Below are 70,862 nucleotides of genomic sequence, written 5' to 3' on the forward strand. Positions count from 1 at the left end.
AGATGACACAGGAAGGTGAAGGTTAAGGAAGAGGTGTGGGCTAGACAGAAATTGTTGGTGTCATCGACCTACAGTTAATAGAATCACACCTGAGTAGTAAGTGTAGTCATAAAAAAGCCTCAGGGACCACAGCCTCAGGACCCCACCAACAAATGGAGATGAGGAGGAGCGGTCAAAAAAGAGGCCAGAGGAGCCACCAGAAAGCCAACAGAGGACACACACATTTTATGTGGTTGCAACCAAATGTCAAACTGCTCAGCCTGTTTTCTCATCTACGAAACTGAGACAGTTAACAATCCCTATTCCAGGGCATACACTGGTTAACAATACACTCTTCAAGTCCAGGAGTAGCTAGAATTAGTTAACATTTCCCATCTTAAGGGTTCTCACCACAGGGCGAGGTCGCATGCTTGTGGGCATGGGACCTGCACACAAGCCTGTGTGCAGAACAGTCCGTTTTACATCCTACACTGTTGCACCTAGAGCCAAGTTGGGTTGGCCCCTGAGGTTTCCCCAAACCGACAAACACCAAAGCGGGATTACAGCAACTTGGTCCTTTCCTCCTTGTAGGACTCCCAGTAAGCCACTCCTTCTTGCTAGACCCCCTCACAGGCCGGAGGACCCAGCTAGGCTAAGACGATCTTTGGAACACCCCAGAGAATCGGTCCGCTGGCCTCGTGGGGCGTCGAAGCCGGTTTCCTAGACGACCTTTCTCCGCTCCAGTTTCTCACTATCCTCAAGGGCTACCAGCCAGTCCTTTAGGCTTCACGCCGCTGCCCCAAGCCCACACTCGAGTCTTTGGGTACGCCAGGAAGTGGTGGGACCGCCCGAGAGCAGTTAGTTTAGCGAGGAAGCGTGGTTCGAAGACACTTAAGTCCCACGGTGAACGCTCGAAAGAAAAGCCGAGCGCCGCTGGGCGCGGGATACCGGTTCAAGCCCTGGATGCAGCCGTGCTGGCTGAGCGCCACGTTTAGTCCCCTGGAGCCGCTGCTCCCTGCGTCCCACCCTCCCGAGGTCCCGCCCCTCAAGCCCCGCCCTCCTGTAGCGGCCAGCATCCCCGGCTGCAGGTCCCGCCCCTTAGGCTCTTCTCCCCCCCCCACCCCCCCGCCTCATCCCTCAAACCCCGCCCTTCTCAGAAGGCCCCCGTTGCGGCCCCGCCCCTCCGGCCCCGCCCCCTCAGGTTCCGCTCTCCTCGCCTTCCGAAAACCCGGTTGAGGCCCCGCCCCCTACCGAGGCCCCGCCCCGTGCCCATCCGCGCCTGTGGCTCCCTGCTGATCGCTCCAGAGTCCCGCGGCCCGGGGTGTCGGCTTTCTGCCGCGGGCGGCCGGCGCTGCCCTCCCTGCCTCCCCCTCCCCGCCCCTCCCTCGATCGCTGTGGTCCGGTAGCTCCTGGCGGGCGGCCTGCGGGCGGGCCGCCCTCTCATCCTTAGCCCACCCCCTCTTAAAGCCGCGGCGGGAAGATGAGGTTTCGGGAGCCGCTCCTGGGCGGCAACACCGCGATGCCCGGCTCGTCCCTGCAGCGGGCCTGCCGCCTGCTCGTGGCCGTCTGCGCGCTGCACCTCGGCGTCACCTTGGTCTATTACCTCTCGGGCCGCGACCTGAGCCGCCTGCCTCAGCTAGTGGGAGTCTCCTCTCCATTTAAGGGAGGCACGAACGGCACCGCAGCCAGCAAGCAGCCCCTGGGAGAGCTCCGGCCTCGGGGCGCACGGCCGCCGCCTCCTCTAGGAGTCTCCTCGAAGCCTCGCCCGGGTCCCTCCAGCTCTGGAGCGGCTTTTGACCCCGGCCCGAAGAGCAACTTGACTTCGGTCCCAGTGCCCCCTACCACTGCACTGTTGTCGCTACCCGCTTGCCCTGAGGAGTCCCCGCTGCTCGGTAAGAACAAGGATCCGAGGTCAGGGACTCCTCGGATTTCCTCAGTAGGGTCACGGGGACGTTACCCTATGATCTCTTTCAGACTGCTAGTCTCAGGGTTTTGATCAGAGTACTTAATCCCCCTAGACCAACTTCGGGGCTGACCCGGGAGAGGTTGGCTGGTTGTCTCAGAGGCTGGGGCCCTGTTGGGAAGTTCTCAAGCTCTTCTGGCTCTAGCACCAGAAAAGGCCCTGGAAACACCCTTGTTCTTGCCCAAGGTTCTGGAAATTTTGGAGTTGGGGTCGGTTTAAAGTAGCCGGTAGACTGAAAGGCCGCTTACTGCCTTGCCTACCTGTAGCAACACCGGTAGCAACTTCTACGGTTTGAGGACAGGACCGACTGAGCAAACCACCTCCTATCCCACCATCCTCCACTCTGCCTTTGAACAAATGGCTTAACTTTCTCTTTAAGGGTCGCTTTCTGGTTAATGGAGATAATAGACGGCTTCTGGTTTTAGGGAGTTGTTTTGAAGGAGTAAATGAAACACTGTAACAAGGAGTTTAAATAATAAGGATGAACTTTTAAAAAGTTGCTACAGTTGTGGATTTCTTCCTATTGGTAGGTCCTGGACCTAGGGGCCTTCCGTCTCCCACTCCCAAGTTCCTTCTCCTGAAGGTTCCTCTGAACCAAAGTGAGCCTGACTTTCTCCAGGGTCAGCGTGCCTGTGTACTCAGGGGACTGGAGGCCTAAAATGAACCAGATCGCTCCGGATCGCTGGGGGCTGCACTTTTCTGGCACTGCTGTCTCGGTGATCTGAACCCTGACCCTTCCTTCACCAGGCAGGCAGCGGGTAGATGGGCTTACTTTCTAGTACTAAGGAGGCTGGCCCAGGGTAGACCTCTGTGTGGCCTGTAGACCACAGGTTGCTGCTGTCGTTACCAGCCAGGTGGCTGCTCTTTTCTAATTCAGGTTGGAGAGAATGTTGTTCAGAGGAGCCCCACCTCCCCACCAGCAGGCTGGCAGCCTGCCAAGAGCCCTGTCACGTTCCGGGAGAGCCCTGGCAGAGCAGGCCTTCCTATAGTCTCTTGCTCAATTTCTCCAATAATTACTTCAATATTTTCATATCAAGTTTGGGAGGAATCTCTTGGAATTGGCCAAACACAAGCAGGAAATTGAATTCCTTTGGACTGGATTGTTAATCTGGGAAACAGGAGTAGTTCTCTGGAGGGTGAAGGAGAATATTAGTCCTATTGGTAAACGCCAACTTCAGACATTGTAGTGTTCCTTCCTGGGGTGTTAGATAAGCTTGCCTGTGCTTACCTCACAGGGTTGTTGTAGGACTAATTGAGATTGTGTACATGGTAAGCACAAGATAGCAAGTAATCAATAGTGGAGTTTGAGGCTGGGAGGCATTGTTTCCATAGACCCGTAGAGATGTCACTGAAGAACACAGAGGAGGAGAGCAGGTCCCCAGATTACAGAGCTTCTGGGCCTTTTGCTTTTGTCTTTGGTTGTTGCCTGGGCATTATACAGATAAAAAGACAAATTAGTTAGTAAAAAGTACTCCAGGGTCAGGCACATAGCTCAGTCAGTGGAGTCCTTGCCTAGCATGCAGAGAGCATTGGGTGTGATCCCAGCACCTCGTAAAACTGAGCTCCGTGAACACGCCTGAACCCGCAGCACTTGAGAGAGGTGGAGACAGCAGGATCAGAAGTTCAAGGTCATCTTCTGTGTTGTAAGTTGGGGGCTAGCCTGGGATACATCAGACCCTGTTCGTTTAAAATGAAATTCAGGTGCCCATGTTTATAGTTGTTTGGAGTATAGGGTCTTCCTGCTGAAATATGAGAGGCAGTTGTGGCTATAGTTCTGCTGGGTTTGGCTTGGTAAATGTGGTGTTGCTAAGTTAATTCTAAAACAGACAACTCAAAAGGACCTTTCAGAGAGACAACATTTTAGACTGCAGAGCCAGAGGCCAGGGCCTGACTCTCTTCATGTGACTTGCATGGGACTGATGTTTAGGCTGCTGCTGAGGCCACAATCCCAGAAATGAGGGTAGAGGTTTTTAATTAACTTATTTATTTTTTAACTGTGCTCTTAGATTTGAATGTTTAGGTGCAACTTTTGGAAGGCAGGCAGTTTCCTGGCCAGGAGGAATCTTAAGAAAGCTTTCAATCTGCCAGGGACTGTGTGTGTGTCTCGGGGCGGGTAATCAGGCCCATCTGTTCGGCTGGGCAGGTGTCAGTTGAAGCCCTTGGCCGTGGTTTTGAGGTTGGTGGGAGGAAGCATCCCTGGGGGTTAGCACTGTGGCCTTTCACTACTTACAGTTCCTTTCCCTGAGTTCTCTACTTTCTGGTGTCCAGCGGTCTGAGCCAGATGCTTGGATCTTTTTCAGTTGATAGCTGGTGACTTTGAGGTGGTAAGGGACCAGACCAGGCTGCTGTTAGGTTGCTGTTAGATCTGGCTTCGGTTCGCCAGGACACTTGAATGGACTTTAGATAGGCTGAGGTTAGAATCGTGCTTCTGCAATAGGTCTGACTGGGGGCAGGCTGCACTGTTTGGAGTACTAGTGATAGCGGGAGGACTCCTCTCTCCTGTGGGGCTAGTATGAGTCCCTGGTTGTCTGTTCCATCCTCCCCAGCCCCAGTGCAGGCTATAGGGGCTGACTGACCTTTCCTGAGAAGTTCTCCAACTTGCCCAGAGAATTCTAGTTAGTGCAGCCTTTTTTCCCTCTAGCCCCGTGACAGGCTTCCAGGTAACTGTGCGCTGTCCACTCTACTGACCATGGCAATGAGGCTCTCTTTTCTGGCCACCTGGATGTTTGCCGGAGATGGGAGGAGCTGCAGCCTTGCGGCTCTTTCCCAGAATGTTTATCTTTTTCTCGAATGTTTTATCTGCTCATATTTGGCACAGCTCAACATGATTTGACTGGCTGTGGCACAGGCATTTTGGGTGTGGTGTTGGTCGAGAAGGTAGACAGGCATATCAGGCTGGATTCATTGGGGGAAATAACAGGCTGAGCTGGGACCTGGGACAGATAGTGCAAATCCTTCAAGGGGGCAGGGAGTTCTGGGCATCTTCAATCTCAGAGGCCCTTCTTGCCCAACAATGCTTTAAGGAGATAACTCATCATTTGTTCAAAAGGCAAGATAATTGTGTGTGTGTGTGTGTGTGTGTGTGTGTGTGTGTGTGTGTGTGTATGTGTGTGAGTGAGTTGCTTTTATTTATTTGTGTATGTGTGTATATGTGTGTGGACCTGTGTGCCATGGTGTGAGTGTGGAGATTGGAGGACAACTTGTGGGAGTCAGTAGTTTTCCACTCTGTGGGTTTCAGGGATAGAACTCGTGTTGTCAGGCTTGGTTGCAAACACCTTCACCTGCCGAGCCTTCTTGCTGTCCTAGGATTCTTATCTAGATGCAAACAGGAGCTCTAGATAGCCAAGGCCCTTTTAGATCACTTGTTGACAGGGTAATTTCCCTGGCTTTTGGAGGGGGCTGCTTTTAGCTGAGCCTCTGCCGTGGCTTGTGAGTGACATTGAAGATGAAGTACTTGCTAGGTCTGTTCTGGGCTCTTGGCTCTCAGGCATTTCTCTGTATCAGGCTGCTGCCTCCCTTCACCCGTGTGTGCGTGTGCGGACACAGGCAGGCTGATTAGAACAGCCTGTGCTGGGACACGTGGGAGAGGACTGTCCTTGACTTATCCACTCTGAGATGACTGTTGGGACCTCATCCCCCTTTCTTTTAAGGGTGAAATCTCATCCTGGGTATTAGAGGAGGTGCAGAGATCTTCACTTGGATGCAGATCTTGCAGCTTTAAATTTGAGTAACTAGCCCTTTAAGCCAGTTTTGTCTTGCTGCTTTTCTCTGGAGGCAATAATTTATTGATGTGCACACAGATCCTACTGTCTTTATCTAACAGTCATATTAGACAGAACCTAACTACCTGAAGCAGCGAGGTACATTCTAGGAAAAGCATTTCAAGGCCTCTCCTCATTTCAGACACAGTCAGGTAGGTAGCCAGAAAGTGGATACCTGATTGCTAAAGTCCTTTAGAAATACCCTCCATGACAGTCTGGATCTTTTTTTATGGTAAAACCTGTTCATTTCTCCCAAATAACATTATGGCAGGAAAAATGAGCCCTGCCTGTTCTTTATTTTACACTTGCTAGGGCTGTGGCTCAGTGATTTGCATATATAACGCCTTGGGTTTAATTCCAGCACTGGGGGCTGGGGGGGGGGATCCCAGGTTTGAGTGTGGGAACCACTTTGGCAGAAGGGCGTCAGATGATCTGGGGACATGGAAAATAAGAACCACATGTGGGGTTGGCTTTAAATCATGGTTTCTTGGTTTGGCATTCCTGGAGGGGACTCGGTGGTTTTCTTGCCTCAGGTTAATGCCCATAAAGACTCGTTCGGAGGGCCAGGAGTTGCCTTGATAGGGTCCAGAGATTGGAAAGAAGATCCTTCTAAGGTGTTTGTGCATCCCTTCCTCTGAAAGGTCTTATGTGGATGTCGGGATGACTCTGGTAATTGCAGTGTGTACTGTGCACAGCACTAGAGCTACAAAAAAGGAAAAGGGTCTCCCTTGCAGCAATGTACAATTTAGACAAGAGAGACATGATTACTATGTCTCTGAACTGTGTGTGTGTGTGTCCCTTTCCCTAACATTCTAACCTCCCTTCCTTTCGTTGAGAAAGAAACTCAGGCTTGATATCAGAGTTCTTCTGTCCTGGTTTTATTTGATTGTGTGAAAATTTTCCTTTTCTTTCCGCAGCTGCCCATTAGCTCTGCTGGGTAACCTTAACTTGCTGCTTTATAATGATGATAATGAGATATCAACGGCCATCTGCCTGGGTATTATGGTCTTTGAGTAGCAGCAGGGTAGGGATTTCCAGGCTAATTTAGGGGTTGAGAATGATGGGGCAGCTGATGCCAAGTCAGCCTGAACCCTCCCACAGGTTCCACCCTGGGACCGTTCAGACTTTGGAGGCACAGTCAACAGGCTTAGCTTGGGCTCAGTGGGCTAAGGGTCTCTGGGAAAGGGGCTTAGTTATTTTTTGGTCAAACCTGGAGATTCCTTCACTTCCAACTTATTTACTCCCTCTGTTCCTTATTCCCATTATTTGTTCCCTGTTTGTTCCTGCCAAGAGAGACTGAAATTCTGCTTGAATTAATGTCTACTTGGAGTTTGCAGGTTTTTTTTTAATGCAGTGGAATGTTAACCTTTTATAAGAAATTGTGTGCATGCATGCCTGTGTGTGTGTGAGTGTCCGTATGTGTGTGCACATGTGTGTGTGTCCATGTGTAGGCATGCTTGCACCCTGTGGAGATCACAAGACAACTTTGGGTATTAGTCCTTGCCTTCCACAGTGTTTGAGGCAAGGTTTCTTGTTGTTTGCTGCTGCATACAGCAGGGCTGCCTGTTCCGTGAGCTGCTGGGATTCTCCTGTCTCCTCCTCCCAGACTGGTTGTAGGAGCCTGGAAATATAGACATGCTATAGCCTGGCTTGTACTTGGGGATTCAGATTTAGGGGCTCCTGATTTCACAGCAAAAACTTTATCCACTGACCATCTTCCCAGCTTCAGAGTGGTCTTCTGATAAATCAGCTTCCCTTGGAGACTCTGGTTTTACATTTGATTCTGCCATAGCTGATGTGCTCCCTGGGCCACTGACCAGCCAGGCCCTGCAACTTTGAAGGGCCTTAGCAAGGTGTAAGGCTGAGCTTCATGATCTCCATAGAGCTAGCCTTCCTGTATCTCCTGAAAGCTGCCTGCAGCTGTGACTTAAAAGACCTCAGTTGTGAGCCTTTGTTTGTCTGGGTCTGTGCAGGGTGAGGTGAGGGTGCCTTTGTCCCCAGGAGAGCTCTCTAAGTCCTGTTCTGAAAGTCAGAGACCTCTAGGTTAGAGGGTTGTGGCCTGATTTTAGTTCTAAGTGAACGTGGCCTAAAGGGATTTGTCCTTAGCAGACAGAGGGATGATGAGTCACTTGCCGGGTGTTCTTGTTCTGGTTCCACGTTTTCAGCTTGTCCTCAGCCCTTACTTCCTTGTACAAATGGAGGCCAGGGGCTGTGTCATTTGTTGGTTGTGGCTGAACTCTTAGCGAGGTGTGGGATTTTAAGTATGTTCTGGGTGTATTGTGTAACTATAATGATTTGCCTCATAGAGGTGTCAGGACAAAGACCGTGGGTCTTCACGTTTGCTTTTTTTTTTCTTTTTTAGGGTAGGAGCAACCGTGTGTGTGTGTGTGTGTGTGTGTGTGTGTGTGTGTGTGTGTAAAGTAATGAGGGGGTGGGGTGTATAACTCAGTGCAGAGAACTTGTATGGTTTGATGATCTCCAGCTCTGAAAACATACCAACAAAAATCAGGCACATTGAAAATAATTTGCGAAGTTAAAAGAAAGAAAAATACACCCACATTCTTTTCACCCAGATAAAAATGCTTCCCTATTTTCTGCTCATTTTCTCTTTTGACATGTTTAAGAGTATAGCTGCTGCCTTGTTTCTGGGTTTTTGTTGTTTGTTTGTTGTTGACAGTGTCTTCCTAGGTTTCCCAGGCTTGTAACTGCTGCTGTAGCCACTCCAGGACCAGCTCCAGATGGGCTGGTACCATACTCAGTGTACCGGCTAGTTTTTATGTCATTCGACACAAGCTGGAGTCTCTTGGGAAGAGGGAACCTCAGTGGAGAAAATGCTCCCATCAGGTTCGCCTGTGAGTAAGCCTGTGGTCCATTTTCTTAGTGATCGATATGTAGGAGGGTCCATCCATTGTGAGTGGTTCCACCCCTGGGCAGACTGTCCTGGGTGCTGTGAGAAAGCAGCCAGGCAAGCCATGAAGGAGGAACAAGCCAACATGCAGCATCTCTTCATGGCTTAAATGTCAGATGAAATAATTCCTTTCCTCCCCAAGTTGCTTTTGGTCGTGGTCTTTATCACAGCAATAAAATCCTAACTAAGACACCCAGGATGACTGATATCTTTATAGGAGGAACAATAAACTCATATAAATTCATACAGATAGCCTGGTTATCATTCTTTTTTTTATTCATTGCAATCTTGGTCCTGCATCTTTTAAATAATCACAGAGGTGGGATGGGGATAATTCAGTAGTAGAAGGGTGATTGCTAGCAGTTGCGAGGCCCCAGGCTTGATCCCTGTACTGCAAGAAAATAATAAAACAAAAGTAGCAAATAAATCACAGAAGCAGTATCATCTAGGTCGGCAGAGTATGCCATAGCTGTCTTATAGTCAGCTGTTGTGAGACACATATGTGTGGGTGTCTGGAGGTGTGGTGAGCCTTGTGCACCAAATTGTACTTTTTGTATGCTGTCTGTAGAACATTTTCCAAAAGAGAAAAAAAAAGGTGATTTTTTTTTTTTTGAGAAGCTCTAGGTTTCAAGCCTCTTACAAAGGGTTAAGTGCATTGGAACCCTTTGTGGTTTGCACAGTGCTGTCAAATGATTACCACTTATGTGGAATGCTAGGTCTAGAATTCTGATTAAGAGGAGAAAAGGGTCAGGAAGCGCCTGGGCAGGTCATTAGAGCTGGCTGAGCAGATCTGCTGCGGATAGAACCCATGGGGATGGTGTGCCCTCAGTAACTTCTTGACTTGTTCCCTTAGCTGCCAGATCCCTGGGTAGGCTCATATGGCCTAATATGGCTCCAGGGCTGAGTGCTGGCTGAGTCCTGGTGGGCCAGCCACTGCTGTTGACATCATCAAGATGTGACAGAGGGGAGGTGGGAAGGAGCCAGCAAATCAGATTCTGAAACACACACAGCTTTCCTGCTACCCTGTGTTCCTGAGTTCCAGGGAGGGGCTGTGGAGTGAGACTCTGACGTTTCCGGGAATTCTCTTAAGGGAAAAGCCTGGGGAAGCCACAGAGCCTGGCTTTCAGTGAGGACTGTGGATTACGTCAACAAAGCCTCAGGCTGCTGCGCTCTTGCTTGGCTCTTTCCAAGGAGTGTATTTTGAAGTTGCTCCATTTTGAATGTCCTCAGTGGAGCTAAATTCTCTTCGGAGGGGATGTTTGGTGTGGAGAATCTGCCGGGGGTCATTTGGCACTGAGCTTTTTGGAGTTAGAGCAAGGTTGCATTGAAGGAAGGGGCAGGATTCTGCCAGACCAGCTTGACCCATGTAGCATCTGAGGTCAGGTTCCTTCCTGCCTTTCCATGTGGGCCTGGAGGGGCCTGGTAGGAGCGTCAGCAAATGCTTGGCCCAATGACAGGGTTCCTCCTAAAAATGCCTTTAACATTTTCTTTAAAAGTTCATCCCTGCTTTGCTTAATATCCTCTTGCCTTTGACGTCCTGAAACCACAGAGCTGCTGTTGGTGCGATGAGACACCAACAGCCTGAAGAAAGAGAAAGAGATGGCAGGCAGAAAATTACTCTAAGATCAGGGAGACTCAGAGAAGCTGAGTGTCAGGCAAGCGTGGGGACATGGCCTGGTAGCTTCCTCTATTCAGATAAGCCTTGTAGGCAGCCTAAGCAGGGCCCTGCTGGCCATCATATTTAAAAGAGACCCCCAAAGGAAGAGGACAGATGTGACCTCATTTGCTTATACAGCAGACTTTTATGGACCATTATACTGTTCGAAGTGCAAGAGGTAGACACAAACAAGGTCCAGCCTTTGGCTATCGAAGAGTCCCTGCACAGTGGGTGAATCAGGTCCAGAGCCTTTCTGTTCAGAGGCTCTGAGGGGCAGGGAGTGAAATGGGTGGTCTGGACTAGGGCCAGCATCAGAAACCAAGGGCCCCTTGCACACAGTGATGCTGGCAACCCTGCCTTAGCCTGTCTGACTCTTCCCGGGCTGTGGTGGGCTGGGGTCTATTGCTGGAAATAGCTCCTAACCTCTTCTAGTTGCCGTCACGCAGCTAAATCTCCCCCTGTTGCCAACAGTGACGCACAGGGTAGGAGAGGGAAGGAAGTGAAGGCCGACGGAGCCGGAAGAGGCAGTGGCGCAGGCTGTTGGGACTGCTGTAGGCAGGAGGGACCTCGGGGAGGCAATGGAAAGGGCTGGAGTGGAGTGGAGAGGGCAGGGCGGGTCTGCAACACCGGTGGATTCAGAGTTTTGCCCCTGGGGTGTTAGGCCAATCCAGACTCCTTTGGGTCCTGTTGCCTCCTTGAAGCTCAAGTGAACTGTTTCTCTCCTCCCTAAATTCTAGTGTGGGGTGTGTGTAAAGATACCAGCTTTCTCTGCGGTATAGAAGGCCTCAGAAATTCCTTGTGGGGCTCACCACCCACTGATTTCAGAGCATTTGTGGTGAGGCTGCTTCTGAGGATTCTGGCCTCTCTGTCAAATAGGTGTGATGATGTAGTAGGTGCATGGCTGACTAAGAAACAGAGCGAGGGATGGCTCAGCAGTTAAGCATGCCCTGCTTTTCTAGAGGACCCGAGTTTGGTTCCCAGCACCAACCCTGAGTGGTTCACAGCCACCTGACTCTTGCTCCTGGGATCTGATTGTCCGGACCTCTGAGGGCGCTTGTACACACACAGGAAACACTCACACAGACAAACATGAACTGAGGAATGGCTCTGTCGTACTAGGCAGCTGTGAGGTGTGAGAACGTTGTCTCTGCAGGCTTCAGTGTTCTCCTGTATAAAATGGGGTAATAATAGTATCACTTAAGAGATGAGAGGCTTAGGGAATGGCCATGAAATGGCCTAAAATAGCGCCTGGTACGTGTTAAGCTCTGATTGTGTTGTTTATTCTTGATAGTGGTAATGCTATATAGTCCCTTGAGGATACCTGAGGTCACACAAATGGTACTGAACCCTATTTGCCTGTGACAAACCTTAATTTCTAAATCAAGCATAGGTAAGAGACAATAGTAGTAAAAATGGAACAATTTTATAATGGTTACCAATATGCTGCAATAAGAATTCTTTAAGACTAGTGGATGGTTTCTGGAATTTTGCATGTGGTATTTTAGGACGGTAGATAGGGCTAGCCCAGGGTGGTAACTGAAATTGTGGAATGGGAAGCTGAAGTGGGGGCAGGAATGCCCATTTTTGATGAATTTCCCCCTTGCCAGGGGCCAGGAATTAAACTAGGAACCTTGCGTATTCTAGACAAGCACTCTACCCCTGAGCCACACCTCCGGCCCAGCCTCCCTGTGTGTTTGTGTGTGTGTATACATACATGCTTGCTCACACGCACACATTGAAGTGTGTACGTGTGGAGGCTAGAGATGAACGTCCTATGTCTTCCTCGATACTTCTCTGCCTTACTTTTTGAGCAGATTTCTCAGTAAGTCTGGAGCTCACTGCCTAGTGGGGGCTAGCAAGCTCTGGAACCCCACTCAGCTCATTCTTCCCACCACTAAGTTCACAGACATGTACCACCATGTCCGACTTTGATACAATACAGGCCGTCTGAATTCAGGTTTTCCGGCTTAAACGGAGCCATACCTTCCTTCTCTCACTCATGTGTCTCACTTTATGGGATCTCTTCTCTTTATAGTTAAAAATGATACCCCATTAAAAATTTTTTAAAATTGTCCCTACCACTGTAATAAAGCTACAATGTCAAAATGCATGCATAATTTACTGTTATATTCATAATTTCATAATTATTGTGTGAGACTAATTTAAATTCAGCTATTTCTATTACCTTCCAAAGTGTAATTTTGCCTATACTTAGCCTGATTATCTTTAGTTGTGGCTGCCTAGTATCTTTTTACCTTTTTTTTTTCCCCTGGAACTTGCTCTGTAGGTCAGGCTAGCCTCGAACTCAGAGAGCTGACTGCCTCTGCCTCGAGAGTGCTGGGTTTAAAGAAATATGACACCACTTCCTGGCTTAACTGTTTTGTTTTTTAATTAAATATTTTCTTTCCTAATTAAAGGTTTTTCATATGATATACTTGGATCATGTTTTCCCCTCCCCTAGTTTCTCTAGTTCTCACTGTGTAGTTAAGGCTGACCTAAAATTCATAATCCTCCTGCCTCAACCTCATGACTGTTTACTAACCTTACTGCTAATTCCTTAGTGTTCTTCATTCCAGGTTTCACTGTCCTAATCTTGAACACATTTTGTAGGACACAGTTCTTTATTTCAATTGAAATACTGAGGCATTTATCTAATTCTTCTTTATCAATAAAAAAAGCAGGAGTCAGACATTGGGGTAAGAACCTGAAAGATCAGAGAAGCAGGGGAGCAGCCACAGTGACTTCCTACCACTTCTGTTCCTTCCTCCAAAAGGGGCTGAGATCCTCTCTCAGCCCCGCCGTACTACTTCCTGTCTCCTATCTGTCCATAGTCCTCCAAACCTCTATGGTTCGTTTCGGGTCAGCTAGTGGCTAACTCCATCCTCTGACCCAAAGCAAGCTTTGTTTTCAGAATGAAATAAAAATATCACACAACAAATTACTTCCTGGGGATATATTCTTAGAAAGAATCTGTAGGTCAGATACAGTCATCCTGAACGTGGGTTCACATTGCCACACTGCTTTCTGAGAGGTCTAGAATTGTTCACAGGCTCTGAATTTGAAATTCCCAGCTTCTAAAGAATGTGGATCTGAAGAGAGTGTTGAATCTATCTTGAGCTTCATGTGAACTTTCCTGGTGTGTCTCTCTCCCTCTTCCTCTCTCTTCTTCTCCTCCCCCACCCCGTGTGTGTGTGTGTGTGTGTGTGTGTGTGTGTGTGTGTGAGTGACAGAGGGAGAGAGACAGAGACAGAGAGGATTTTCCCAAGCATGGCATGCTTTTTCTTACAGAGCCTCTGCCTCTGGGCTGTTCCTGCCTGGGTTCTCTAAATAGAAGTCTGCTGATTCTTTATACTCCATAAGCAGAGATGATTTATACAAATCATCTTTTTCCTCCTTCCTTTAAAAGCAAAGCCAAGCTTATAGAATAGGATCGGATGTTGGCTATAAAAGCCTGACTTCAAAATGATATTGGTCTAAACCTTTGTGAGTTGGTTGCATGCAGCCAGTCATAGAGACTCTTAGGAATAGTTTGTGACAGACTAGCCTGAGTGCTTGATGTTTTAACCTGAGTGGACAAATTCCTGTGTAACAGCTCTGGTTTATAGAAGCCAATAACAGCGCCCAAATCAAAGAACACTGAAATCATACTGGATTAAAAATAAGTTGATGCAGTTGTCTAAGATCTACAACTACGAAGGGCTAAGTATTTTCCTTGCACATACCTTCTGTCTGGCTTACAGGGCTGGAGGTTGAGTTCAGGGCCTCGTACATGCCAGGGCAGGCCTCTCTGGGAGGCCAGTAGAAGCTTGCTTAATTGTATAAATGGTAAAGTGATTAGAGCCAGTGATTTCATATGACCACAAGTTTCTAGATCCAGGAGATGAGGCCGTATTCAACTTGTAAGGGGCACTGCCTTCCTCTTCTAGGAACTTCCTGTATCTTCTACCAAATTCACAGTTCCCTTCTGATGTAGTAAGACATTCTGACTCTGGGTCCCTTGAATCAGGTCAGAGCTGTTTTCTTCCTATGTGAAATGGGATCATTGCTTTCCTTGGAGGGTTCACAAGAGGATCCATGACATGAGGCATATAATTGTGGATCAGCGCTGCTCCTTGGGCACAGAAGCGTACATTCAGTTCAGGCTGACTTGGTCAAGTGTCTTGCCAATGGAGTGGTGAGAAGCTATGACTGAAGCTTATGGGAGCGGAAAACTCAGAGTTGAGATTGGTCTGGCTGTGTGGACGGACCTCCTCCAGGCCACAAGGAGAAGGGCTTCACCTTGTTCATCCACACTGGGAACGAACTTGGACTGCGTGCTTCCACGTGTTAGGTGTGCCAGGTATTTGTAGAACCTACACAGCCTTCTCAGGATGGACAGTTTGTGAGCATTCAAATCATAAACAGTTACACGTTTTTCAGAGGGAGCCAGAAAGGAGTGTTTTGTGGAGTTGGATATTTTGTGGCGTCTCAAGAGGAGAGAAGGTATGTTATTGAAATAGAAAACTGGAGAATTCTACACAGAGAAACCCTGTCTGGAAAAACAAACAAACAAACAAACAAAATGGACACCAAATGTAAGTGTGTATGTAAGGTCGTATGTCTGGCGTGTTGGCAGACCACCTAAGGCACAAGCCTGGGATAGCCTTCTATGTTCTACATAGGGGCTGGAGTTGAAATCCAGGATGCCCAGTCCATAGGTCAGGTCTGTTGCCAGTGTACTGAGTAGTCTCTGGGTCTCAGTTTCTCATGGGATAAGACCCAGGGTTAGCTTGGATGCTCATTGGAGTGTCTTCCCTCCTGATGTTGCTAAAGTAGCCATGGTTAGCCGGAAGGCTTCACTGAGAGACACTGAAGTGTGTACGAGGGCCGCCTTGTAAAGCTGGGATGGTTGTCAGTGGGGCTTGAGAACCAGGCTTGAGTCTCAGCTCAAGAAATGCACACTTGCCCCGCCCTCACACAGTGTTGTGGTTTACAGATTCAAACCTGAGAACTATGCAACCGAGTTACAAGAAAGCTCTCTCTCTCTCTCTCTCTCTCTCTCTCTCTCTCTCTCTCTCTCTCTCTCTCACGCACGCACGCACGCACACACACACACACACACACACACACACACACACACTGCACTCCATGCTTTATATAAATTATAACTGTGTTGGGCTGCATTCATAGCTATCCATGGGTGCCTTTGGCGCACACACACCTGCTTAGATTCATCGGGCAAGCCCAGGGCCTAAGCAGGACAGCAGATGCTCGGGCTCAGCTGTTGAGTGGCACAGTGTGCAAACCTAGTCAGTGGGCGCCAGTCTGACTATAGAGTCCGAGACTGCAGCCACAGCCCCATCAACCGTGCACAACTTCATATTTGTTCAGCGCTCCCTGCATGCCAGACGCCGGGGAAAGTTTCCCGTTAGCACTCACAGCAGCACATTTTCCTGGTGAATTGTTCTGATGTGACCTACTGTTATAATGCCGAGTAGCTATGATACACAAGGGCATTCCTTTGTTCTTCCCAAGTGGGGAAATACTCAGGCTTCTACTGTTAAGAATTGTGTTGGGAAGGGAGTTTCATGGTGCACGCCTTTTATCCCAGCACTCGGGAGATGGAGGCAGGTGGATCTCTGTGAGTTTGAGGTCAGCCAGGTCTCCAGAGTGAGTTTCAGAACAGCCAGGGCTACACAGAGAAACCCTCTCTCAAAAAAAAAAAAAAAAAAAACCAAAAACAAAACAAAACAAAAAAAAAAAAGCAAAAGAATTCTGTAGATGCAGACAGCTGTACCCAGAAGGCCACAGGTTACTCGGGGAGCAGAGGAGTCAAAAGTCAGAGAAGAGAAGTAGGCTTACTCCAGCCTTAGATCCTGTCAGACTGTCGCGGTGTCCTCCCTTCCCCGCAGCCCTTGGAGAGCCCCTCCCTCTCCGCTGTCACTCCTTGTTTCTTCTTTCCTATCCACTTCTCAAACTCAATCTCATGGCCCGTTGTCATCTCTGTTCTAGTTACTGGTTTTATTGCCTTGTTAGGTATCATTTCCGTCACCGAGCCCCAACATGGGCAGCCCTGCTCCTGTGTTTACAGCACATGTGTGTGCTTCCACTGGCTACATTGAAACCCCTGGAATGTGTGTGTGCGTTTCTCATTTCAAACCATTACATTTCTTAGTTTAACATGCAGTAAATTGATTTCTTTGTCATGTAGTTTTGTGGACTCAAAGATGCTTATATTTGTGTCAATGCCACCGTAATCAAAATACAGGCCGGTTTAGTTCCTTCCAATACCCGCCTCATGAGCTGCAGCCTCCTCTCAGTAACCCCACCCTCACCTCACAGTCTACACATCACAGAACTCACTGTTTAGGCCAGGCTGACATTGGACTCTATATAATCCTCCTGCCTCCGCCTCCCACATGCTAGGATTGTTGAACTATCACACCCAGCGATCTATTTTTTTTTATTACTTTTATCTTCCTCCATCCCAGGGCCTTACACAAAATAGATAACAACCCTAGTACTCATATTAAGATGCAGGAGGGGAGACTGCTGTTTCCTGGGGCTGGAGAGATGGCTCAGTGGCTGAGATTAACTGCTGCTCTCCCAGAGGTCCTCTGGGTTCAATTCCCAGAATCCACATGGAGACTCCTAAGTGTCTCTAACTCCAGTTTCAGGCGATGCGATGTTCTGTTTTTATCTCCGAGGGCACAGACATCACATACATGGAGATAAAACACTCATACACAGACACTTTTAAAAATAAAATAAAATTAGAAAACCAGAGCTGCAACTCAGCATGTGTGTGGGCACAAGCATGCTATACAACAAGATTGTCCCTTCACTGCACAGCTGGAGTGGGACAGGTGGCAGCCTCACCAGCACTGTGACAGCCAACCACAGTGCTTGGTCTTTGACGCTTAGGGAGGTCTTTAGTGATGTAGACAGCCTTGTGTCACTGTGTGAGAAATGACGGTTCCATGCAGTAGAGGGCTCACCGTAGGTGAGGCTACCTTCTGCACATCAACGGTTACACAGTAGGGCAGTGTGGGCATGTGACAAGGTGGCCCTGAGCAGAGATATGGACAAAGGAGCAACTAGCCCCACTGTGATTCAACTTGCTGCTTGACCTTCTGGCTTTGCCTTGAGCAAATTCTTTGTGTTCCTTGTCTCTTAGCATAGAGTTCCTGTACAACAGATGTTCTGTTTCCTGTCGAAAATGGTGATGAGTTGGCGGAAAGAAAATGGGTGTGGAATTTGCGTTCTGTGCAAGTTTGTACAGGTTGTGCCCAAGATGTTGTGTCCACAGTAGGAAAAGATGGGATTCTTCTTCCTCTCTTTTTAAAATTTATCTTATTCTGATAGCCAAGTCCCAGATTTGAAACCAGGCACAGTTGTGCACAACCTGTAATCCCAGCACATAAGGGTGAGGTTGTAGCCGTTCAAGGCCATCCTCACCTAGATAGTGAGTTTGAGCTGCTTGGGCTATATGAAAATCTGTCTCAAAGTAGAACAAAAATTCTTTGATTTGAATCTTTAAAAAAAATGTATTTGCCGGGCATGGTGGCACGCATCCTTAATCCTAGTGCTCGGGAGGCAGAGGCAGATGGATCTCAGTGAGTTCCAGGCCAGCCTGGTCTACAAAGTGAGTTCCAAGACAGAGCTTTTACACAGAGAAACCCTGTTGTGAAAAAAAAATATTTATTTACTGTATGTGTTAGGGTTTTTATTGCTCTGAAGATACCATGATCATGGCGACTCTTATAAGGGGAACATTTAATTGGGGGGCACTTGCTTACAGTTTTAGAGGTTCAGTCCATTATCATCATGGCGGGGAGCATGGTGGCGTGCAGACAGACGTAGTGCTGGAGTAGCTGAGAGTCCTTCATCTTGCAGGCAACAGAGAGTTGACTGAGAACTGAGCATAGGAAACCTCAAAGCCCACCCCCACAGTGACATACTTCCTCCAACAAGGCGATACCCACTCCAACAAAGCCACACCTCCTAATAGTGCCACTCCCTATGAGATTATGGGGACCAATTACATTCAAACCACCACAATGTATGTGTGTGCTTGAGGGTGTGCGCCATGGCACATGTGGCCACGCTGTGGAAGGCAGTGGGTTCTGGAGACTGACCCCAGTTCATCAGACAGCAAACACCTTTACCTTTGATCTGCTGGGCCGTCTTGCCAGCCCACATTTGATGTCTTTTTATTGGAAGATGTTTTCTTTGGAGATGGAACTAAAGGCTGGAATCACCTTTTCTTGGAGACATGTCCCAAATGTACAATAAATGACACAAACATTTGATGTTAGAAGTAAATTATGGCCAGGCGGTGGAGACATATGCCATTAATCCCAGTACTCGGGAGGCAGAGGCAGGTGGATCTCTGGGAGTTCCAAGTCAGTCAGGACTTCAGAGTGGGATTCTGTCTTTAAAAGAAAAAAAAAAAGATAAACTATTTATAGTGACTTGGAAATCTTCGAGAGTTAAGTGGTTTTTCTTAGTTAAAATAACATTTTATTTATTTCGTGTTTGTTGGGGGGCATATGCCGTGTATGCTTGTAGAAGTCACAACTTGAGACAGTTCTCTCCATCCACCCTTTGGATCCCAGGGTTCAAACTCAGTCCTCGGGCTTGGCAGCAGGTGCCTTCATCCACTGAGCTATCTTGCTAACCCAGTTCTAGAAAATAATTTTAGCGTGTTTATAAGTGTATATGGTGTGTGTGCTTGTGTATGTGTGTGTGGGTGCCACAGCACAGGTGTAAAGGTCAGAGGACAGCTCTGAGGAGCCCGATCTCTCCTTCCACCATGTCGGTCCTGAGGCAGATTCTGGCTGTTCGGCATGGTAGTAAGTACCTTACTCCCTGAGCTATTTGATTTGAAAGCTCAGGGAGAAACGCTTCCTTCCCGTGGGAATTGCGAGTCCAGTCTGGTGTCTTTACCCCTGTCCTATCTATCATGCCTTCACTGAAATGCGTTGTTGCTTGTGTCAGGGGCAGAGCAGCAAGGAGGAGAGTGCAGGGCCAGTTGGGGAAGGTTGTATAGTTGTTGGTTTTTACTCCTGGGGGCCTGCCATCCAGCTCCCAAATAAATACATGGAGACTTATTCTTCCGTATGAATGCCAGCTTTAGCTTGGCTTGTTTCTAGCCAGTTTTTCTAATTTAAATTATCCTATTTCTCTTTCACGACGTTTTGCCTCTGGGCTTTTTTCTTTCCTTTATTCTATATATCTTTCTCTCCTTACTCTGTGGTTGGCTGGGTAGCTTTCCCTGGAGTCCCCCTCTCCTCCTTTCCTTGCTCCTCACTTCCCTAGATTTCTCCTCCTGTTTATTCTCTCTGCCCGCCTGCCCCACCTCTTTCTCCCTCCTCCCTAGTTATTGGCTGTTCAGCTCTTTTTAGACCAATCAGGTCATTGTAGACAAACAAAGTAACAGAGCCTTACAGGGTTAAACAAAGGCAGCGGAAAAGAAAGCAACGCAGTTTTGCCCCATTAAACAAATACTCCCCAGCACAGATGAACGTAATACATCTTAAGCTAATATTCTACAGCAGAAGGTGTGCGTGTGTGTTTTAGTGTGTGCTGTGTTTCAGAAGCAGAGGGACTCACTGACAAGTGGATACAATCTGTGTGATCAACCCCCCCTCCCCACCCAGAGGCACCAAGGGGCCCAGCGGAGCTGTGCTGCAAAGCTTTCCTTGACTCTCTGCCCTGGCCCTGATGTCATTTCCCTCCTTGGGTATCAGGTGACCACTGTCACATGCCCCACCATGACCTGCTTTGCTGGGTCTCCTCATGTTTTGTCTTGGGCTCTCCCCAACTGCCACACTGAAAGCGGCAGCCGCTTCTTAAGGCACCTTCTGGGACCCCTGGCGCATGGTAACTGCTAGTGGGGTGCAGGTCTGAGTGAGTGTGATGTTGTGACTATTTCAGATAAGAGGATGAAAATAGAACAGACCTCCTGGTCCGGCATGGGGGGTGGGGAGAGGTGACTAGGTTTAGTCATATCTGTTAGTCAGTCCGTGGAGGGATCTAGAGGGTGTGTCCTCCTCCAGAGGCTGAAGGGAAGGTTTGGGGTCAGCTCTCACTTCTAGACTAAAAACCACCTGAGTCTTGTTTTTTGGTTTTTGAGATAGAATCTCACATAGCCCAGGCTGGTCTTGATCCTCTGACCAAGCTTTGCTTCCCAGGTGGTAAGATTATTGGCTTGTGTCATCAGCCCTGGTTTAATAATGTGTCTCTCCCAAGCCCAGACATCCTGTTGCACTGCCTGGCTGCTTCTGGTGCACTCCTGCCCTTTGGAATCCAGGGGCACCGAGAGGAGAGGCTCCCACACACGCACACCTGTCTGGGCCAGCACGTTAGTAGGGAGGTCAGAAGAGGGACTGGATGGTGAGATCTGGGACTTGGCCCCAAACACAGATCCAAAACCACAGCTCCTAGAGTACCAGCCTCCTAGGCCCTGTCTACTGAACACTCCCCAAATGGTGGGATTTCTTGCTTAGAACATTTTTTGCAAGGAATTTAGAGGCCTGGCACTCAAAGATCTGGGAGGACATTTTTTAAAACATAAAATTAAAAAAAAAATCAATCCAGTATCAAAAGCCACCATGATTTCTTATTTTCCTAAGAAAAAAGACCTTTGAATAGACTAAGACCCTCAGTCCTGGACGAGAGACTGTGCCTCCAGTGGATTATTAGCTTGATGGACATGAGTTCAGCATTTCTTTTCTTTCTTCTGGTTTTTTCAAGACAGGGTTTCTCTGTGTAGTCCTGGCTGTTCTAGAACTCACTGTGTACACCAGGCTGGCCTTGAACTCAGAGATCTGCCAGCCTATGCCTCCCCGAGAGCTAAAATTAAAATCACTGCCCTGCTGATTTCAGCAGTTACTGTTGTTACCGCCTAGCTTCAGGTGGGGATTATGTCCTAAACCACTCACTGGCCTGTCGGGTTGGAAATCAGTGACCTGAAGGTTCTAACCTGTTTACTGAGGCTGGAGGATTGATCCGGTGGCCTAGCCAATATGAAAGTGGGCCGGTGTTGAGGTTAGCTTAGATTAGCCCTGCTTTTTCTTTTCCTTTTCACTTTTTGGTTTTTTGAGACAAGAGTCTTTTTTTTTGTGTAGCCCTGGTAGTCCTGGAATTTGCTCTGTAGATCAGACTGGCCTTAAACTCAGAGATCTACCTGCCTCTGCCTCCCCAGTGCTGGAATTAAAGATGTGCACCACCAAGCCCAGTTTAGCCCTGCTTTTGGCACAGGGGCACATGTGTGTCTGGATTTGCTGTGTCTTTTAAGGAAGCAGCGGAATTTGCAGAGTCGAACTCACACATTGAAGTTATTGAGTGACTTACACAAAAGGCCGTGACCTGGACTCCCAGCCGCGAGGCCCACGTGGCAGTGCTTGGGCCTGGGGAGCCGAGGACAGCTCACGTCTCATCTGCTTATGTAACCCTGCTTTCCAGCTTTCAGAGCCAAGAAAACACACAAGCCAGCCCAGCGGGGCTGAGGGCTTGTGGAAGCAGACGCCATGCGCCACACAGCCAGGGTGCCTTGGCCCAGCCTGAGCATTGTCACGAAGTTCTCAGGCTTTTGCTGCCCCTTGTACACTTACTGTGTCTATAGGCAGTGGCTCCGAGAACTGGTAGCAGAGGCGCATGTCTGTAAATGGTGCCAGTCCTCACCTGCCTGGAGTCCAGCTCCTTGGATTTTCGTATTGAGGTGGAGCTGGGTGTGCAGTGGAGGCTAGCCCCTCTGTATGACAGAAGCTCTGCAGCTTCCTGGCTGACATGGGACCCAAGAAGGCGTTCGCCTCTGGGCCTGCTGCTGCTGTGTGCTCTTCACCCTAGAGGCGGGAGCTGCAGGATTCCCAGAATGTGGGGGTCAGAGGTGGGAGTCGGGGAAGAGTTGCCATGTGGAGAGGAGCGTGGGGGTGAGGTATTCTCCATGTATTGAAGGCGTGGGCTGTGAGAGTGGAAAAGGCTATCAGTGGCCGAACTCTGTGTGGAGCCCCTGGAAGAGCGCATTCCTTGGGCAGCTGGAAACGAGGGCAGGTTTCCTTTATATTTAGTATATACCCAGCAGGGTGCTTCTAGGAGGTGGGAACATTCTTGTCTGGCCTCTTTCTTCTCGTTCCTCAACTTAGCCTCCTTGGGCTGTCATACAAACTGGCACTCAGTTGGTGCCCAGAAAGCACTGGCTGACACAAAGAAAAATGTTCTTGTCTTAACCCAAGGAGAGTTTGTGTAATGTAAACATTCCGGGATAAAAGGCTGGTTTCATTCTTGGTAGGCTCCCAGGGACTTGGTCAGCATGCTTTTCATACCTTTGTGCGTGCATGCGTGTGTGCGTGTGCATGCAACAGAGGCCGGCAAAAACAGGGACAGAGTATTGGAGTTGGGTAGGAAGAGGAGGGAATGGAAGATAGACTGCCCATGTCAGCTCCTCGACTGGATAGGCAGCAGTGTTGTTGCCAAGGGAACCCTGGAGGACAACCAAGTCAAAGGGTAGGTACTGAAGGATAGCGTGCACATGGGGTAGGTTAGTTAAGGTGTCTGTGGCACCTGGGTAGCCAGCAGAAAGACAGGGCATGGGGACAGAATTTGGGGAGTGGGCATTATTTAAAACAGACCCAAATGAAAGGGAGAGAGATTGTTACCAAGGAAAGAGGCTGAGAAGGCATGGGTGGTAAGCAGGGGGACGTGAGAGGGCACGGCGCTTGGTAATTAAGTATTCCTTCTTAGTCATATCCCATTCAGGGCATCCATAGCTTCCTTTCTGCTTGGCCATTGATGCCATTCAGGGAGCAAGGAAGGTGAGAATAGGGTTTCCAGAAGATTCCAGTGTGGGGTCTGTTCTTCCTAGTTTTAACCAGCACTCCAGCTTGTCGGGTATCTGTGAGACCTCAGAGCTCATCCAGTGTATGGACGGGAAACTAGGCACCCTGAGAGCATGGGGAATCGTCCAAGGATCGTCCAATAAGTCACTGAGGCAGCTGCACTGGGGATCCCGGGGTCCCCTCTCTTATTCAGGGCTCTTTACCTCAGCATCTTTCTGCGGGGACAACACAGGGCACTTCCCCTGCAGGTGTATCCTTGGGGAAGCTTGGCAGACCTCTCGTGAACTCCTGTCTTCTGGGTTGGCTTCAGAACGCATAAGCAAGGCGGAGGAAGGTAACTCCGCTGCCTCTTGGGTTCTTGTAAATAAGGTTTTGTTTTCAGTATCTCTAGAACCAATGGACATTGTAGGGAACAGATGCTGTGGGGTCCCCGAAGGAAGAAGCCAGTGATGGGTCATGAATTCACTGTACCTTGGGGTCTCCCAGAGAGAGTTCTTGTCTTAGGATTGGAGAATTGAGCCTCTAAACTTAGTAGGTCTCGTGGGAAGGGGTGGGGATCCCTAAGAACCTTCATTGCTAGAAAGTGTCATGTGTGAAAATGGGTTGTCAAGCTCTGTTGTCCAGTTTGCCTGGTGAGAATTATCCGGGGTCTGGGGAGATGGCTCAGTCGTAAAGGGCCCACTGTAAAAGCATGAGGCCCAGGTTGGTTTCCCCAGAACTTAGGTTTGGAGCATATACCTGTAGTCCCAGTGCTGGGGCAGAGAACAAGAATGGAGACATGCCCACCCCTAGAGCTCAACCTCAGTGAGAGACCCTGTCTCAGAAACTAAGGTGGAAAGCAATTAAGGGAAAAAAATAATGTTGACTTCTGGCCTCCAGACACGCACATACCTGTACACACCCATAGGAACACATGTCCATAGCACGCTGATACATTTAAAACCAAAATCTCTTGGGCTTTTTGTTAATTATCCACTTCTGTCCCTCCCAAGGTCAGCTGAGGTGGACTAAGGTTGTGTGTTGGTGCCAGTTACCCCAGGAAATTCTATTGATAGGACTGAGGTACATTGTACCATAGTTCTGGAGCAGAGTGCCTGCTCACCTAGGGAGGTCAGAACAGGGACAGTAGCAATATTGTTCAGAACTGGTTCTGCAAGACCCCTGGCCTCCAAAAGGGAGGTCCTAGCCCAGATTCGAGGCACAGCTCTTTTGAGTTTGAGGCTCTCCTTGACTAAGCTCTGCGGTCATCAAGAGGCCAAGGGATGGAGTTCTGCTGAGGGCTGCCTGTTGATGCAGAAGTCGGGTGGTTCAGGGTGAGCAGGCCAGGCTGAGGAAATAGGCACCAAGATGAGGAAGGCAGGCGAGTGGTAGGCCTTGTTGCCCAGCCGAAGTGTCTGGCCTCGCTTTGATTCAAGGCCACACAGCTTTCACCACGAAGGTGATATAATCAGAGCTTCATCTCAGAAGAAAAGAAATGAATGGGAACAGGTCTTATAATGAAGGACACAGAGAGAAGATTGAGGAAGTTCCCAGGAAAGGGAGAGGAGGTGACAGCTGTCCAGAAACACTTACCAGGCAGGGGAGCAGGCTCACAGCTTCCTTTGCTAGAAGATTTTAGGAGGCAGCTGTTCTCAGAGCATGTGAGTGACATTGTTTTTATAAGCAGGACAGATTGGGGCCTGCACAGCGGTGGGCAGGAGTACTGGTTCTCACTCATGTATTTCAGGAGACTCTGATCTTTCAGTGTCCCTCCCACAGGGGTTCCTCCTGTGTTCTAGTGCCTGGTCTGTTTCACATGTGAAGCTGGCCATGGCACAGTAACAGTTCCCCAAATGACGACATTAGTTCAGTAATGATATAGGTTTAGGAAATGGTAAGCTAGCAAGCTGCAAGGGGTTTCTTGACAGCACGGGTTTTTCAGTGCCTTTGGGTGCTTTCCAGAAGCAGGATTTAGTTTGTGTGACTCCCACCCTGGCTTGTTCTGGGCATAATTCTCCACTGAGCATCTTGCTGGGGCTCATGTTTCTGGAACCTATTTCGAGGATCTCCGAGGATCGTGAAGCACTATGAGCCCGGGCTTGCAGACTTGGATCCTGTGTGTGCCTGGACCACTTTGTGCACAGGCTCCTTTCTTCCCTCTGTTCCTGGCCACCATGTCAGAATCTACTGTCTGCCTTTCCTTAGTCCTCTGAGCCAAGCACTTTCTTACTGGCCATTTCTTACTGGTCTCTAACCACAGGACAGAAATTCTGGAGGCATACTGACTTTGCCTTAACAGCTCTGGCAGTCCTGGAACTCACCCTGTTGATCAGGTTGGCCTTGAGCTCACAGAGATAGATCTTCCTGCCTCTGCCTCCAAGTGCTGGGATTAAAGGTGTTATGCCATGACAGCTGGGAGGGCTTTTTGTTGTTGTTGTTGTTACTATTATTGTCTTTCTTTCTTTTTCTTAGTGATCTTTCCAGCTGTTCCCTTTGTTTCCCCTCCTCTCCTCTGGGGTCACATTGCCTCCTTCCTTCTCCATTGACCCTTCGGCTCCTCACTATCTGCAGTGTGAGTCCCACACACCACACCCCTCCTTTCTTTCCTCTAGTTAGAATTTTGGTTTCTCCAGTTAGATTTTTCTTTTGTTTTGTTTTCCAGAGACAGAGTTTCTCTGTGTAACTACCCTAACTGTCCTGGAACTTGCTTTATAGACCAGGTTGACCTCAAACTCAGAGATCAGCCTGCCTCTGCCTCCCTGAGTGCTGGGACTAAAGGGTGCCACCATACCCTGCTTAGATTAAGTTTAGAAAGAACTGTGTTAGTCCTTTGTCTAAAGCCATACAGATGGCAGAGCTGGGTCTCAAGCTCAGGATTTCTGAGAAAAGGCTTTTGCATCTCTGCTCACCAGACTGTACTACAACAGTCAAGTTGTGTGAGCAGAAATTGATTCCATTTTTTTCACAGTGCCACCCAAGTGGGAGAGGGAATCTTGGGCAGGGAGTGTTCCAGAGGTAACTGACTGTCTGGGTTTGCCAGCACTGGGAGTTCCTGGAACAAGGGGCTTCTGAGGTGATCAGTCACACCAGCACTGGGCAGGGACACGCTTTCTGCCGCACCCCGTGTCCTCCCTCCTCCGGGAGGAGCTGTATCTGTAGCTGTGGTCTGATCTGCTGATGCAGTCTGTGGCATGGTGGGCCCCGCAGCTGGCTAACATCTTCCTTCCGCCTCTCCAGTTGGCCCCATGGTGATCGAGTTTAATATTCCTGTGGATCTGGAGCTTTTGGCCAAGAAGAACCCAGAGATAAAGATGGGCGGTCGTTTCTCCCCCAAGGACTGTGTTTCTCCTCACAAGGTGGCCATCATTATCCCATTCCGCAACCGGCAGGAGCACCTCAAATATTGGCTGTATTATTTGCACCCAATCCTACAGCGCCAGCAACTGGACTATGGCATCTACGTTATCAACCAGGTGAGGCTTGGGAAGATGGGGCGAGGGAGGTGGAACTCGGGTACACAAACGCCCGCGCAGTTAGTACTAAAGGAAGGGAGTGATTTCATTGACAATCTGGCATTTTACAGTGAAATGCCAACCCTGCCACTGCTTCTGCCCTTAATTAAACACGCAGTGAGCTAAGTGCCAAACGGTATGCTTGCTTATTGATAGTAGCTCTGCTAGCCAAGCCAACTGGGAAGGCCGTGATTGAGAAAAAAGCAAGAGGCATCTCCAATTATCACAAAGTACTGATTATCATTTTAAGGTAACTGTATATTTTTCTTCCTACTTTACAAAAATATTACAAACACAATATCCATTTTGTGTCAGACTTTTGAACAACTTTGAAATCGATCAAGCCAGACAGTAAGAGACCTATACCAAGTTGAGGTTGAATGTGTCTCCATACAAGCCGGCCGTGAGTGAGAAGTCTGGAAAGGTCCTATTCCAGAGCCTCAGAGAGTGGTGTAGGTTAGGCTGAGCTTGGCACTGCACTTCAGATCGTGTGTGTCAGGATGCCATCTGCCTAGGACACGAATGCTGAAGACTTTCCAGCCTCTGTCACCAGAATCTGGAGACTCGGATAGATCAAAGAACCTTTTATAAGGTTCTTTTGAGACAGGATCTCACTATGGAACCCTGATTGTCCTGAAACTCACTCTGTAGACCAGGGTGGCCTCAAACTCACAGATATCTGCCTACTTCTGCCTCCCGAGGGCTGGGATTAGAGGCATGCACCAAGAACTTTTATAAATAAATAAATAAACAAGCAAACAAACTTTGCTTATTTCAATACACTTAATGAGAATTACTACTTGTTCCACGAATTTAACTTTGGTATTTCAACTTTATCCCCCATACTTAAATTCATGTTTATATTGTAATCTCCTAGGTGTATTGACAGGTCTGACTTATCTGTGTGCCAGATTTCATTGAAATGTCTTTGAAAAGACAGTTTGCCCCCTCGGTTTCAAGCTCAGCTTTGGGCCTGCTTGAGGTAGTAAGATTGCTAACTGTTTTCTGCTTCCATCAAAGTCAAGGGACTTTGCATTTCTTCAAGGAAGCTGGGATAGTGTTTGCCTATCTGGCTGAGGGCTCCTGTGGCCTGGTGCTCACTCAGGGATGTTCTAGAGAAGTATGACATTGCAACATCCTGAAGCTTCCAGCCCACTTTAGACAGCTCATTAACAATTAAAAATAGTTATGAGCTGGGCCATGGTGGTGCACGCTTTTAATTCCAGCACTCAGGAGGCAGAGGCAGGCAGATCGGTGAGTTCCAGGACAGTCAGGGCTACACAAAGAAACCTTGTCTCGAAAGGCAAAAAAAAAAAAAAAAAGTGATTGCATGATGATTGTCTAATGCTTTGGAAATTTAGAGGAAGAAGAAAGCTGTGCCCTGATAATATAGTACAGGAGTTTCTAAATATGTGAGAAGGCAGATCTCATTGTTAAAGAGCCTTCCCATGCCTTGGTACACTGTGACCTCCGGAAGCGTTTCCTGAGCTAGTCTAGACAGAGAGCTGTTTTCCAAGAATGTCTCCAGTGATGAGTGTTCTGTGAGTCACACTTTGGAGAAAACAACCCCAAGTCAGCCCCTCTCTTTTTTCTGTTACTCTCCCTAGGATATACTACGAACTCCTTTCTCTTATTCCCACTTGTACCTTAGTATCAGCAAAAGAATCTTTTGCTGGGCAGTAGTGGTGCAAGCCTTTAAATCCCAGCACTTGGGAGGCAGAGGCGGACAGATCTCTGAGAGTCTGAAGCTAACCTGGTCTACAGAGCAAGTTCCAGGATAGGCTCCAAAGCTACACAGAGAAATCCTGTCTTGAAAAATTAAGAAAGAAAGAAAGAAAGAAAGAGAGAGAGAGAGAGAGAGAGAGAGAGAGAGAGAGAAGAAAAAGAATCTTTTTTAGGAGTTGGTGTAGCTCAGTGGTAGAATGCCTGCTGAGCATTCAAGTGCCTATCTTTGAGCTCCAGCAGAGCGGCCCGTCACTGTCTGCTAGGACTTGCCTAGACCCTAGAGGTCAGGGAGCGAGTTTTCTGCTCAGTGTCACAGCAAAGAGACTCAGAGAGGGTGAATAACAGCAGAGATACATACTGGTCACAAATAAGAGTGGGCTACAGCTATACCCCAACCCAGACTCCAAGTTTAATGTCCTTCTACTGGGTCACGGGAGCTCTTTTTGAAGCCATTTAGCCTCTTCCTGGGATGTTTCTCAAAGCCTGGTATCCAGGACTGGGGGCAAGCCCCATGCTGGAGAGCCATTTCCCAGTCAGTGATCATGGGCCGACCACGTAAACCTTGCCAACCTGGTTCCCTCCAAGAGAGGAAAGGAAGTTAGTATTTCCTCACTGGGCCTCGAAGCACCTGTTGTGTGGCAAGCCCTTAGTAAATATTAGCTGTTTAATAACAGCTAATTACCTCGATTCCGTCTTTGCCCTCTCCCCATTCTTCCTGCCTCTTGCCTCTGCCTGGTACTTTGCTGATAAGTTCTTTATTGTTCTTCCTGCCTCCTGCTTTATCCCAACACAGTACCAATATCAGGGTCTTGCCTACCACCCGTTGGGACCTCTGTATGGTCAGAAGATAGTAGATACTGGCGTTAGTCAGACGACAGGCCCAGAAGTCTCAGGGACCATGTCTTATCAACTTCTTCAGAGAGGTCCCCCACACAGAAATGAACTCCTACAAGTTTTTACAGTTTATACTTCTGTCTGTAGGAAGCTGTTGACCTTGTTCAATGTAGGCTCCCCAACCACTGTGAAACTTAAAGCTCAAAGTAAGTGTGCTGGAGAGTTGTGGGAGGGGCTTCCCAGCTGTTAGAGGGGAGCAAGTCTGGCTTTTGTCCTTTGGGTTTCTGTTTCTCCTCCTGCCGTAGCATGTGTGGATCCTGTTAGAGATCCTGCACACCCTACGTAGTGCCATGTCCCGCTCTGAGACAGATATCCAGCTAAGGCCAGCACTGGGGCGGACCTTGATGTGGAAATGAATGTCAAGGTATCAAATAGCAAACAGGATGCTTTCTGTCCCACATAGTTTATAGTCAGGGAAGGACAGAGCCAGGGAATAGGAAGGTGTTGCCACCTGGTAGCACCAACCTTAAATGAAAAAGAAGAAAGAAGAAAGGCCAGATGCTTTGAAGATTGTCTGTCATAAAAAATACACACTATTACACTGGGTCATAACCGTGACCGTCCTTTGTCCCAGACTCAGCAACTAGGAATTGTTTCTGCAGTTTCATTCATTTTGCTTCTGACACTTCACGTCTCCTCACTCAGCTACTCAAAACCTTTCTGGTTCTGACCACATCACTTACCCTCTTTAAACCCTTCAACAATGTCCCCACTGCCGCAGGCCAGGGCCAGAGTGGTCTGAGACCTTAGCTGGGATACTACCTGGAGACTGGTCCTGACCTACCTCCAACCACTTCTTCCCCATCCGTCACCCTTCACACAGGCGCCTGTCCCCTCCTCCGTGTGCCTTTGCTTACACTGCCCCTGCCTCTGTCCATGCCCCCACCATGACTTTTTCTGAATGTGTTTTAAGCTTTTCTCCTCTGCCTCATTCCTCTGCCTCAGTAGTTCTGTGAAGCCCCTGGAGTAGAGGTGACTTCTCCCTCTTCACTGTTCCTGATCTACTTGATGCAAGAGACAGTCATATTTTTTGTGCCTCATCTTGACCTTGGATTCCCAGTCCCCAGCCAGACTCATCCCCACGTCTCTGACCATGCAGCTCCTCCGCAGTCCAGTACGGACTCAGCAAGGTTTGGAATATGGAGAATCTGCCCTTACGTCCTGTCCATTTATTTATACCCACACTCAGGGTGTCTGTTCCTGGCTCTCTGGCTGGGTCCATCACTGCTGAAAGCAAAGTCTCCTTTCCTAGCTTGGCTAGATCATGTCCCTTGCAAAATTGGCACTGCCCCTCCCACAGGATCCTTTCCCTGAAGTCCCTGTGAATTGCTGACTAGGACATAGGTTATCTACAGTACATCCCTTGGGTAACCTTCCTTTTCGGGAAAGATACAATATACTTTATCCCTGTGTTTGTTCATGGTCATAAAACTCATTTTTGACCCTTACGCGGTCAATGATTCATACCTGTGATTGTAGTAAGAAAGAGGAGGATTACAAGTTCGAGATCAGCTCCACTACGTAGTGTGTTAAGGCAAGCCTGGACCATATATCAAGACCAAAATCAAAAGCAAAGTCTCTTGTGTTCCTTTGCATCTTGACTTTCTTTGGTGAGGGCTTCTCATCTGTCCCTGCTATGAAGGCTGTAGAGGTAAGCATGTCATGGCCAGACATGAGATTAGACAGAGGTGCTAAGGAATATCCTACTTGTCATGTTTGTTTCCAGAACGTACCACAGGCACTTGCCCATGTGAGACGGGCAGCGACTTATGTGTAATAGCCACAGAGCCCCCGGGATCCTGTCTCATTTGTTTTGTTTCCAGGCAGACCTGACTGCACAGGCTTTGGGGAAGCAGAAGAGCCCTGCCTGGGCTAGGACGGCAGATGGTGCTTTGGCTGGCTGTGATGTGACTTTGTTCTGTCTCCGTTTTTTATTTTGAAGATGGTTTGTCAAAAGTGTGTGTGTGTGTGTGTGTGTGTTAGTGCATATGCCCACAGAGGCCAAAAGAGGCATCAGATCCACTGGAGTTTGAGTTGTGACCAGTTGTCAGCCTCCTGATGTGGATACTGGGACTGAAACTCAGGTGTGTATTCTACACCACAGAGCCATCTCCAGCCCCTGCCTCTGTGGACTGTTTTAGGCTATCACATGTCATGTCTGTCAGCTTGTGGCTGTAGTTTGAGATAGACTTTTGTACCCTCTGTGAGCAAGAAGCACCATTGCTGCACTTGTTATAGGCTGTGGTCCAGCCAACAGAATTCCTCCAAGAGGTCAGGATCTGTTGTGGTGAGGCATGAGGGTGATTTATGGCCCCCATAGTTATGGCCTCCAAGAGGTCAGGATCAGTTGTGGTGAGGCATGAGGGCGGCCTGTGGCCCCCATAGTTTGGCTCTGCCTTGATCATCTCTGTGTCACCCCTGTCACTTGTGTCTGGTATTTCCTCCTCCAGCTGGCAGTGGATTGTAGGGGGATGGGACTTAGGTAGTGGGAGGGCTCAGGTTCACCCACCTTTCCTTGGGACATTTGGACCTCTCAGCTTGCTGGCTGGCACAGAGGTGGTGTGGGAAGGTTGGGAGTGTCTGCCACCCAGTCTGAGTGCCACCCTCTGCTCTGCTGTCCCCTCTCTGACCAAGTCTGTGTATTCTCCTGGGGAGTGCATCTTAGCACTTACTGGTCCTCAGTTGCTAGTGAGTAGCCCCAGATATTGTTCTGGGAAACGCCAGTTTGTCTCTACACGCCCTTGGTTCCACAAACGGGAAATGACAAGTATTTGAACTTCGCCTCGGAACAAGGGTGATCTGGATAGGTCCCTTTCCCTGGTGCAGCCTGGTTTGCCTGTCACCCATCCCTTTTTGCATATGCCTCCTTTTTCCTTTGTCCTTCTAGCGGGGGACTTTTGCCTTTACTTGTTAATCCTGTTAGCAAAGCAAGCTGAAGGAGAAGCTCCTGTTTGCGGGTGGGCAGCTTCTTACTCTTCACCCACCTTCTCTTCTGTCCTCTCTGCCTCCTCCAAAGAAAGAAAAGTCGACTTACCTACTGCTGCTCTTCCTAACTACTGCCACCACCGCTGCCACCACCGCCAGTACCACTGCCACCCTGGTAATGTTCTCACATCTGACACAGTGCCGGGCCTTGCTGGCCAGGGGAAGCTATGAATAAGCCCGTGACTGGGCTGTCCTCCAGCTGTGGGGCCTCCCAGACAAGCACAGGACTGCTGTGGGCTTTCTGGGAAAACATCGAGATCAGTGGAAAGCCAGCTCATGGTGCAGAGCCCGAGAGACTTCGCTGTCTTTAGAGTAGACGCTGCTAGAGCTAATAGTGTATGTATATAAATGTTTATATCTTGCCTTTCTCTTCGGGTCCATTTCATTAACATCTTCCCACGCTGTTTCATAGTCTCCATATTCATGCTTCCGTGCTTTCATAGTTGTTGATCCCTGAGTTCTACCGTAATTACTGTTTCCTTTATTAGAAGCCTAATAAACAGTGGCAAACATCCTCAAGTGTCAGGTTTGCTCTGTCTTGGCTTCTGAATTCAAGATTGTTTCCCCAGGCTGGATTTTCAGACATAGGATAGGATAGTTCAGAAATACTAATACTGATACAAATAGACAAACTGGTTTTTGAAAGAGAAGTCTTTATTTTAACCTGTGTCTTACACATCCTGGAAGTGTTCAGTACCACCTGTGGCTGTATTTTGCAGGAAGTCTCTGTGCCTTGGGCCCAGAAAGAGGCAAGCCTTCTAAGGCTCTGGCCTCGGAGAAACTACAGTTCTAAGCTGACCTCCGCATACATCACCCCCAACCTGTGACTTGGAAAGCAGATGTGCCCCATCCTTTTGAGTGACTGCTTCAGCTAACCGAGAACTGCCTCGTAAATAGTATGGGCCATCCTTCTGAAGGCCTGTGTATTTCACTCACTGGGTGAAACATTTAAGCCTCAGATTCAAGTTTTGTTGAGGACTGTGTCTAAGCCCAAGACCACCATGTTATGGATAAAAACTAGAACCCACCTGCTAGGAGCTCAAAGAAGAATGGCTATTACCCACCACAGTCCCCTCTAGTCTGTCTGCAGTTCTAAGATCCACACCGAGGCTTCAGGGATGCCCAGTCAGAGCTTTCCCAGCCCCAAGTCCTAACCTTCTCACAACCCACTCAGTCGAGGTGGGGGCGGCTTTGTAATGGGGCCACAACAACCAAATCTCTCCCGTCACAGATATTCGGATTTGTAGAGAATCTGGGGAGCAACTTTGTTGTTGAGCTGTCTTGTGCCAGAGAAGAGGCATGTGTGGCTTATCCCCAGTCCATCTAGATCTCAGGATGTAGCTGCTGATGGTACACATGGGCCTGCATTCCTGGAAGGCAGAACGATTGGGCAGAATAAATATTCGAGAGGTTGTTGGGACATGGACAAGGTGAACCATAGCTTTCTGTGGCTGCTCCTCTGGCCTTTGTTGCAATCAAGGGACTTCTCCTCTTGTCTTTCCTAGCTGCCCTCTAGATTTTCCTGGAGCCTAGACTAGACTCTGGTACCTATCCTGTCCTCCTCCTCCCCCAAAAGGCTCTTAGAAGTATACACATGTAGGGACAGGGGCACGAGAAGGAAGTGGAGCCTCTGAGAGCTCAGAGGATGAATTGAAAACTTACCATTACTTCCTAGGCTTGTGCGTGGGTCATAAAACAGCTTTCTAATGGGCTGGTCTCCCTGCCTTTACTTGGATAGAGACACAAATCCCCCCTGATATGCAAAACATAGTGTAAGGCTCCCTGTGGCCTAGATGGGAAGCCAGAACCTTTGAGTACCTCAGCAAGGGCCCACCTTCCTCTCTGCCTATGGACTGCCCCACCTCCATCTCTGTTTTGAATTCTTGTAATTTTGAAAATGTTCCTAGTTCTTCACATCCTTACTATCTGGTGCCTTTCTGCACCCCCACCCCACCCCCACACTCAGAATCGCTGCTCTCATCTGCAGCCTCAGTCACTCAGAGATTTGAGCTATTTCTGGCCTCTCTTCTTTCTTCCTGTTTCTCCCTCTAATTAGGAAAAGGTAGCTATAATCTTGTCTACCGATGTAAAGTATGGGAAGAAGCTCACTTTTAAAAACTGGGTCATGCTGGTCATGGTGGTGGTGCATGCCTTTAATCCCAACACTCAATCTCTGTGATTTTGAGATTTTGAGGCCAGCCTGGTTCACACAGTAAGATCCTGTCTCAAAATACCCTAAACAGACCAAAAAAAAAAAAGAGAGAGAGTCAGTTTTTAGAGAGCCGCTTGCTTCGGTGTGAAGCTTCCCTTCCACACACGGTCTTCCCCTGTGCGTTCCCACACTTTACCTTGGTCTCTGAAGGACCCCTTTCTTCTGCTGCTGGAGTCTCCATCACGTGAGCCTAGGCTCGCTCAGTTAAGCCTAATCCTTTTTAGCAATTCCCTGTCTGTCAGAGAAGCAGGAACTGATGGGACTATTGAAGCTGGCAAGAAAGGTCATAAGTAAACTCTATAGAAGACAGTCCCAGGAGTGTTAAAAATAACAGCCACGTGACTCAAGAATCATTCTGATAGTTCCAGACGGATGAAAAACTGTTTCCATAATTGTGGTAGTAGCTGAATTGTCACCAGGTAGGGTACTAAGGCCTTTTATGACCTATTTAATTTATTACAACTCATCTGGTATCTTCCCATGTAACAAAGCGGGAAACTGAGGCCAGAGGTGCGATTTCCCCATTCACTTCACTGGACATGGAGCAAAGTGTGTGTCTTGTCTCAGCTGGGTTATTCAGCCTGACCTGGCATCAGGTACTGGATGAGTTTGAGAGAGTGAAGTGGCAGGAGGTTTGTGTGAGGAGGGGTGAGAAGAAGGCTTGGGGGAGGGGTCCTCCCATCTCTCGAGAGGTGGAGGGGTACATTTTAGAAAAAGATGATTGGAAGCTGACACACAGTAGCATGGACAAACTTTAATCCCAGCATTCATGAAGCAGAGGCAGGTGAACCTCTGATCTGAGGCCAACCTGGTCTACAGAGTGAGTTCCAGGACAGTCAGGACTGTCACACAGAGAAACTCTGTCTTGAACCCCGACCCTCCCTCCCCCCGCCACCGCCAAAAAAGATAGTTGGGTTTGCCATGCTATTGTTCTTACCAAGAAAGGTCAGCATTTCACCCAAAGAAACCTAGAAAATACTTTACTTTTCTGCAGTCTCAAGGGAGGAAGAGGAAGAAACACACATTCTGCCCAGCTTCCCGTTTCAGGTTCCTGGTGGGCCACAGCACACCTGCTCAGTTGTACCATCTACTTCCTCTCTTCCTTGTTCTTACAAGTAACTGGTTGGGAAGGAGGCTTAGGAGGAAGAATGTGGTTCAGGTTATTTGGAAAATTGTCTGACCAGTTCTAAATGTGGTTCAGATGCCAAGGTCCTTTCTGAGCTACAGGGAGTCTGTTACACGGCCCTAAGCCAAAAGCAGGTCTCCTGGACTTCTCCAGGCTGCGACTGTTTATGGCCTATGGTTCCAATGTTTTAGCTCCTGCAAGGTATACTCTACTAGCCCAAGGCCGCGATTAGCTCAGACAGTCATTGCCAGTGGGTCTTGTGGGATGGAGACGGCCACCAGGAGCCCCCACCCCAGGTGGTGGGAGTGTACTCCGAGAGTCCCTTACAGAGGGGTTAGAGGCTTTGGGAATGTGTCCCTTTCACTTGTTAGGAAAGCTCTCACTGGGGCTTTGTGCTCCTAAGTGTAATTAGGGTTGGGACAGTGGTTGTTAAAAGATTGTCAAGATAAACTGGGCAGTGGTGGCACACGCCTTTAATCCTAGCACTCGGGAGGCAGAGGTGGGCAGAACTGAGCCTGGTCTACAAAGCAAGTTTCAGGACAACCAGGACTGTTACACAGAGAAACTCTGTGTTGGAAAAGAAAAAAAAAAAGGATGTCAAGATGGTCAAGCCATACACCACAAGGGTAGAAACAATTCCTCTATGCCTTGTACACTAGCAATATGTTGTTATGGTAACAGGAATTCCCATAACTTCTCAGTTTTCCTATTCAATTTCTACTCTTTGGACTTTTTTGCCCCATGTCTTACATGAAATTAATTGAACCCAGGATTTCTGATCAAGTCTTTGCGGTAGAGCAGCCAAAGAACACAGTGTTCCTTTGGGCACAGCTTTCTTTCACTGTGCTTAGTTGAAGGGCTTTGTTAGGGCTGGAGAAAGGAGCTCTTGTGTGCTAAGTGGTTTCTTAATTTATTCATTGTTTGCTGACTTCCGGGTACCTGCCTTTCTCTGAGTAGTTTGTTTCTGTTATCTACCTGATGGCCTGTGGTACCAGCTTCCCAGTTTTCATCCAGGCACAGGGAGAGAGGACTGCAGGCCCTTGTGGGACAGTGGTCCTCAAAGTGGAGGTCCCAGGCTCTTGATCCCAAGAGTTCCAGGGAAAAGAGCCTAAGCAGGGATTCCAAAGTGTGGGGCTTCGGCGCCTCATGGCACGGCTACGAGGTCAAAAGGAAAGCACATGTTCAGGAAGGGCCCTATGAGTTGCTTAGTGTCGAGGGCAGCAAAGCTGACGCTGGGGCCATCTCTGCTGACCTTGGACCAGGAGCTGTAAGAGAACCCTCAAGGAGCTGCTTTGGTGGGAACTTTACAGAAAGTGCCACCATCTGCCTCTGTACATTGAAACTTGTCCATCAGTCTGTCCATCCATCCAGTCCAATCCATCCATCACATCTATCCATCCATCTATCCATCCATCTATCCATCCATCCATCCATCCATCCATCCATCCATCCTTCACATCTCTCCATCCGTCCGTCTGTCTGTCCATCGTCCATCCATTCATCAAGCTTGACAGCAACTCTTATGTTTTTATTTTATGACAGTGGGGCACTAGGTGAATAAAACACAAAAGTGTAAGTTCTTTATCACGCTTATTTTCATGGACAATTCTGGAAATACACAGGTAAGTCATTAAAATATGAAGTATCTTCTCTGTCATCAGACTTGGCAACATGAGCCCATTAGCTGGACGGAAGCAGGCGCTTTGTCTGTAGCTCTAACGTATGTCCAATGGCTTCCTGCTGTTCACTGTTAACATTATGAGGGTGAAGACCCAGTGGGCTTCACCACATTCCTGCAGTACCTAGTGCTGATCTGACATTCATGTAGAAGTCCAAAAATATGACAGTCAGGCACCTCATTTTCACTGTTTCCTGTGTTTTTCCCCTGGAGTCTGTTTGTAGTAATATAAATAACATATGACATATGTTTAAATGCCTTTTCACCTTTCCGTTAGCGTTACACACACACACACACACAATAACACGCACACACACACACACTTTAAAACAGAGTCTTACTGTATTCCAAGCTGCTCTGAAGTTTTCTGTTCAGCCCTGGCTGGTCTCAGACTCATATTCTACATACCTGTTTGACCAGTTCCCCAGGGATGCTTATGTAACTGGCGCAGTCTGCTGCAGCGATGCCCACTTCACAGTGAACAGTGCTAGTCACAGGTTGTCACATGCCTGTAAGCCCTTCTCCCAGACAGATTCCAGAGTGGGGTTGTTGACTCAGAGGGCTGACACTCAGGACTGACGTGTGCAGTGAGGGCAGAAAAATGAGGCCCGCCGGTTAACTGATGACCGTGTGTAGCAGGCAAGTCACTGATCCTTGTGAGTGTTCTCTTCAGAGGTCTTGTGGGTCTGACACCAACCACTGCTTGTTTCTGCACCAGGCTGGAGAAACCATGTTCAACCGAGCTAAGCTCCTCAATATTGGCTTTCAAGAGGCCCTGAAGGACTACGACTACAACTGCTTTGTGTTTAGTGATGTGGACCTCATTCCAATGGATGACCACAATGCCTACCGGTGTTTTGCGCAGCCAAGGCACATTTCTGTTGCAATGGACAAGTTCGGGTTTAGGTAAGACATAGTCAGCAAGAGCCTGCCGCAAATGTGCTACGTTTTAGGTGTGGTTTGTTTCCAAGAAGAACATGGGCTTCCACTCAAACATGGGACTCTAAGTTTTCTGCCAAAGAGCTGGTGAAAAGGTCAGATATTCCTATCCCCAGGGGCAGCAGTGTGATCCAAACCTTATTGACACGTGGAACATAGCCTTACGGTCAGTTGTTTAATCTGAAAAGTCCAAAGGCCAGGAATAGTATGCGTATGGATAAAAGTGCACACCTTTAATTCCAGCACTCCAGAGGCAGGTGGATCTCTACAGTTTAAGGCTAGCCTGGCTACATACCGAGTTGTAGGACAGACAGAGCTTTGTGCTAAGACTCTATCTTTAAAAAAAAAATATGTAAGTAAGTAAATGGCTGCATTTTTGTTTCACAGTTGACATCCTTATTTGCACTAAGCATGGAAATCTTCGAATTACTCATATTTGAAAAGCATTATCTTTCCTTCGTTAAGTAAACCGAAGCTCCAGGAAGCTGTGCTGCAGCTACTTGGTTCAGGCTGGGTCCGCGTATACTTGGCCTGTGCAGATGGCCTTTGTGGGTATACAATTGCTCTCTGTCAGGCTCGGTTAGTCTATCCTCTCTTTCTACTTCCCTTGATGGGGGGCATGAGCCATAGCACCGTCTAGAACATGGGACTCATGTCAGAGCTGTTCGGGGGTCTAAACAGAGGGTCACATTTAGGTTCTTCTAGAACTAATCTGTACCCACTTGGGTCCTTCCTCCTTCTGGGTGTCTTCCCTTTAACGGGTTTGTTCTTTGACCATCTTATTCCTCTCTTGAAGTGTGATGATGCGGCCCAAGTAACCACTGATTTCGTTACTGTACCACCAACAGGGACTTACAAACATCCTATGATGTTTGGTAAATAGAGCAGGTATATAAGAAAAATAACAGATAGCAAAACTGAATTTAGTCGAGATAGCAGGTACTTCCAGTGAAACAGGAATCTGTTTTTAGAATAGCATTGATTAAAAAGACCAGTTGCTAGCCTAGCCACCTTTGCTTAACTGACATTAAAGATCTAGGCATAGGAGCTGGAACCATAGCTCGGTGATAGAGTAGTTGCCTGGCGTGCTTGAGGCCCTGGATTCAGATCCCAGTTCTGTACTTGCCCCCCCGCCAAAGAAAGGTGTGTGAGGTGTGCCAAAAATGGATGATCTGATCCTTTACTGATAGCATCTTAATCTGAATTCATTGCTTTAGATTTATTCAAGCAGAACCCCAGGGACCTTTGAAAAATAGTCCTTCCAAGTCAATGAAAGTGTCTGTCCCTGTAATTGTAACAGTTGGGAAACTGAGGTCGGGAGGGTCCAAAGCTATCCCAGGTGACTTAGGGAGTGAGACCAGGATGGGGTGTGTGTGTAATGGATGGGGTGTACGTGTGGTGTGTGTAAATGGATGGGGTGTGCATGTGGTGCGTGTATAATGGATGGGGTGTGCGTATGGTGTGTGTATAGTGGATGGGGTGTGTATAATGGGGAGTAGGTGTGTGTATAATGGATGGGGTGTGCGTGTGGTGTGTGTGTAATGGATAGGGTGTGTATAATGGGGAGTAGGTGTGTGTATAATGGATGGGGTGTGCGTGTGGTGTGTGTGTAATGGATGGGGTGTGCGTGTGGTGCATGTATAGTGGGGTGTATGTGTGGTGTGTGTGTGTAATGGATGGGGTGTGCGTGTGGTGTGTGTGTAATGGATGGGGTGTGCGTGTGGTGCGTGTATAATGGATGGGGTGTGTATAATGGGGAGTAGGGTCCAAGTTCCAAACACTGTGGCAGGTAACTGTAGTCTTAGCACTTGGGAGGCCAAGAAAGGCAGGAAAATTGTGAGTTTGAGCTGGTCAGGGATACAAAGTGAGACCGTTGTCCACACACAACTTCCTCCCCAGAAAGAAAAGGAACCACTACCATCTTCAGATGTGTCTTCTGGTGGTTTGGCTGGCGTTTTCCTTAGTTGACAGGATGGTTCTCAGTCTCTCTGGAGTCCAGCAGAAACCTAAATGTCATTTGGAGCTGTGCTTAGTGTAACAGGAAACTGAAGACTTTGAGGGCCCTTGGGCAGACCTTTGCCTTTGGGGCAGAGGCTAACTTTCCTAACCATGACGGTGTTATAAAACACACACACACATATATAAGGGTAAATACATCTATATCTATATTTATATCTACCTATAAAAGATAGATAAAAGTGCATAGAAGGACAAAAGGTACCATGACTCAGTACTTGGAAAAGTACTGGAAAAGTAGGCTCGTCATCTTGCTAAGTCAGGATAAAATTTGAGGCAGTTTCCAGAGATGTAGCTGCCATGGTTAGGGTCTTTGGAAGAGAGAGAGATTGGTAGACATGAAGAACAAAGAAGCATAGTGTGTCCATGGGCAGAGCGGCCTGAATGAGCGCGTCTTTGCAGGAACAAGGTAACAGGAAGCAGATTCCAGAGCCACAGTAGCAGAACTGCTTAACCTTCCTGGAACCAACTGGTTTTCTATATAAGCGTAGGTACAGTACTGTACTCTTAGGGGGAAACTTCTACAGATGTGTGTCTCTAAGAGAATCTGAACACGGATACAAAAGCAAATTAAACAGCAAAAGGTACCATTTGGTTCAGGGCTGGAAAGATAGTTAGCAAATAAACTAGCTTTCTAAAGGGGAGGGGGAAAAACAAATTAAATAAAGATTTCCTCTTAGTAACTAAGAAAAAAGCTTCAAAAATATTCACTGTGGCCAGGTGCCTTTAATCCCAGCACTTGGGAGATAGGTAGGCAGATCTTTGAGTTCAAGGTCAATCTGGTCCACACAGTGAGGTGTAGGCCTCCCATTGATACAGAGACCTTGTCTCAAAGGGAGAGATAAAAGTTGGTGTATTCCAGTCCTCGCTTGAGTCAGAGCGTACTAACCCGGCCTGTGTGTGTGCTTCCTCCCCAGCCTGCCCTACGTTCAGTACTTTGGAGGTGTCTCTGCTCTCAGTAAACAGCAGTTTCTTGCCATCAATGGATTTCCTAATAATTACTGGGGCTGGGGAGGAGAAGATGATGACATTTTTAACAGGTAATGCTCACAGTTCCTATCTCTCTGGTCTCTCAGGCTTCACTTCCAGTTTTGAGTCAGTGCTCAGTTATTCTGGGAGGATTAACACCCGGGGAGGGAGCAGCCCCCATTCTGCCCCTGCGCATAGGTCCATGCTCTTATAGGTCCTCCAAGTGCATCGCAGAGCTCTTAGAGAAATGGGCTTCTGGGGTTTTTACAACAGCTTTGGGAAATGTAAGCTAGCAGTGGATAGAGGGGCAGGTTTACTTTGACTTCCTACATGGGCTTTATTTTCTCTACCAAAGAAGCAGACCTGTGTCCTATGTAAAGGGCTGGGGAGATGACTCAGAGGGGAAACCACTTCCCTTTGCGAGCATGAGCGCTGCAGCCTCAGCAGCAGTCTGGAGGCAGATGTGCATCTGCGCGACTGGGACATGGGGACGGGGGCCCCAGATCGGAGGCTCTTCTTTTAAAGACTTTGCATCTCACTCCAGTCCCTTTTTGGTAGAGCGCAAGTTTCCTCCCACAGAATCTTTGTGCCGTATTGTTATTTTGGAAATTTTAACCACAAATAAGAAAAGACAGAGTAGGGGGCCGGAGCGATAGCTCAGCAGTTAAAAGCACATAACACTTCTGCAGAGAACCCAGATTTTGTTCCCAGCACCCTTCTCAGGTTTAGGTGTTTCACAGCTGCCTGTGACTCCAGCTCCAGAGGATCCAGGGCTTTTTTTCTAGAGTCTGAAGGCATCTGCACTCAGATACACACACACACACACACACACACACACACACGCTAATTAAAAATAAAAGACATCAGGCAGGCAGAGTAGAACACTTGGGAGTCAGAGGCAGGCGGATCTCTCTGAATTCAAGACTAGTCTGCTCTACAGAGTGAGTTCCACGGCAGCCACAGTTACATAGTGATACCCTTTCTCAAAAACAAAAAAAGAAAGAAATAGTTTAGTGAGCCTGGTCCATGCTCATTATGCCGTGACCAGTCTTACCACATCTACAGCCCCAGTCACTTTTAAAATGTGCAAACCCAGCCAGGTGGTGGTGGCGCACGCCTTTAATCCCAGTACTTGGGAGGCAGAGCAGGTGGATCTCGAGGCCAGCCTGGTCTACAAAGCAAGTTCCAAGATAGCCAGGACTGTTATACAGAGAAACCCTGTCTTGGAAATAAAAAAAAAAGCAGGTGGTAAAATCCATCTGGGAGCCAACCTGAACCCATTACCTGAATTGAGATACATTTGATGAGTTAGCAGAGGTATCTGTCAGAAGAACATCCATGCCATTCAAGGTTACCGCTGTGTTTGAACTTGCCAAAGCTCCAAGTCCTTAATAAGGACCTTGAGAAAACACTTGAGCATCGGAGTGTGCAAACTGGTTATCAAGCGTGCACATCTGAGTGTCTGTTGCATACAGAACATGGAAAGGCCCATCCAGCAAGGAAGATGCTAAGCACCTTGACAGAGGTTCAGACACACCTACATCCTCAGCACCTTCCCTGGGCAAGCCCCCTGGAGTGCTGTGGCAGTGCACAGAGCTGATAACATACCAAAGGGCTGGGGAGGGAAGAGACATTGAGGGCAGGACTAGAAAGATAGAGCAGTACATGGATGGGGTAGCTCTCCAAGAGATAAAGGCTTTATGTACCTGCTTACTGTATTCCAAGCCTGAAGATGAACCCACAGGGAAAACATTGCCAGAAACATGCAACTCATCCATCTCGGCCAGTCTGCCCCTGTCTTGGATATTTGATGCTTTGATTTGAGGTCTTAATGGGCAGACACTACAAATTGCAGAATTGGTCATTTCAGGATATTGAGAAGGAGTCTAAATTTTAACTAAAGTCTTTCTGGGCTATGTCCTGGCATGATGCTGAGGGGCTGAGCTTAGTGAACAGGTTTTAGGTCCATGGATGAGTGCACAGTCTCCCAGCTGGGCTGCTAGAGCCATGCCTTATGACGCTTTGGTGACGATTGTCCCTTCACTCTGCAGAATAGTTCATAGAGGCATGTCTATATCGCGCCCGAATGCTGTGGTCGGAAAGTGTCGCATGATACGACACTCAAGAGACAAGAAAAATGAGCCCAATCCTCAGAGGTATGTCCTGTGTATTTCCTCTTTTGGTTAATGTTAGATTTATTTGATAGTATGTATATGAGTGTTTTACCTGCACGTAAGTATGTGCACTACATGTGTGCTGGCTGCCCTTGGAGGTCAGAAGAGGTCATCTGGTCCTCTGGAACCATCGTAATGGTTTCCTCTGCAAGAGTAGCCAGTGCCATCTTTCCAGCTCCCTATTCGTTCTTGGTCATTCTTGTTTCTTTAAAGCTAGGCAGGCCTGTAAGTCAGAGGCTTTGCACAGAGCCTGGCCCTCCACTGAGGTAGAGGTATTCCATCTGTGGTAACCATCCTCAGCCAAGGGCTGTTGGGGAAGATGTCCAGATGTTGACCAGTTTTTCAAGATTTATGTTTTAACCCGTTTCCTTTGTTCCTTTTCTCCTGGTAGGTTTGACCGGATTGCGCACACAAAGGAAACTATGCGTTTTGATGGTTTGAACTCACTTACTTACCAGGTGTTGGAAATACAAAGATACCCATTATATACCAAAATCACAGTGGACATCGGGACGCCGAGATAGCATTTTGGAACAAAATAAGAGACCTGAAAATGGCCAGGGACCTCAGACCTGTGTCTCTGCCAGTCGACTGGGCTGGTCCCTCCCATTTGTATAATCCGAATGATAGTTGTCCTTGCTATCATCCAGACGTCTTTCCAGATGCCCAGGGTGAATGTTAATGTTTGCCTTGAACCTGGCTGGGCACTGGATGAAATTCTACCAGGTGTTGGTCAGTGGGAAAAAGGTCAGCCTTCAGAGGCTTCTTGGTCACAGCCCTGTATCACCTCTCCAAAGAGGCAGAGCTGTACAGAGAGCACAACTGAGTGACTGTGGCTCCCATTCCCACTGCTGAAACATGGGTAAGACTTGGCTTTAATCGGTGACATTTATACTCTATGACAGATTGGAGGCTGCTGCTGGATTCAGATTGATGTGATATTCTTGGATTTTTTTTATACAAAAATCAAATTTCAATCAGTCTCATGTCCTGTGCCTGTCCTATGTTCTCTCATTGGTGTGCAGCTTGATGCACACCAATGTGTGTGCTTTCTTAGCAAAAGAAGTTTAAAACTTGAGCCTGGAGCTTGGTGCCCTGTTAGGGTGTGGATTCCAAGGCCTTGCACTCAGAGCAGGGGCCTTGGGTACTCTCAACTCACATGGCCTGTCTTCAAATCCCTGTCTGATTTCTGAATGTAAAGTTTTGGGGGTTTTGGGGGGCTTGTTTGTTTGTTTATTTGTTTTTTAAGAAGCAGTTTGCAGTGTTTTAAAGAATAAATCGAGTTCTGATTATGCTATAGCTTGTTTTTATGTTGATCCAAATTGAAATAGCTATTGAGTGTTAAGTCGTGACACTTTATTTTTGTAGGCATGCTATGTAAACTTGAATTTCCTATATATTTTTATTGTGGTATGTTAAATGTGGGGAAGGGATTGACTATTTTTTAGGGAGAAAAATAATGTATGCTGTAGTGGTCACAAATAAGCCTCTCATTGGGCTGGCAGGCCAGGTTTTGTGAAGAGCAAAATTACCCTCAGGTCCCCTGATGAGGGCAAAGCCTACAGGTCAGCGTTATCCTGCCAGACCTCTAGGTCAGGAATTTAGGAGACTTGGCAGAACTCTCTCTCCACCTCTGGGGAGGGGAGCTCAGTTTCCTAGACCCCCTCAGGGCCCTAGGCTGCGGGCTTGAAGATCTCAGCAGTCAGGGCAGTTCCCATCCATACCATCCCTCAGAGCTTCGTGCCACACTCCCCTCCCCCCTAAAGTGACCAACTCTTACTTTGCTCCTCTTCCTTCTCCCTTTCTCTCTTTGCTTCCTTTCCTGAAATTTCCTGTGGCACTCAGGGTCAAACTTGATTCTCCAGCACAATTGTGCCTTTTAATTAGAGGTCTAGAAAGTTCACCAGAACCCACACCCCGTTCTTCCTTGAGAATCCTGGTGCCTATAGAGCCCCTCATGACCACTCAGGGTTTTCGCAGGTGCTTCCCCCACTGCTCAGTCTAACCCACAGGGGTCCCTCACAAACTCACCCATGCTGGGGTGCAGTGCCTGGGGTCACCGAGATCACTGGAGGCACTCAGACCACCAGGATGAGAGGGTTTGTAAAATACAGCCTGGGTCGAGAGCCCAAACTTAGCAGTCTAATCCCAGAGCTCAGCCTTTTCATGGGAGCAGCCTGGACTCCAGCGAGTGTGGATGATGGCTGGAGGAATGGTCCTGGTCCTACCTGTGCCTTTATGGCTTTGAACGTCGCAGTGTCTAACTTGCTGCTTTTTCCAGACACTTTATTTTTAGTGTGTGGGCTAGAAACGATTATTTCCCAACCAAAGCAGGCAGGCTGTGCAAGGTCCATGCTCTCTCGATTCCACGTGCCCCTAGAAGGCCATTAAAACCGAGACTGCCTGCACCGAGAGTTTTGTTTTTCTGTCCCCAGATCCTGACTTTTTCAAAGTGCCTTAGAAGGGAGACAGATGCTGAGCGCTGCCGTCTGTGTCACCTCCTGTATCCCTAAAGCAGAACTGCCGTTACTCTGTTTTGTTCATGTGGTCCTCAGAGCCGAGGGAAATCCTTCCGCCTGCTCCTCCGCCTTCCAGCTTTCTCTGGGAACCTCAGGCCCAGGGCACAGTGAAGATACTGTCACCTGGCCCAGGAGAGGCTGTTGTCTGCGTCCTCACTGGGGACTGGAGGATTGAGGAGTCAGTGAACGTTCCCTTTACCTGGGAGTTTGGACCCCAGTGTTACATACCGTGCCTTTCTCTGTCTGTATTTTTGCTGGTGACCTGTGTAAAGTGGCCTTTGGGAAAGATCGGTGGCACAGGAAGGCAGGAAATGCCGTGCTGGCCTTCAACCTGGTAGGGTCTGCACTGACCACTGGGCTCTCTAGATACTTGTGATGCCGTGTATGTATTGCGATATCCTATGTATGCAAGTGTGTGTATTTACCTTTGGGGCTGGGCGGAGGTGGGGGCGCTGTCTCTCTGACTTTGATGTTCAGAACAGGCAACTGTATTTTTTTGCCTTTGAAATGCAGTAATATAACACAAATAAATGACCCTATCTTTGTAACTGTGGTTTTTCTTCTAATTTAAGGGGTTTGGGTAGCTGGGGAAGGAGGCAGCAGCAGGCTACACCTGCCTCCCAGAAGTCACAGTTTTCCTCATCCACCCTTTGTTTTCCTGAAAGTGGGAACCGTACCACGCGGAGACTCTTTCAGTCTTCAAGGAGCTATGTTTAAGCCGATGACCAGTACCTCACAGGTACTCGCTACATGGTATCTGTTCCCAGTTCAAATAAAATTGTCCCTAGCAGTTTCCTGGCCACAGTCTGCTAGTCTCAACAAATGTCAGCTTGGTTAAGGATGGATCAGAGAGGCATTTGTGCAAGGTAAGTCACATGCTGTTATCCCAAAGAGGGTTTCTTGCCAGCCCAGAGAGTTTAGCCAGTGGATCTAAACTAGTTATTAGAATTGGAGGATTAGAACCTAAGGGCCACCAGTCCTCAATAGGCCAATTAAACATAGTAAAAAGCAGGAAATGGAGATTTATTCACTGTGGGTACTTGTGCTCCTGTGCCCCTCCCCCAAGTCCTTAGCATCCTAACATAGGTTTAGGTTTGAATAGAGGGCAGGAGATGCGTGCCTGTCACCATTGCTCCAATGTAGGAAATCTCTTTCCAGGTGACAAATTTCCTTTTTGCCTGACAAGTGAGCCTTTTCTTCCCAGCATGAGATTCCTGAGGAAATCCTGGGTCCCTACAGGGTGCAGGGTTTGTCATAGTCACTATGGTGTGATCTCTAAGGGAAGGGGCAGAAGTGTCTTCCCACTTTCACTTAAGATTTGATTTTATTTTGGATTGTGGTAATGTGTGTGGATACACGCACATGCATGCAGGTGTCTGGGGAGGCCAGAAGAGGGCGTCGTATCCCCTTGAGCTTGAGTTAGAAGTGGTTGTGAGCAGCCGGAAGTGGTTGCTGGGAACCAAATTTGGGTCCTCTGCCAGACAGTATGTGCTCTTAACCACTGAGCCATCTTTTAGAACATCTTCGTTGCCCCAGGACTATCAGAAAAGCATCTTCGTTGTTACCAGCGTCCCAGGTGTGTCCTCTCATGTCGTGTGTCAGGCATGACAGTCTCTCACAGGCTGACTGACTAGACTTGAAACAGGCCAAAGGTAGCCAGTGCACAGGAGAGGTGGCTCTGCCTGTCCTACAAGAATGAAGCAAGGACCGGCGGTGGTGGTGCACGCCTTTAATCCCAGCACTCGGGAGGCAGAGACAGACGGATCTCTGTGAGTTTGAGGGCCAGCCTGGTCTACAAGAGCTAGTTCCAGGACAGGAACCAAAAGCTACGGAGAAACCCTGTCTCGAAAATTCAAAAAAAAAAAAAAAAAAAGAACGAAGCAAGGGAAATGAGCTTCGGCTAGCCTCCCCAAGGCCCTTGGGTTAGCTATACTGCTGGAGGAATCTGCAGTGGTTTCTGGCCTGAGCATCCATAGGGAATATTCAGAGGTGACCTTCAAACACCATGTACTTTGGCCTTTGGACAGTGCTCTTATGGGGCCTGACGGAAAAACAATGTATTTACCTTCCCACACGTCATGTCTCTCGGAATGTCCCATCTGACACCAGGTGTATGGACTGTCCCTCCCAACAGGCCTGTCCAGTAGGATACTCTCCAGTGTAATTCACTCTGTTATCCACCTGGAGTCAGAATCTCATACCACACAAGATTGCCCTGGCTCCAACACCAATAGCTAACAGGTTGGGACCTGTACTCCTGACCAGTTGGCTGATCCAGATTCCCAGGATCTTTACTGCAGGGTCAACTAATGTGCCAGGATGAGTCACAGAACTCGGGGAAACACACGTTTACGGTTGATTGTAAGATGGGAGTTCCACCCAGGCCTTACTCCTAGGAAGTTAGAGCTGACGCAGAAGGATCACAAAATTTCTGGGCCTGCCTGAGCAGACCAGTGAGGCGCTGTCTCAAAAACACGGAAAGGAGGCTGCTGGAATCGTGCCTTGTGTGGGGGAGACTCTGGGTTCAATCATAGTGAATATGAGTGGTGATAAAGGGTGTTGGGTCTGGGAAGTGGCTCCATGGACCAGAGGGCTTTCTGCTCAAACATAAAAACCTGACTTGAAACCCCAGAATCCATGTAAAAAGCCAGGCATGGCTGTAACCTCAGGTATGGAGAGAACAAACCCAGTGTCCTCCTGAGCTTCTCGCACATGCCTGCACATACCTGACACACACCACACACAGCGTCAGGCCTGTGGGAAGGAGAGGGGAACCCCACACTTTCTCTGAGTGCACCCCCAAGACATCTCCCTGTGTTATCTATCCAGAGCCTCACCCAAACACTGAACTTCTGGGAAGTTCAGAAGGCTCCATCTTGTGAACCGTTGGTGATCTGCCAAACCTTTAGCCTGGTGTGACTGGGCTGGGGAGGCTGCAAGTTCTTAGCTTCTCCTCATGATTTTTGTCTTCCTAATGGCAGTTTCCATCCAGAGTCCACCAGAAGTCACCTTCTGGAACAAAGGACATGCCTGTCCTGAAGCTGAGCCCAAGGAATGTGTGCTGGGGCAGAGCTAAGTGTGAGATCCAAAGATTGTAGCACCGCTGTGGCTAAGAAAGGTAGGAGAGTCTGAAGGACCCTCTGGAAACCAGAGCAGAGACCAAGTGTGTGTCCCATCAGCCACAGCCACACAAACAGAATGAGTAGGTGTGGTGGCTCATATATGCAATCTCAGCACTCAGAAGGCTGAGATAGAATCTCTGTGAGTTTGAGACCAACGTGGACTACACAGTGAGATCCTGTGTGGAGAGAGAAAGGAAATGAGATCTGGCTGAGCCAGTCCTGCCAAGCAAGCTTCATTTCCTCCTTTGAGCATGTCCCCCGCAGGGAATGTAGCTGCTGCATTCCCTGCACATGAGCCATTCAGAGGCAGGGGCATCTTGTGGGTATGGTGTTACAGGGTGAACGTCACTAGATCGAAATTCAGAGGTGCTTGGGCAGAAGCATCACACTTGAGGACATGTGCACATCACCACGACACACAGCATGGGGACTGGAGGTGAAGAGCAGAGGCTGTCACCGTCCTCACAGAAGGACAGAGGCTGTCACCGTCCTCACAGAAGGACAGACGCTGTCACCGTCCTCACAGAAGGACAGAAGCTGTCACCGTCCTCACAGAAGGACAGACGCTGTCACCGTCCTCACAGAAGGACAGAGGCTGTCACCGTCCTCACAGAAGGACAGACGCTGTCACCGTCCTCACAGAAGGACAGAAGCTGTCACCGTCCTCACAGAAGGACAGACGCTGTCACCGTCCTCACAGAAGGACAGAAGCTGTCACCGTCCTCACAGAAGGACAGAAGCTGTCACCGTCCTCACAGAAGGACAGACGCTGTCACCGTCCTCACAGAAGGACAGAGGCTGTCACCGTCCTCACAGAAGGACAGAAGCTGTCACCGTCCTCACAGAAGGACAGAGGCTGTCACCGTCCTCACAGAAGGGCAGAGGCTGTCACCGTCCTCACAGAAGGGCAGAGGCTGTCACCGTCCTCACAGAAGGACAGACGCTGTCACCGTCCTCACAGAAGGACAGACGCTGTCACCGTCCTCACAGAAGGGCAGAGGCTGTCACCGTCCTCACAGAAGGACAGAGGCTGTCACCGTCCTCACAGAAGGACAGAGGCTGTCACCGTCCTCACAGAAGGGCAGACGCTGTCTGTCTGTCACCGTCCTCACAGAAGGACAGAGGCTGTCACCGTCCTCACAGAAGAGCAGACGCTGTCACCGTCCTCACAGAAGGACAGAAGCTGTCACCGTCCTCACAGAAGGACAGACGCTGTCACCGTCCTCACAGAAGGACAGACGCTGTCACCGTCCTCACAGAAGAGCAGACGCTGTCACCGTCCTCACAGAAGGACAGAAGCTGTCACCGTCCTCACAGAAGGACAGACGCTGTCACCGTCCTCACAGAAGGACAGAGGCTGTCACCGTCCTCACAGAAGAGCAGACGCTGTCACCGTCCTCACAGAAGGACAGACGGTGTCACCGTCCTCACAGAAGGACAGACGCTGTCACCGTCCTCACAGAAGAGCAGACGCTGTCACCGTCCTCACAGAAGGGCAGAGGCTGTCACCGTCCTCACAGAAGGACAGAGGCTGTCACCGTCCTCACAGAAGGACAGAAGCTGTCACCGTCCTCACAGAAGGACAGAAGCTGTCACCGTCCTCACAGAAGGACAGAAGCTGTCACCGTCCTCACAGAAGGACAGAGGCTGTCACCGTCCTCACAGAAGGGCAGAGGCTGTCACCGTCCTCACAGAAGGACAGAAGCTGTCACCGTCCTCACAGAAGGACAGAAGCTGTCACCGTCCTCACAGAAGGACAGAAGCTGTCACCGTCCTCACAGAAGGACAGAAGCTGTCACCGTCCTCACAGAAGGACAGAAGCTGTCACCGTCCTCACAGAAGGACAGAAGCTGTCACCGTCCTCACAGAAGGACAGAGGCTGTCACCGTCCTCACAGAAGGGCAGAGGCTGTCACCGTCCTCACAGAAGGACAGACGCTGTCACCGTCCTCACAGAAGGACAGACGCTGTCACCGTCCTCACAGAAGGACAGACGCTGTCACCGTCCTCACAGAAGGACAGACGCTGTCACCGTCCTCACAGAAGGACAGACGCTGTCACCGTCCTCACAGAAGGACAGACGCTGTCACCGTCCTCACAGAAGAGCAGAGGCTGTCACCGTCCTCACAGAAGAGCAGAGGCTGTCACCGTCCTCACAGAAGAGCAGAGGCTGTCACCGTCCTCACAGAAGGACAGACGCTGTCACCGTCCTCACAGAAGGACAGAAGCTGTCACCGTCCTCACAGAAGGACAGAAGCTGTCACCGTCCTCACAGAAGGACAGAAGCTGTCACCGTCCTCACAGAAGGACAGAAGCTGTCACCGTCCTCACAGAAGGACAGAAGCTGTCACCGTCCTCACAGAAGGACAGACGCTGTCACCGTCCTCACAGAAGGACAGACGCTGTCACCGTCCTCACAGAAGGGCAGAGGCTGTCACCGTCCTCACAGAAGGGCAGAGGCTGTCACCGTCCTCACAGAAGGACAGACGCTGTCACCGTCCTCACAGAAGGACAGACGCTGTCACCGTCCTCACAGAAGGACAGACGCTGTCACCGTCCTCACAGAAGGACAGACGCTGTCACCGTCCTCACAGAAGGACAGACGCTGTCACCGTCCTCACAGAAGGACAGACGCTGTCACCGTCCTCACAGAAGAGCAGAGGCTGTCACCGTCCTCACAGAAGAGCAGAGGCTGTCACCGTCCTCACAGAAGAGCAGAGGCTGTCACCGTCCTCACAGAAGGACAGACGCTGTCACCGTCCTCACAGAAGGACAGACGCTGTCACCGTCCTCACAGAAGAGCAGAGGCTGTCACCGTCCTCACAGAAGAGCAGAGGCTGTCACCGTCCTCACAGAAGAGCAGAGGCTGTCACCGTCCTCACAGAAGGACAGACGCTGTCACCGTCCTCACAGAAGGACAGACGCTGTCACCGTCCTCACAGAAGGACAGAAGCTGTCACCGTCCTCACAGAAGGACAGAGGCTGTCACCGTCCTCACAGAAGGACAGAGGCTGTCACCGTCCTCACAGAAGGACAGAGGCTGTCTGTCTGTCACCGTCCTCACAGAAGGGCAGAGGCTGTCTGTCTGTCACCGTCCTCACAGAAGGGCAGAGGCTGTCTGTCTGTCACCGTCCTCACAGAAGGGCAGAGGCTGTCTGTCCGTCACAGTCCTCACAGAAGGGCAGAGACTGTCACCGTCCTCACAGAAGGGCAGAGGCTGTCTGTCTGTCACTGTCCTCACAGAAGGGCAGAGGCTGTCTGTCTGTCACCGTCCTCACAGAAGGGCAGAGGCTGTCTGTCTGTTACAGTCCACAGAGGTAGATGGGAAGACAGAGACCACACAAATGATGGTCCTTACTACTGTACTGGCTTCCTCTGCCCTCACCCTCACTGTGTGGCTCTGGGCAAATCAATGTCCCTTTCTAGCCCCCTATTAGCTCTTGATTTTTTACTTTTTATTATTATTATTTTGGTTTTTAAAAACAGGGTTTCTCTGTGTAGCTCTGTCTGACCTGAACTCATTCTGTAGACCAGGCTGGTCTCGGTCTCGGTGATCAGTCTGTCTCTGCCTCTGTCTCTGCTGGGGTTAAAGGCACACACACACACACACACACACACACACACACACACACACACACACCACTTTGCTCTTGGTTTTTTATGATCTACCCTCAGAGCCCACCCTTGGTCTTCTGCCTAGTTCTGTCCTCCTGATAGACAGAGAACCTTCCAGTTCACTGGTCTAACCCTTTCTGTGATCTGGAGAAATTCACTGTAGCTCTGGTCTTCATTTGTGAAAACAGCAGGACCAACCCTGCCCTCCACCCAGCTCCACCACTGAGGAAAGGTCAGGACAGGCTTGGGGGTCCCCTTCCCTTTGCTCTGTGCTGACTGCCGCACCCCCACCCCCAAACGCTCCTCTCTGTTCTTCCTTTCATCCAGTCACCTTTTCTGTTGTCAAGTCAGGCACGTTGACCCTCCCCTCCTAAACTCAGCAGGCTGTAAAGGGACCCTAGGAAGAGGGGAGGGGGGCGGAAGGAGTGGGGGAGGGCTTTTCTCTCTTCAGCTCCCTGGAGAAGGTGCTATAGGAACCACCTCCACCTCAGGGCCATTTCAACTGGGTCATCCACCTTGCTGAGAAGACTCAGCAGAAATGCAGGTGAAAAAGCAAAAACAAATTACTTAGGCTGTAGCCAGGTTTGCTGACCCAGGATTGTAATTCCAACAGTTGAAAGACTCAGGCAGGAGAGTTCAGAATTTGAGGCCAGTGTTGGCTACAGAGAGATCAAGGAGCGAGAAAGGGGGAGAGGAAGGAGGACATCAGGGGCCAGCCTCCCAGCTACAGTCACGGAGTTAGAAGGAAAGAAAGGTATATAGAATAGAGAAAGATAAAAGGCAAAAGGTGTCCTAACAAAGGTAGACAAGATAATTTAAATTTAAAAAATCTGGCTAGAAACAAGCCGTCAGTCATTAAAAAAGAAAAAAAAGACTGAACTTCCGTGTGATTTATTAGGGAGCTGGGTAGCAGGGCCCCAAAAGAGAAAAGGGTAAAAATAACCAACTACATAACATCTTCTAGCCTCCTAGGGGACCTGCACATATGGCAATCTCTCTCTCTCTCTCTCTCTCTCTCTCTCTCTCTCTCTCTCTCTCTCTCTCTCTCACACACACACACACACACACACACACAAATAATAATAATAAATCTTTTTTTTTTTTTTGGTTTTTCAAGACAGGGTTTCTCTGTAGCTTTGGAGCCTGTCCTGGAACTAGCTCTTGTAGACCAGGCTGGCCTCAAACTCACAGAGATCCGCCTGCCTCTGCCTCCTGAGTGCTGGGATTAAAGGCGTGTGCCACCACCGCCCAGCTTAATAAATCTTTTTTTTAGTGGCATGTTTGTTAAAGGTATTTCACAAATTGTGTGTGTGCGCATGTCCCAGGTGTGCTAGCCCCTGTGTGTACCTACAGAGGCCAGGGGCGGTCACTGGGAATCCTTCTCTATTGTTTTCCGTCTCATTTTTGAGATGTGATCTTCCCACTGAACTTCTCTCTGCCCTTCCAGCTAGTCCGGCTGGTCAGTGAGCCCCGAGGATGCACGGGCTTCACCTTCTCGGTACCATGTTTGTAAGAGCACATCTGGCTCTCACGTGCATGCTGGGGATCTGAACCCAGGTCAAGGGGGTTACAGAGTATCCGCAGCATCCACCAGGAGGTTAGAAAGAGAGGCAGGCTGGCCACACAGGGTCTGCCACCTGAGGACTGACAAATGCTAGGGGCTTAGCTTGGTTTCTAAATCCAGTTTGACACTCTGCTCCAGAGGACTGGCTTCCCTGTTGCTACTTTTTCTGAGACAAACAGCCTTCCTCCCTAGGGAGGCTAGATCGTGCGAGGTCCTGCCGTCTGTATAAGCATCCCTTAGTCAGGAGGGAATTGGGTGCGAAAAGTGAAACCAGGACTCAGGCAGAGCACAGGACCAGAAAACATGGAGAATGGAAGGGTGCCCACCGGTTTTCATTTAGTGTTGGCAGAAACTAGGGTGGAAATGGTTTTAAAAGGAAGAAGTGGCATTTGAGGGCTGGGCTGTGCCCAGGGGTGAAAACAGGGAACATCACCTAGACAGGTTCTGTCTAGATAGAAACAAGGTTCCCTGGTGTTAGGACGTGGCGTTCTGGGTTACTGGAGTTTGGAGGGCAGATGAGATGCCCTCTTGAGAGGTAGGATCATGACTTGGTATTGGTGACAGTGGTGCTGACAGACTAGGAGTGAGACAGACAGACTTCCCACAGGAAGAGGGGTTGTGGCTAGGTAATGAAGGAGACACACTTCCAAGATCGTCAGCTTCTTCTTCAACCCCCTGATCTGAGACAGAAGCCTGGCTGCTGAAAATGAAGGCCTCGTGGGCTTCTGTCTCCACCAGCAGCCTCCTGCTGATGGACTGGCTCAACAAGTCCCAGGCTGGATCAGGACATGTTACACACGTTGTGGGCCAATCTACCATCCTGACTTTCTTCAAATGACCAGCCCTAAAGTAGTAGAGGAAAACTCCAGAGACTTCAAGGGTCAGAGGCCCTAGCCCTAGAGAAGAGACTGGCCTTTTCCGGCTTCCTAAGTACCCCTTGCTTTGCAGAGGGCCTTTTTCTCCTAGTGCCAGCTCTGTGCGCGCGCGCGCGTGTGTGTGTGTGTGTGTGTGTGTGTGTTTCCTTGCCCGCAGGGAATGCCTTGCTTCAACTGTTGATACTGTTACAGTGTTCGTGATTTCTCCGCTGTTGCGCCAAGAATTCTCCTGCCTTTTAATTGTTTAATTGGCAGTGGATATGAGCCCAATGAAGCCTCTAAGACGACATCAGTACCACATGGGGACAGTTTTTCTGGGGGTGGCTCATGGAGACAAATCTTCAAATCAGCTCTATGCTCTGACCCCACAGTTCTGGATCTGGGAATTTAGTTGAAGAAACTTAACTACTCCATCCCACAAGAAGTATCTCTCCATGCTGTTAGCCCTGGAAAATGAGAAGACGCCACCAAAAGGAGCTGTGCTAAGGAAAATGAAGTACATTATACTGCAGTATAGAGAATAAGGGGGACCTACAGTCATTTGTTAGAAAGAGGTCGAAGGGAAAGCAGAGTATTTCCATATATGACAGGGAGTTGTGTCAAATTCTGTCCCTGTAGTGCGGATATTATGGTGTCGTTGCTGGTGGGAACAGGAACATAAGCAGTGTTTTGAGGATACGTTTCCCTTCTCTTTATGGACGAGGGCCAGGCTCTTGTTCTGGTACCCCAGGGATACCTTGCTCTTGTGTTCTAGGTCCTGCCCCATTGAGAGAACAAGTTGAAAGCCGAGGGTGTGAAGTCCCAGGTTCTTAGTGGCAAACACCACAAGAAAAAGAAAGAGTGAGAGTGGGGGACAGACAGACAGAGTTGGGGGACATGGACAGACTGGGGGGTAGGAGGGCCGCTCCCTGGAAAGCGACAAGTCTTACAACACCTGGAAGGAGAGAAAAACTGTCCTTCCACGGGTGTGTATGTGGTAGAAGCCTGAGTTCACATGTGGTAAGATGTGGCCTCATGTGGAATCCCTGAGGACTAGGTTAGAAAGACTTCTGGAAGTTTCTTGCTACTCTTCTGAGGGCATCAGAACCCTCAGGCCTGCTGCACTTGTGTGATAAAAAGGTTAAAGACAGAAACACTGGGAAGGGAACATTAAGCCCTGGGTCAGGGCGGATGGCAGCCCGGGAGAAAGTGAGCAGATCCCCTTGCCAGCAGAGCTTTGGCCCTGGAATCCAGGAACCCTGGACTCTGCCCAGGCAGACCCCACATCTGGATTTTGATATGGACTTGAGCCCCGGAGCTATGGGAGGTTCATTTCCGGGCCAGATGTAAATACAGACCATTTGGCCTGTGCTCCTGGATTCAGTCCCTGCTTCAGAGGCATATGCCAAGACGTGACTAACTAAAGGGCATGCCTTTATCTTTGAATTCTGTGCCGTATGGTGCAAGGGTTGTAGACCCGGCCTTGCTGAACTCCGCTTAGTTCCAGTCAGCTGGAGCTTCCTGCATCAAGAGCCTCAGACAGGGAAATGTTAGAAATTTCCAGTCAATCAGAGTTAGGCTTAACTTTGGTCTCCTTTGATGAGAGCAGCCAGCAGCAACACCTTCTTAGTTCCCAACTCCACATAAGCCAATCCTAGAGGGAGGTTGGGGGGGGCATGCCTGGGCCCTCTGCCTCTTGAAGCTCACTGTGACCAGCAACACCAGTCTCTGGCTCTGCCATCCTCCTGGACTGCCCTTGCCTTGGGGCAGCACTGGTGGCCCAGGAGGGCTCAGTGTAGCATCCCCCACAAGGCTGCAGGGACCCAAAGAGTCAGGTGGTATCTCTCCACCTCTCCCTTCTCTTTAAGCCTCTCGCTGCCTCCACCACACACCCTCTCCCCAAAAGGAGGATAGCCACCACTCTCCTCCCTAAACTCCTGCCTGTTCCCAGCCGAAGGCAATTTTGAGGGTTTCTGTTTTGTTTTCAGAAAGTCAAGGAACCGTGGTTTATTTTCATGAGTCACGAGCGGGCTGATGGGGGTTAAGTGCATCAACTCCAGACCGCGTTGATTCAGATTCCACGTGCCTTGCTCTGGGTAGATATTTACCCAGCCACAATGAGACAATGGAACGGATGCCGGAGGGGCCGCGGAGAAGAGAAACCTCCCCCATGACCAATATGTCTGCTGGGTCAGCCGTCCCAGACACCAGCCTGGGCCATTCTTCGCTCTGGATCTGGTGCTGAGATTGTGTCCTTCTTAGTCCCTGGCTTGGCAGTTGGGATTGTGGCTGGCGGAGTTCAACCCCGCTTGCTTCATGTGTCTGGGCGCTCTCCCTATTTTGTGCCTACTCTATAGCACACATTCACAACCTTCCTGAGTTCCAGGGCTCTTCCTCATGGGAACAAGGATTGCCAAGACTTTTTGGCTCCGTTCTATCGCTGAGGTCATGGCATATGCTAGCCCACTGATGGGATGCCTCGTTTTGTAAGGTGTAGGCCATAAAGGAAGCAGAGGAAGTCTGGACTGGGCAGTGAGGTGGTGAGGGATCTCCTAGCGGCAAGGGCTTGTAATTCTGAGAAAACTCATGGGAGGACTCTGGCTTCACTCCACTGAGCTCTCTAACAGGCCTAAGGTTGTGAGGCCTAAAACAGGACTCCATCCTCCTGTAAGACCTCAAGGTCAGAAACAAAGGCCTACTGTGTCAATTCTGGAAGCCAGAGAAGAGAGTGAGGAAGATGGGACAGCTTGCGACAGTTCCAAGGGACCCCTAAGGGCATGGCTCAGAGACCTCCTGGAAGAAGACCTTTATGTAACTCTCGCTGGAAAGCTGGCTCTCCTGTTTTTACTCTGCCTCACCCCAAGGACTGAAGCTGCTGACTCAAAAAGTTTGGCTTACAAATGAGACACCAAACATGTCCTGAGGGCGCCTGGTGATCTAGCTCCTGCTTTCTCCCAAATGGAGCTCGTAGTGCAGGAAACCCTAACTCAAACAAGCAAGGGGCTGGAGAGGTGGCTCAGCAGCTGAGAACATGTGTTTCTCTTGTGGATGGCCTAGATTTGATTCTCAGCCCCACATGGTCATTCACAACCATTTGCAGTTTTATTTTATATTACAATTTATTTTATTTTATATTACAATTGTGCATTGTCAGAGTATAAAGACCATGGGCTTCAGAGACCACCACATATACATGCAAAGACCTGGCTTACCACAAAGCTACCATGGGACTTTGGGAAATGACTTTTTGCCGCTCTATCCAACTGTCCCAGTTGATGTATTAAAAAAGCTGTCATCTTTTCTCCACCGTTCTGTTGTGCCACCTTCATCGTGAAACGATGGTCCATATGTCACGGAGCTGCTTCCAGTTTGTTCTCTGCGGTCCTTATGCCAGCGTCACATAAACTAATGAAGTGTTTCTTCTCCTCTTTCCAGAACCTTCTGCATCGACTTGTGTGTATGTGCATGTACAGATGTAGGCTACCATGCCAGCCTATGTTAATTCTTTGAGGTTTTTGTTTTGTTTTGTTTCTTGTTTTTCGAGATAGAGGTTCACTGTGTGATAGCCCTGGCTGCCCTGGAACTAGTTCTGTAGACCAGGTTGGCCGCAAACTCACAGAGATCTGCCTGCCTCTGCCTCCAGAGTGCTGGGATGAAAGGCGTGAAGGGTTTTTTTGGTTTGTTTTATTTTTCTGTTGTTGTTTTCTGTTTTTTATTTTCTAAATTGTTTCTTTGTTCTCCTAGACAGTTTTGCTTCTACTTCCATGTCATATATAAATGATTGTATTTGTCTATATAATATTTAGGGACCACAAATGAGAAAAATTATATGGCATTTGTCTTTCTGAAACTGGTTTAATTTTTTTTGGTGTTTTTTTTTCATTTTTTTGAGACAGGGTTCCTCTGTAGCTTTGGAGCCTGTCCTGGAACTAGGTCTTGTAGACCAGGCTGGCCTCAAACTCCCAGAGATCCGCCTGCCTCTGCCTCTCGAGTACTGGGATTGAAGGCTTGTACCACCACCGCCTGGTGAAACTGGTTTAATTTGCTAACTCTCTTGTTGTAGCCTCTCTCCTTTAAAGGACATGACTGCATTCTTCATCATGGCTGAAAACTATTCGTGTGTGTGTGTGTGTGTGTGTGTGTGTGTGTGTGAGAGAGAGAGAGAGAGAGAGAGAGAGAGAGAGAGAGAGAGAGAGAGAGAGAGATTATCCATTTTTTTCTGATGGGATACTTAGTTGGTCCATACCTTAGTTTCCATGAGCAGTACCACATAAACACTGGGTACAAGTTCTCTGTGATGTGTTCATTGGGTGTGTTCTTTAGGTATCCAGGAGTGGTATAGCTAGGCATGCAATAGTGGGGCTATTTTTAGGCTTTGGTTTTTAACTTTTTATTTCCTCAAGATTTATTCTTTTTTTTTCTTTCCCTTCTTGAATGGATATGAGTGCTTTGACTTCAAGTGTATGTGCAATGACTGTAGAGGCCCAAAGAAGGCATCAGAGCCCCTGAAACTGGAATTACAGATGGCTGGGAGCTGCCATATAGGTTCCGGGAACTGAACCTGGGTCCTCTGCTTAGCCACCTCTCTAGCTCTGTTTTCAGTCTTTTCTTATTTGTGCTTTCTGTTGTTGTTTGATTGAGACAGGGTCTCTTGTAGCCAAGATTGGTCTTGAACTTCCTATGTAGCCAAGGATAACCTTAAACGACTCATCTTCCTATTTCTAACTCTCAGAGTGCTGGAATTATAGGTATATGACACCATGCCTAGTTTTCTCCTTTTAGTTTTTTTGAGAAACTTCCATACAGATTTCCAGGGGCTGAACTGGTGTGTGTAACAGGGCTCCAAACCTTAGCACAATTGACTCCATGATGGAAATGCCATTCAGGTTGTATAACTCAGTACATAGACAGCACCGCCTTCCAAAAGGCCCAATCCATCAAAGTCCATAGTTCTGGGAAAGTCTCTAAATGTACTAAACTGCTTTTTTGGCTTCTGTAGTTCTGCTTCTGGCTAACTGTTCCCGTTAACTGAAGTATGTCAATCCGGGTCATGGTTTTTGTGCTTAAAAGTTCACCCTGAGAAAGGCTTGGGCTACACTGGGATCCCAAACACCCCATGAAGTTGCCAGCTGGCTAATAGAGACTTTCTATTGACTTAAACCCATGTCTGAGCAGTCTTCTCTATGAATGCCCACAAGTCCCCCCCCCCACCAGCTGTGTGTAAGGGGTTCCCGCATCCTCAGCAACACTGCTTGCTGTTTTTTCAGTGACTGCTGTTCTGACTAGGATGAGAGAAAATCTCAACGGTTTTAATTTGCATTTCTCTGTCAGGTTGAAGGACTTGATTCTTATTCAGAAAGTTCGTGACTGTGTCTGTAACTTCTTTTCCCTGCCCCCCTCTCTGTTATCCCCTCCCCCCGCAGAGTTTCGGGTTCTACTTTAAGGTTGTTTTGTAAGTGAACTATTGCTGCAATTTTAGTTAATCTGAGATATGAGCTTTTGAACTCAATCAGTTCCTGGACTGACTCAGTGAAACTTAGTGGCTAAACTTTGCCCCTAATTTGTTCAGGCTTATAGACCATTTGAACGGCATCTTTTGATGGCCATCCATTCATTAACCCATTTGATTAGAGTGTTTGATTTTTTTTTGTTTAGTTTTGGAGTTCTTTACATGTTCTAGGTATGAATCCTCTCTCAGATGTCCAGCTAGCAATGATTTCCTCCTGACTAAATCTTGTCCCTGATGGTTTGGGGTTTCAAAGTTCATAAAACAGATTCCACCCTAAGAGCACTGGCTTTCCCTTTCCATCCCCTCCCCATCAGTCATTCCCACAATACTTCAACCCATGGCCTGGATGGACAAACTGACATTTATGACTTTGTATGTAGAAAAAGCAGGGTCTTGTCCCCCTCTAATTTCAAGAGTTAACACCTTTAGGACAGAATGACCTCCCTGTGTCCACGCTCTAAAAAAGGCTTCTCATTCAGTTTCCATCTCTAAATAGTGCCAGTACACCCGTAATCCCAGCTCTTGGGATGTGGAGGCAGGGGGATCAGGAATTCAAGGCCATTCTCAGCCATAGAGCCAGCTCCAGGCCAGCCAGGGCTACATCAATAGTGAGATCCTGTCTTGAGAAACAAAACAAAACAAAACACCAAACGACAGCATGGTGACTCAGAAACTAACAGCCTTTTTTTTTTTTTTTTGAGCCGGGCTCTCTATGTAAACCAGGTTGGACTGTAACTCTGCCTGCCTCTGCCACCCCACTGCTGGAATTAAAGTGGTGTGCCGCCACGCCTGACTTAGTCTCTTATGGGGAACAACATTATAGTCAGGCAGGGGACACCTTTGCTGATAGGTTTCAGGCAGTGACAGTTTTCAAGCAATAGGTCCCCGTCCTCGTTTATGGTGCCATTTAATTATTTTGAAAAGATAAAATATTCTGGACTTAGAACCAAATCATTCATTGTTTCTATTATCTCGCCATTCCTCCAGTCAGACGCCAAATTTTAACCAAAATGTTCCTATTCCATCTCCCTTCCTTTCCCCTCTATCCTTCCCACCCCCCAAATAATATACCAATAGCCCCAGATCACATATGTTAACGGGGGCAGTAAAGGCAGGCAGGGTGGCTCACACCTTTAATGCCAGCACTCCGGAGCAGAGGCAGTCAGATCTGTGTGAGCCAGTGCCAGCCTGTTCTACCTAGCGAGTTTTGAGCCAGCCAGGGCTTACACAGTAAAACCTTGTCAAAAACAAACAAACAAACAAACAAACAAACAAATAAATAAATAGGTAATGGCATTGGGAAGAGAACTGGGGGTCACTGGACATGTTCTTTGAAGAGTATGGTTTCCCACACGCCCCATTCTGCAAGTTTAGTCCTTCACAGCAGGCCCTTTTCTTAGCTGTAAGTGCACCATGGGCTGTTTTGAAACCTTGTTTCCCTTGTAGGTGTAAGCTACACAGCTTTGGACATCTTGAAGGCATTTGGGCAGCTGGACAGAAGCTATCTGGGTCTCTCCTCTCCTCCCGCCCCTCGCCTCTGTGCATTACTTTCTCTTCAGTACTGGAGATTGAACCTAGCGCCTTGCTCACCCCAAGCCTACCTTCTACCACTAGGCCATACTCCCCCTTTTCCACTTTTTTTTTTTGAGACAGGGTCTTTCTCAGTTCCCAGGTTGGCCTTGAACTCACTCTGTAACTCAGGTGGTCCTTGATCTCCTTGCCTCAGCCTCCCAAGTGGCTGGTGCCCCCCCACATCTGGCTATGCGGTCTTGCAGTGAACATATGCTCAAGCTCCCTTTATGGCGCCAAGACAAACAGAGCCCCTTTCCCACTTGGGAGGCACAGTCAGAGGACAGGGCTGGTACTCCACAGGGGTGGGACTGCCACGTCAACTTTTCCACGTAGAAGGATGGTCCCCTGTGGGCACCTGATGCCTTAGCAGCAACCAGGTGGGTCTTCCGGGGACTTGCCTACTTTGACGGGAGAACGGGTTCTCTGGAACCTATTCCTCCCATAACTGGCTCTATCTGCAAGCCCACGGCAAAGGCTCCCGGTTTCTGGGTACTTTCTTCTTTTCTTTGCTCTCCCCTTCCTTGTTTTCTGAGCCAGGACGGGCTTGACTCTTGCCGCCCTTTGATCCAGCTGTCTCTGCTTCATGTACTGCTTGCTGACTTTGACTTGGAAGTTCAGCTGTGACGCCAGGCAATCCCAGTTCTTCTCTGGCTCCCATGTGTTGTCCTTATTTTAGAAGGAACCTCCACCCTTCCATTTATGACTCAAGGACGACTATCCACCGCCAATTCCACCTCTTCTCCAACTGCGCCATGTTGTCACTCCACGGTGCCAGGTGGGTTTTGTTTGCTTGCTTTTAGTGTAAAGGGCGGAGCTGTTTACGCCTGCACCCAGACCTAAGTACTGGAGGAGCTAGCACTGTGCTGCCTGCACCTCGTCTGACAAAGCCTGTGACCCCAGTGGCTGGGAGCAGAGAAAGCATGAGTGAATACACATACGTGTTGACATGAGCCTGCCATGTCAAGGACCCCAGAGTCTCTTCAGACCCACGGAGGAACAGCACAGCCTTTCCAGAGACGAGGCTCAGAGGGAAATGGCAAACCCTTTCTTTCTGGTCCATGTGCCAATGTCACCAGTGTGTGTAGTACAGGCCCGCCATAACGCTAGCCTTTCTGGATGTGCACAGCCGAAGCCTGCTCCCCTCCAGAGACTGCACCTGCCAAGGTTAGCTACCCTGCCTCCCTGTTCGGCTGCACACAACCCTGACTCTGTTCAACGCTATATAATAAACATGCTGAGCTTTTGGGATACTGTGGTTTCTCCACCTGAGAGCCGAGACCACCCAATCCCAGCTTTCCATCTGTGTTTCTATCTCTGTCATTTCTTCATTCCCTGGACACCCCAGGCAGGGCATGAGGCACCCAGCTGAGCCCCTCAAAATCCTGTTTGGGTTTCCTCCCTGAATTTGTAGCTAGATGTCTTCTGTTTGGGGAATTCTCCGCTATTCGCCCTTTGGATTGTGCTGTTCTTGCTTCTCTCCCCGAGTGGCACATGAACCACACGTCTGTAATTCCACACCTTCAAGGAATCATCTTCCTTTTGTATTGCCTTCCTGCACTCAACTGGTTATTTTTAAAGTTATTTTCTAATTCGGAAACTCTTAGGCCGAGTGAACTGTAAATCTAACAGTGACTTTTTTAATTCTAGAATTTTCCACTTCAACTGCTTTCTAAAAATAATCTATTTAATTTTATGTGCATTGGTGTGAGGGTGTCAGATGCCCTGGAACTGGAATTACACACAGCTGTGAGCCACCATGTGTGGTTTCTGGAAGTTGAACTCGGGTCCTCTGGAAGAGCAGCCAGTGCTCTTAACCATTGAGCCATCTCTCCAGCCCCTACCAACTACTTCTTATTGTTCCCAAACCTTTACCAAAAAGCTTGGTCTCGCTTTTGAACACAGTAAACGGTTAAAGTCTGCTTGTTATAATTCCATCATTTAGAGCTGCAGTGGGGTTAGTTCTATTGTAGACAGTTTTTTGCTGGGATTTTGCTCACGTTGTTCATCTGTTCAGGGGGGAAACATTGCATTTACAAAACACCATGATTTCCGTGAGGGGAAAAAAAAGCAAAAAATTGTAGCAATAATTTGAGACCTCTGATGTTTTCTTCCAAAAAGCGTCTAGGTTGGTTTCTTATAGACCCTTCGGAATAACTGGCGTAACCAGAAACTTTACTTGACTTCAGGGATTGAGTTGGGTGACGTGGCACACAGCTGGGATCCCAAGACTTCAGGAGGGTGAGGCAAGGAGATGAATCTAGGCTACCTACTGAGGGGCTGCCACAAACCAATCAAAGCCAAAACAAATCCAGCTCAGAGACCGAGATGATTTGGAGCTGATTCTTGACAGGGCTGTTTACCTTTCATTCATAGACACACACACTTCTAAATTTTCTTTCTTTTTTTTAAGACAGGAGTTTGAGGTAGATTAAAAGCCAGGGAAAATTAAAGAAACATGGAAAAATGAAGAGTCCCCCACTCTGAGAGTCTGATTGAAGCCTGTCAGCACCAAGAATCAGGAATTGCAGCCCCAATCACAGATCCGTCCTCTACACGATGGGGCACTGGGAAGGCTGCTGAGTGACTTCTGGGGCAGGTTCCAGGGAGAGACAGATAAAGAGAGGCTCCATCAAGTCAACCAGGGGCAGAGACCGCGGACAGTTCTGAGAGGACCCCTAGAGAGGTAGGCGAGGAGAGCTTTGCGGGTAGAGTACGTGGAGGAGAGAAACGGACAAATATTATGGGTGACAGGAGCCAGCAGAAGCAAATGAACCATGCCATGAGTGATAAGGCTTTTTTTCCGGGGTGGAGGGAGGTCATGTCTATTCTGGGTTTTGATATCGAGTATGAGCAGGAACAGAGTGAAATTACTGAACTGGACCACTGCAGAGGTAAAAGGAAAGGTTTACTGGGGATCAAACTGCCAAGGCTTTTTCTCACGGGGCGCAGAGCGAAGCAAAATGGCAGAAGAGCAAGTGGAGTTTATACACCAGTTGCGGGGTGGGGGCTTTGTGCTCAAACAGGCTGTTTGGTTCAACTGGGAGCCAGCCGCTCTGGCCAGCAGGAGTCGACCTCAGGGGAGGATTAAGGGAGGTTCCTGGTAAACTGAAACCCTCCTTACAAAGAGATCTGCTTTTCTGTTAAACAGAAACTTACCTTTAGGTGTCTGTTTACTCAACCTTCGGCCTTCTGTTTCGGACCAAGTCCCCTGCAGCACTGCCTGTTTGGGGAGCTCTTTTGGACCTCACCTGTCTTCATTTACCTTCTGAAGGTCAGCCTTTCAGTATCTCAGCCAAAGGGAGGTTCATTAGCACCCATTCTGGCAATTCAAAACTTCAATCCCTGTTCTGTTAAAACAAAACAAAATGGGGGGAAACACGTCATTTTCTTGGCTGGCTGTTGTAGCTGGCGTTAGTTGTCCAGATCCGTCAGGGGGAAAGGAGTCCTAACATCCAGTCACTGATTTCTGCACCTTCAGGTTGACATTTTCTTATTCTCCAGTTGTCGTTCTGGAGCCAAACTGTAGGAAGTTAAATTCTCCTTGATCCTCTGAGCCTCGCTTTTCTGTAGTGGAGGACTCACGTCATCAGTGACCTTGACATGACGAGGCTCTGGAATGCTGCTGGGACAGAGTAGAGTGATTTGAGGGGCGAAGTAGAAGAAACGGCAGTGACAGAAATGCTAAAAGTTTGGCTGCGAAAGAAATAAAAAAAAAAATGGGGCTGGAAATATGAAGTAGGATGGTGGGGACCAAAGAATCCCAGGAGGGAAAGAGTCCAGCGCATGTCCACACATTGTTGAACTTTTTTACTTTCCTTTACGAGACAGGTTTTCTCTGTGTTGCTCTGGCTGTCCTGGAACTCACTCTATAGACCTGGCTGGCCTCGAACTCATGATCCACCTGCCTCTGCCTCCTTCAGCAAAATCCTACTGGTGAAATCCACCACGACCAGCTTGTTACACATTTTTCTTTTTTAAAAAAATTTATTTATTTATTAAAGATTTCTGCCTCCTCCCCGCCACTGCCTCCCATTTCCCTCCCCCTCCCCCAATCAAGTCCCCCTCCCTCATCAGCCCGAAGAGCAATCAGGGTTCCCTGACCTGTGGGAAGTCCAAGGACCACCCACCTCCATCCAGGTCTAGTAAGGTGAGCATCCCAACTGCCTAGGCTCCCCCAAAGCCAGTACGTGCAGTAGGATCAAAAACCCATTGCCATATTGTTCTTGAGTTCTCAGTAGTCCTCATTGTCCGCTATGTTCAGAGAGTCCGGTTTTATCCCATGCTTTTTCAGACCCAGGCTAGCTGGCCTTGCTAAGTTGTTACACATTTTTCTTTTGTTTTGTTTTGTTTGTTTGTTTTGTTTTTTGAGATGGGGTTCTCTGTAGCTTTGGAGTCTGTCCTAGAACTAGCTCTTGTAGACCAAGCTGGCCTCGTACTCACAGAGATCCGCCTGCCTCTGCCTCCCGAGTGCTGGGATTAGAGGTATGTGCCACCACTGCCAGGCTTTGTTGAACACTAAATCTCCATAATAGCTGCATTTTTTTTCTCAGCTTTCTATGCCTGTCTCACAGTAGGTTCTGTACTTAGCATAAGAAGGAACCCATGAATCCATACACTGGTCAGCTTTTCTTATCAAATCCCTAGTCACTTCGCTTTCTTCTTCTCACTCCGATAGGACGTCTGCCCTAGAACCAGTCCCTTCCTCTAACCTGATCAGATGTTCCTATTCGCATTTCCTATCCCCAGGGCTACTGGTGTCCAGCCCTTCCACAGTAAGCTGCCATATTTATTGTGTGCTAGTACTATTCTACGAGCTGGGAGCTCTAAAACCACAATTTAAACATGGCACCCTCCCTCTTAGCAGTAGCCACACCCCCATCACCCCCCTCTTAGCAGTAGCCACACCCCATCGCCCCCCTCTTAGCAGTAGCCACACCCCCATCACCCCCCCTCTTGGCAGTAGCCACACCCCCATCACCTCCCTCTTAGCAGTAGCCACACCCCCATCACCCCCCCTCTTGGCAGTAGCCACACCCCCATCACCTCCCTCTTAGCAGTAGCCACACCCCCATCACCCCCTCTTAGCAGTAGCCACACCCCCATCACCTCCCTCTTAGCAGTAGCCACACCCCCATCACCTCCCTCTTAGCAGTAGCCACACCCCTATCGCCCCCCTCTTAGCAGTAGCCACACCCCCATCACCCCCCCTCTTGGCAGTAGCCACACCCCCATCACCTCCCTCTTAGTAGTAGCCACACCCCCATCACCTCCCTCTTAGCAGTAGCCACACCCCCATCACCTCCCTCTTAGCAGTAGCCACACCCCCATCACCCCCTCTTAGCAGTAGTCACACCCCCATTACCCCCCCTCTTGGCAGTAGCCACACCCCCATCACCTCCCTCTTAGCAGTAGCCACACCCCCATTACCCCCCCTCTTAGCAGTAGCCACACCCCCATCACTCCCTCTTAGCAGTAGCCACACCCCCATCACTCCCTCTTAGCAGTAGCCACACCCCCATCACCTCCCTCTTAGCAGTAGCCACACCCCTATCGCCCCCTCTTAGCAGTAGCCACACCCCCATCACCTCCCTCTTAGCAGTAGCCACACCCCTATCGCCCCCTCTTAGCAGTAGCCACACCCCCATCACCCCCCTCTTAGCAGTAGCCACACCCCCATCACCTCCCTCTTAGCAGTGCCCACTGCCCATCACCTCCCTCTTAGCAGCGCTCACTGCCCATCACCTCCTTAGCAGCACCCACTGCCCATCACCTCCTTAGCAGTACCCACTGCCCATCACCTCCTTAGCAGTGCTCACTGCCCATCACCTCCTTAGCAGCACCCACTGCCCATCACCTCCCTCTTAGCAGTGCCCACTGCCCATCACCTCCCTCTTAGCAGCGCTCACTGCCCATCACCTCCTTAGCAGCACCCACTGCCCATCACCTCCTTAGCAGTGCCCACTGCCATCACCTCCTTAGCAGCGCTCACTGCCCATCACCTCCCTCTTAGCAGTACCCACTGCCCATCACCTCCTTAGCAGTGCCCACTGCCCATCACCTCCCTCTTAGCAGTGCCCACTGCCCATCACCTCCTTAGCAGTGCCCACTGCCCATCACCTCCCTCTTAGCAGCGCTCACTGCCCATCACCTCCTTAGCAGCGCTCACTGCCCATCACCTCCCTCTTAGCAGTGCCCACTGCCCATCACCTCCCTCTTAGCAGCGCTCACTGCCCATCACCTCCTTAGCAGTACCCACTGCCCATCACCTCCCTCTTAGCAGTGCCCACTGCCCATCACCTCCTTAGCAGTGCCCACTGCCCATCACCTCCCTCTTAGCAGTGCCCACTGCCCATCACCTCCTTAGCAGCACCCACACCCCCATCACCTCCCTCTTAGCAGTGCCCACTGCCCATCACCTCCCTCTTAGCAGCGCTCACTGCCCATCACCTCCTTAGCAGTACCCACTGCCCATCACCTCCTTAGCAGTGCCCACTGCCCATCACCTCCCTCTTAGCAGTGCCCACTGCCCATCACCTCCTTAGCAGTACCCACTGCCCATCACCTCCTTAGCAGTACCCACTGCCCATCACCTCCCTCTTAGCAGCGCTCACTGCCCATCACCTCCTTAGCAGTGCCCACTGCCCATCACCTCCTTAGCAGTACCCACTGCCCATCACCTCCCTCTTAGCAGTGCCCACTGCCCATCACCTCCTTAGCAGTGCCCACTGCCCATCACCTCCCTCTTAGCAGTGCCCACTGCCCATCACCTCCCTCTTAGCAGCGCTCACTGCCCATCACCTCCTTAGCAGTACCCACTGCCCATCACCTCCCTCTTAGCAGCACCCACTGCCCATCACCTCCTTAGCAGTGCCCACTGCCCATCACCTCCCTCTTAGCAGTGCCCACTGCCCATCACCTCCCTCTTAGCAGTGCCCACTGCCCATCACCTCCCTCTTAGCAGTACCCACTGCCCATCACCTCCTTAGCAGCACCCACTGCCCATCACCTCCCTCTTAGCAGTGCCCACTGCCCATCACCTCCTTAGCAGTGCCCACTGCCCATCACCTCCTTAGCAGTGCCCACTGCCCATCACCTCCCTCTTAGCAGTGCCCACTGCCCATCACCTCCCTCTTAGCAGTGCCCACTGCCCATCACCTCCTTAGCAGTACCCACTGCCCATCACCTCCCTCTTAGCAGTGCCCACTGCCCATCACCTCCTTAGCAGTGCCCACTGCCCATCACCTCCTTAGCAGTGCCCACTGCCCATCACCTCCCTCTTAGCAGTGCCCACTGCCCATCACCTCCCTCTTAGCAGTGCCCACTGCCCATCACCTCCCTCTTAGCAGTGCCCACTGCCCATCACCTCCTTAGCAGTGCCCACTGCCCATCACCTCCCTCTTAGCAGTGCTCACTGCCCATCACCTCCCTCTTAGCAGTACCCACTGCCCATCACCTCCTTAGCAGCACCCACTGCCCATCACCTCCTTAGCAGTACCCACTGCCCATCACCTCCCTCTTAGCAGTACCCACTGCCCATCACCTCCTTAGCAGCACCCACTGCCCATCACCTCCCTCTTAGCAGTACCCACTGCCCATCACCTCCCTCTTAGCAGTACCCACTGCCCATCACCTCCTTAGCAGCACCCACTGCCCATCACCTCCTTAGCAGTGCTCACTGCCCATCACCTCCCTCTTAGCAGCACCCACTGCCCATCACCTCCTTAGCAGCGCTCACTGCCCATCACCTCCTTAGCAGTGCTCACTGCCCATCACCTCCCTCTTAGCAGCACCCACTGCCCATCACCTCCCTCTTAGCAGCGCTCACTGCCCCATCACCCTTTTCCTTTGGTCAAAAGCTTAATTTCTTCTTTAAAATTTTATTATTTTTATCATCTATGTATGAGCGTTTTGTCTACATATATATTTGTGCACCACATGCATGCCTGATATTCACAGAGTCCAAAGGAGGACTTACGAGCCTCTGGAACTGGAGTTACAGACAGTTACGAGCCGCTATGTGGGTGCTGGGAACGCAATCCCTGGTCTTCTGCAAGACCAATAATGCTCTTTACCCCAGAGTCATCCCTTCAGACCTAAAGGACAAGTTAACCTTCACTCCCACATCACTCTTCACAGCCTTGATCCTCCTTCCTGGCATATTGCTTTGTGACATAAGGCTGGCTTGTTGGGTTAAAAATGATTTGGGCTGGGCAGTGGTGGAGCAAGCGTGTGGGAGGCAGAGGCAGGTGGATCTCTGTGAGTTCAAGGCCAGCCTGGTCTACAGAATGAGTTCCAGGACAGGCTCCAAAACTACACAGAGAAACTTTGTCTCAAAAAACAAACAAAAAATGATTTAGTTGGAGAAGATAGAGGCTTTGGTTGTCCAAGATCGTTCAGTCCAGTCCAGCTCTCTTGATGTTCCCTGGGCTAAGGGAAGGCTGTTTCTTGTGACTGAGAGGCCCTGGGGCATCTTTTGAACTGGAACACCAGTTCTAAGAAGATAAAAGTGTTAGCAGGTGTCTTGCCCTGGTAAGCCAGAGCTGTGCTGTGCCAAGGCTTTTATTTCTGAGTTGGGCGAGGCTTCAGGTTTCTGCCTTTTCCCCTAAGAACTGTGAATGTGCCATGTGGGCACCACAGTAGCCAAAGACACGGAAAACAATACCCGGGCGGGGGGAGGGGAGATCTAACTCACTTAAGTCACCACAGGACTGTGGTGAGTGACTCAAAGTTTGTGTGTCATACGACTGCATGTCTCTACATAATGTGCTTCATGTCTGTCCCTGTTGTGTGCCTCTCTCTGTTGTATGCTG

At 49.1% G+C, this 70,862-nt stretch overlaps 1 protein-coding gene across 1 annotated transcript; it reads left to right on the top strand.

The window, feature by feature from the left end:
* The first annotated feature begins 1,250 nt into the window (after positions 1–1,250).
* Positions 1,251–46,365, top strand: B4galt1 (beta-1,4-galactosyltransferase 1). The gene is made up of 6 exons (XM_075967500.1): positions 1,251–1,871; positions 26,306–26,541; positions 37,919–38,106; positions 41,073–41,195; positions 43,176–43,280; positions 43,690–46,365. Exons 1-6 carry the CDS (start codon positions 1,460–1,462, stop codon positions 43,820–43,822), a joined length of 1,197 nt encoding a protein of 398 aa, XP_075823615.1. The 5' UTR covers positions 1,251–1,459; the 3' UTR covers positions 43,823–46,365.
* The last annotated feature ends 24,497 nt before the right edge of the window (positions 46,366–70,862 follow it).

The sequence above is a fragment of the Microtus pennsylvanicus genome, chromosome 3 (assembly GCF_037038515.1).
Source record: "Microtus pennsylvanicus isolate mMicPen1 chromosome 3, mMicPen1.hap1, whole genome shotgun sequence".
Classification (NCBI taxonomy): Eukaryota; Metazoa; Chordata; class Mammalia; order Rodentia; family Cricetidae; genus Microtus; species Microtus pennsylvanicus.

Excerpts from the sequence above, each read along its gene's own strand:
- B4galt1 (XM_075967500.1), top strand. The coding sequence starts at position 1,460 with ATGAGGTTTCGGGAGCCGCTCCTGGGCGGCAACACCGCGATGCCCGGC. Across the intron at positions 38,107-41,072 it reads ATGGACAAGTTCGGGTTTAG|CCTGCCCTACGTTCAGTACT; the intron begins GTAAGACATAGT and ends CTTCCTCCCCAG. Across the intron at positions 41,196-43,175 it reads GATGATGACATTTTTAACAG|AATAGTTCATAGAGGCATGT; the intron begins GTAATGCTCACA and ends TTCACTCTGCAG.